General features: G+C 41.1%; 2 non-coding genes across 2 annotated transcripts; one reads left to right on the forward strand and one right to left on the reverse strand.

Moving 5' to 3' along the window:
- The first annotated feature begins 8,020 nt into the window (after window positions 1-8,020).
- Window positions 8,021-8,095, forward strand: Trnat-ugu (transfer RNA threonine (anticodon UGU)). The gene has a single exon. It is a non-coding gene; the product is annotated as a tRNA-Thr (tRNA).
- Window positions 8,096-45,885: 37,790 nt separating this feature from the next.
- Trnas-cga (transfer RNA serine (anticodon CGA)) lies at window positions 45,886-45,960 on the reverse strand. Its single transcript has one exon. It is a non-coding gene; the product is annotated as a tRNA-Ser (tRNA).
- Between the last annotated feature and the right edge of the window lie 26,129 nt (window positions 45,961-72,089).

The raw sequence follows: 72,089 nt of genomic DNA on the forward strand, positions 1-72,089 counted from the left end.
TTTTGAGAACATCAGAGTTGCAGTAACCTTTCTGAGAAACTGTTCTAGATGTCCTTGCGCGTCAATCTTACCACTCACAACAGCAGTGGGAATGTCGGTTATCGCTCAAACAACTGGTTTTCGGCTCTTATCAGTTTCCCAGCCTCACTTTAACCCAATTGTTAAAGCCCATCACAATACCAGTTCTTGTAATAACCGATTTTCAGTATTTTATTTACATTATTTCCTCTTGTGAACGTAGAAATCAAACAAAGATAAAAATTTTTACTTTCTCAGTTTCTTGATAAATGGAATCAAAACGTCAAATACATTTATGATGACCTGCAGCCGTCCAGAACGAAATTAGAATTATATTAATACCGTCAGCTGCTCGCGGGTGTCGATATATATCAACGGGGACAGGTGACAATGTGTGCCTGTCTGGGACTCGAACCCGGGATCTCCTGCTTACATGGCAGGCTCTCTGCCCATCTGAGCCACCGAGGGCACAGACGATAGTGTGACTGCAGGTACTATCTCGCGCACGCTTCCCGCGAGACTCACATTCTCACCTTCCATGTCCACGCACTACATTCGTAGTGTCCCACACCAACACATTCATTACTCGTGGAACACATTCTTACCAAGTCCCGTAACAGTTCGGGGAATACTTGTGCATCTTCACAGAAGAAGGTCATGGCTGGTATTGCCAGAACCATATACTTATATGGATATGGACATGTCTTCCACGAGGAATGAGTGTGTTGGAGTGGGACTCTACGACTGTAGTGTATGGACATTCAAGGTAAGAATGTGAGTCTCGCAGGAGGCGTGCGCGAGATAGTCCCTGCAGTCGAACCATACACTGTGCCCTCGGTGGCCTAGATGCATAGAGCGTCTGTCATTTTAGCAAGAGATCCCGGGTTCGAGTCCCGGTCGTGGCACACATTTTCACTTGTCCACGTTCATATTTATCAACGCCCGTGAGCAACTGACGGTATTAATATAATTCTAATTTCTTTAAATTAAATAGTCCAATAAAACTTTGTCCGCTGTTCGCTGTTTCTCTCAAAATATAGCGAGTACTTCTATACCACAGAAAACTGCCAGTATTATCCTACTGATTTTAGTTTTTAGAACTCTGCTCAAAAATTATATTTAAATCGGTTATCACAGCACTATGCGGGCATTACGTATAATCCAGCGATAAAGAGTGAAAACTGCGGCAGGAGAACTCTCTTTTTCGTTTTAATTTCTCTGTTAACGGCTAAAAGCAGATATCGTAGACACAGGCAGCAGATCAGGCACTTTCTATTTTTATCCCGAACTATGAATGATTTGTAAAATTTTAGCTTTTTTCCTTGTATGATGTCGCAAGTCGACCAAATCGACCATTGTGCTTCACTCGTACTGCATATCGTAAAATACTTCCAGGCTTCCAGATGGTGCCATTCTGTGTTACAACTGACGTTCGACAACAGCGAGAAACTGCGTCCATTCTCGCGCACTGCTTGTATAACAGGCACAGTATTGTCTCGGCAATGTTGGACCAATTCACTTGTTGCTCGTTTCTATCAGCAGTGTTATTAAAGTGGCATACATCACTTTTCCCATTTTTTCTGTAATAACGCAGTATTTAAGAGCTATGGAAATCTTACGAATAAAAATTACTCGTCTTTTTTAAAAAAGGTTTATTTGAAAACTAAAAATTTTACTACGACAACTGTGGCTAATTGGTATATCTGTTTTTACGTGGTTATCAGGAAAATATAAAAAGATACTTATTATAACCGAGAGCAGACAAATACCGAAAGACATCGGTTATTCAGAACTAAAATACCCATGTCGTTTTAACTGATTGGTTTTTCTATCTCTAAACTGCAGTGTCGCCACAGAAAAGTGTGTCGTTCCATCAATGTACATAGCAACGTTGAGATATGTATGTGTTTATGCGCAATATCGGCAAATGGAAACACGAAGAGGTAATAAGCACATGAGCGATAGAATTTATTTCACAGTCAGAAAAGTCGAGTGACAGACAAGACTGAATCACTGTAATAGAAATTATATGGAAAGCTGTGTAAAGGAAAATTTCCAGTTCTTTCGTGGATTCCAAAATTGAAGCAAATTCCGGGACATCAAGGTGACATAGTCTTATACGGATAGTATTCCATGACTAACGTAATTGGCCCACATACTGTACTGGTATACTGATAATATTACACTACTAAGGTAATTTACCTGAAATAATTTACAAACATGTTACTATAACATTCGCTACTACTCATTACGCTAATTGACCTTCAGCCATTAAGCGCAAGCGCAGATCTCAGTTATGATACGTGCGCCATCCAAAAATTTATCAAGGTGGTAACTCAACACAACTACAAACGATCATTGTGTGCAAAATAAATAGAACACCTCATAAGAAGAACATGACGGGTTTGAATCATTCCCACCGCAAAGGATGAAAAAATCAGGCTTGCACATAAGACCACTTGATAACTAACCAGAAATTCAGATTAGTTGTAGCTTCGGTGACAATCGCCTTTTTTACATTTTCCCCGTAAACTAGATAATTATGAAACGTAACAACTACTCTAAAATATCTGCAGCAACGGACTTGCCGCGGAGGTTGCATCGGTTCACGTGAGATCACCGAAGTTAAGTGCGTTGTCGGGCGTTGAAGGTACTTGGATGGGTGATCATCCAGGCCGCCTCATGATGCCAATCGAGGAGCTACTCGACCCAATAGTAGCGGCTCCGGTCAAAGAAAACCATCATAACGACCGGGAGAACAGTGTGCTGATCCCCGCCCCTCCTGTTCACATCCTCCACGGATGATGACACGGCGGTCGGATGGTGCTGTCCCAGTAGGTCACTCGTGGCCTGAAGACGGAGTACTTATAAAGCAACTACTCTCCAGTGGATGGTCGAACTACTGAGACCTTGATGCCTGGCATCAATAACAGATGGCAGCACAAGAGGTTGGCTTACGCCTACTGCCGAATTTTGCGATCTGTCGTAAGCCTGCGTAAGCACGTAGGGCCTTCCGTCTTAAGTACAAGCATATCCATTGCGTTTTCTGCCGCGCGACTTGAGTGGAATGTTTCATTATTTCTGAAATATTATAGAAATGTTTTTCGTTGTATATCCTCACCATCGGTACTGAATTTACTGTAAAATTACTTGCTCACTTTTCGGAACTTCCGTTCATAGTAAATCGATACTATTTGAAGCCGTGGTAGACACGAGTCTAGTGTGCTTCACCTTCAGCACCTTCTGTGTCAGTCTCGGTTCCTATGTCCCTGATTTCACAACGAACAGTTCGTTGTCTACTGAGTATACTGTCTGTTGCACGACACTATCCCTCCCACGCTGCTAAATGTAGGTCGTCGGCAAAATATGACTGCAGTGGAACAAGGGCGTCTGCAGAAATTTCCCCAGGAGGTGGTGGTGGCATTGTTAGTGGTGTGTGTGTGTGTGTGTGTGTGTGTGTGTGTGTGTGTGTGTGTGTGCGTGTGTGTGTGTGTGTGTGGAGGCCATTACTATGAAATTCACACAGTCCAGACCGCCAAGGAAAATAAACCTTGAGATTTGGAAAGGTTGTTGATCTTATACCGCTTATACTGCATATTTCGAAATTCCACCTCTAAGGGGGATACACAGGAAATGAAAGGATTTTTGAAACATGTAGCTATTAAGGTAATTTTGAAGCTAGGCAGACGAAAATTTGTATCTGGTTTCTAGGTCAGAAATAAAGAAATATGTGTTCCAGTATTATTGGGAATTTAACCTCTATGAGGTGAAATAGTAGGTGAACATTTTATCTTGAGATAAAAAATTATGGAAGGACTATGGAAGTATTTTTAAGGCTATATCTACGAAAATTGGTATTTGACTTCAAGGTTACAAATAAGAAAATACGTATTTTCGTGTTTTTGGAAGTTCAACCCCTAAGGGGATGAAATAGAGTGAGCTGTTGCGTTTCTGGCGCCAGTTTCCGTCGATCGATGTTTCGATCTTTGAGTCGCGGTCCAGAGGACACTGCTCGCTAACCGACTGTAGTAGTTCTCTGTGCGGCCCAACATCGGGCTTACCGCGCTTACACTGGACACAGTTGCCAACAAATCGCATGCCATCGCCATATAGGTTGGGCCAAAACATGTGTTCCCGAACTCTGTTCAAGGTCTTGTAGAACCCCAAATGATCCCCTACCGCCGAATCGTGGAAATATCTGAGTACCATGCTAACTCGTTCCTGTGGAATACAGACCTTCCCTTCACCACGGTTGTCTTCCCCTTTACACAAGACACCCCCCGCCCACCCCACCCCCCGAAGACCTCGCCATCCGCCAACTGCTGCCGAATCGGTCCCCACCCGGGGTCCTCGGCCTGTTTGCCGGCTAAGTCGCAGAAGAAACCGGGTGTCTCGGAGAGAAGGAAATTGACCCCCAGATCCGGCTCCACGTGGCCCTTGCCTTCCCCAGACTCTGCCGCGAACATACGGATAAGAGCGTCGCCAATTCATTGTCTCTGCCACTAATATGGCGAACCTGGAGATAAGTCTCGTCATCTTAACTTCGGTATGATTTTTAGCGATCTTATTAATCAAAGTTTGAGGGCTGGCACTGGCCAAGTAACTCACGGAGGCTCATTGGTTTCAGTCCAGTTGTATTGCTCACCTGTTCTCCAGATAGGGTTGTGTAGTTTATGTCTCAGAAAATTGTCTGCTCTTGATGTGTGTTGTGTTAGAGATAACTGGCAGCGGTCGACGCTAGCATACTGGGAGCAGAGCACCACGGCGGCAGAGAGATATTTGAGGCCATGTCCTCTCCTTTTCATCTTGGGTTATGTTGTCACTCTTGCGTGATTCCATCTTTCCGGTGCTGAACTATAGCATCCAAAGTTCAATTGCATTGCCATGTTGAGTATATTTCTATGTCATTCTCTGCCTCGTGGATCTCTTGTATTGATTTGAATCCTTGGTCTGCTCGCGTCTATCGCCAATTCACACGAAATATTGAAGCAACCTTATTTTAAGGGTATTGTCATATAGTCATGTTCTAGTTGTAATCATTCTAAGAATATTGTTGATTAATCAACTGAGTAAGTAAATTTGAAGGTCCGTTTAGTCAAAATTAAAGGACCCCCTTAATTGTTTTAGTCATTTTTATACAGTTTTGTTTAGGAAAGTTGGCAAGCCGAACGTTAAATATCTGTATTCTTACGCTTAATCTGTTTCTCCCCTGATTGCAAGTAGTGAGAGTTCTGCTATGAATTTTATGGACATTTGTGCTATTTAAGTAAAGCTTTACCTAAGTATATATACCTAGTCATATTCAAATTTCAAGTTTTATGGGTCTCGTTCCACTTAACAAAATTTATTTATTATTTGTCCAACTGATCTGGCCTTGTGATTTTATAATGCTTTTGATTGTAATAAAATATGTAGCAACTACAACGGATTACTATTGTGATTTTGGTGTGTCACTACCATACCCCATATCACAGAGGATGAAATGTTTCATGAAATATATGAAAACCTGTTTTTGATACATTCAACGATTAAGAGGGTGGAATATAGGATGTAATGTTTTATGAAAGTATTTCAGTGCGAAAGAGTTTTTAAAGCGAAATCTATGAATATTGTGTTATTGAAAACTACGTGTTTCACTGTTTTTGGAACTACAACCTCCAAGAAGGTGCAATAGGGGCACAGGTTCCACTGACCCATAGCCTTCCAGCCCAACCTGCAAAGTATACGGACTTGAAATTTGATGAAGGTGTAAATCTTACGCTGAAAGCATCATTTAAGAAGAGATTGTTCGAAATTTCACTCCTATGGGGGTGAAACATGGGTTGAAAGTCTTTTTTTTTAAATATGTCCCTATGTCCCTATTGAAGCTATAACTACAAAACTACGAAAATTGACATTTGGTGTCTCAGTCAGATACAAAAAAGAAACAGGTTTTTAGCATTTTCCGAAATTCTTCCATTGGGGGATAAAATAATTAGTGAAGGTTTTTTGAAAATAAATCATTATTAAAGAACTACTGAAGCATTTTTATAGCTACATCTATGAAAATAGGTATTTGACATCTCGGTTGGATGTAAACAAAATGTGTTTCGTTGCTTTTGGAAATTTAACTCACTAATAGAGTGAAATAGGGGATGTAATGTTTTATGAAATATTTCACTATGAAAGCATTTTTAGAATTAAATGGATGAAGATTTGAATTTGGCTCCTCGGCTCTAAATAGAAGAATACGTGTTTAATTGTTTTTGAAACCCAACCCCTAAAGGGTGTGAGATGTTTCAGAAAATGGTTCATTATGAAAGGATTGCTAAATATATCTGACAATTCGTATTCGGCTAATATGTTACAATTTTTAAAAACTACGTGTTTTTCTGGTTTTGGAACTTCGAGCATAAGGGGATGAAAATTTTAATGAAATATTTATTGCGTTATATTAAAATATTTTAAATCTGCATCTATGAAAACCGGTATTTCACTTCTCAATTAGATATAAAGAAATATGCGTTAGGGAATGAAAGACTGTACGGAGATATCACCACAAGAATACAAACGGCTTGATTAACAAAAACCTTGGACTCCAGCTGTCAGCATTGCTTTTTGATCATTCAGTAAAAGACCATGCTTCAACGGCGCTAAGTTTAGAAAGTTTAGAAAGTGTTGCAGTTTATAAAAGACATAAAAAAACGATTAAAGAAAAAAATTCTTTGCAGACCATGAACGGTCTACGCAAGTAAAGAAGCGGATGATAAGCTAGCTCTTTATGCAAATGAGTTGGTCAGTTTAAGTTCCGAGACATGTCATGCAGCAGGAACGGAATCCTATAGTTGCTACGATTGGCTAAAGGAAAAGTTTTGCAGAATCACTCGAAATCACTTCTGCAAGTGGCTAAGAATCTCGTAATGAATAAAAATTCTGTACTGAGAATTCCAAGAATTGCAAGATTCCTCCCCCCCCCCTTCCCCCTCCTCACAATGCTATCCTTCTTTACCTACAGCAAAAAATAAATAAATTAATTAATAAATAAAACTAGAGAAATTTCTACTGTGAAACTATTTGCATACAAGAGAACGGCCCTTGAAATTTAACTCTTCAAAGTTTTAAGCCCTGCTCATTCCGGATATTGATTAGAAAGTGTTAATCCACATGTGAAACCTGAGTATATAATCCCTGTGACATTTGATCAACGGTGTTCCATAAGGACAGGTTCTCATTCAAAATTTTCGAAAATTCAATTTCTTTGTAGTTGCATTTTTTAAAGGTGTACTTGTCTAGACTCTTGGAACAGAAAGTTTTTTTTTTAATCCGTGCTTTACAAAAGTTTCTACAGTCCATTGTTTGAAGCAGTGTCACGGCTGCCATGAGCCGCGCGGGGTACCCGCCATGTGTCCAACGCCTTGTCACGGTTCGCGCGGCTCCCCCTGTTGGAGGTTCGAGTCCTCCCTCGGGCATGGTTGTGTGTGTGTTGTCCTTAGCATAAGTTACTGTAAGTAGTGTGTAAACATAGGGACTGATGGTTCAAATGGCTCTGAGCACTTTGGGACTTAACATCTGAGGTCATCAGTTTCCTAGAACTTAGAACGACTTAAACCTAACTAAATTAAGGACATCACACACACCCATGATCGAGGCAGGATTTGAACCTGCGACCGTAGCGGTCGCGTGGCTCCCGACTGAAGCGCCTACAACCGCTCGGCCACATCGGCCGGTCTATCATGTATTCTAGAAGAGTTGCAAGGTCGTCAGTGGCGCCTGTTCTTTCGAGAGCAGTTACTATCTTCATATCTATGGTTAAACGTTACCCAGCCATTGACCTTCGTCTGTGCGAATGCGCACAGGTTGCCGGAACTCTTACGGGAATCGTCACCTTAGTGTGAGCCAGTAATGAGTGGATGGACAAATACCTATTAAGTACATTACGTATGCGGATTGTGGACGGTTGGGGATGTGAGTCTCACGGGAAGCGTGCGAGGGATAAATTCCTGCAGTCGTGCTGTTCATGTGTGCCCTCGATGGCTCAGATGGATTGAGCGTCTGCCTTGTAAGCAGGAGATTCTGGGTTCGAGTCCCAGTAGGGGCACACTTTTCAGCTGTCCCCATCGAAGTATATCAACAACACCTGTCGGCAGCTGAGGGTTTCAATTAATTATCAGTTGTGAAGGTGATTCGATGAACCCTTTGCCAGGCACTTAAATGTGTTTTGCAGGGTATCCATATAGATGTAGATGATAACTCGTCCCGTGTCGCACGTGCTCAAAATGATTCATACTGCAGAATGCATGCAAACATACTCACCGAAAATACGGACGAATATCAAGTGCAGGCTGCCGAGTGCTGCATATCCAGCTTTGACAGATCGGCTTTTCCTGCCAAGAAGAACAGGAAGTTGCTGTCTAGGAACAATCAGAGGTAGAGGAAGGGTTGATAAATACTCCTTGACTTGCAGACTAAACGTAAATAACGAAAATACATTTTTGGTAAAAATTGGTCAAAACATAATCGGTTGCCCTCCGTATTGGATTAGCTGTTTTGAATATTGAAAATCTGACTTCAGATTCGTTTTCAGCGACATTAAATATATATATGTAACACTCAGTTCTTGCAAATCGAAGTAATAATATAACTAAATGTTTTCCCTAAACTTTGAACACATTTTTTTCGGGTAACTATTTTCTCAGAACGGCATGCAGCATAAATTAAAAGTGGTTCGTTCTCTTAACATCTACCTCTGACCCCTAAAAGTAAACGCTTTTCTTAGGAACTTATAGCTATAATATGACATTTGTTAATATTAACTAATTTTTGTGTAGGCATAAGGAGTGAAACAAACCCTCAAAAATCGAACTCAAAGTTCGAATTAGCACTGTATCGTTAAATTTAAGGTTGTTTCATTGTGGTTAGGTATACGCTCCCATAAATTTTATGTTTTATCGACTGATGTTATCCATTTTCAATTTCAGAGGAATAATGTAGTATCAACTGATGTTACCCATTTTTGAATTCAGGTAACATATGAGGTGCCACACTGCACGCGCTCTGCGTACTCCAGTCTCGCAGGCCCTTGATCAAATCATAATTACGGGCGCCATTTTTTATTGAAAATCTAAAATTAAGCTCATAGTATTATCACTCGTAATTCCCAAACAGATCTTTCGAATGTATTTTCATTGTCTCAAAAAGAATTTCAAATGTACCATTTTTTGCTCATTTGTATGAGAACCTGGCCGTAACGCCGGAATATAGTCACGAGATTTTTTTTCAGAGACGCTGTACGTTCGCGAGAAGACTTTCGTTCTGCGCGTGTCGAAGGACATTCCTCAGATATTACTGTGTGTGTGCTACTCAGTCGTGCCATTTAAGTGTACATCTTTGCATAGTTTTCCTTTCACGATGTAAACAGTGTTCCGCTCAGTTGCTAACTGGCCAGTGAGTGGTTCCGAAGGTATCGGATGTGCGGTGCGTTCGGTCTGCTAGGACAACAGCAGACTAGCGTGGTGCGATGGCAGAAGCAGACACTGAGGGAGCTAGCTGCTGGGACGCCAGCGAACAATTTATGCCAAGTAAGACGAAGAGGACTATTCTAAAATTACGAGCCGTCTCAAAAGTGTTTACCATTGGTAAATCTTGCTGTTGAGTCTGACAAAACTGGCAGTTTTGCCTAGAGATACATTAGAGAGAGCTACAGGAAATCCCCCCACCCCCCTCAATGAATTTTTGGTTGTGATGACAGGCCGATTGGTAGTGTAGCCCGAGATCTAAGTTAGGTTGGAAGGTGGTAATTTGATTGAGAGTTGTTTACGCCAACGATTATGAATGCCGACTAAACGTTGTGCGAGCAGATTGCCCTGTAGCGTAGCCTAGCGTTTCCGTCCGCGCCACATTTAACACACTTTCTCTAACTGTGTACAAAAGTCTCACAACAGCCACGATAACTACGTTTCTGGTGGGGGGAGGGTAGAGTCCACTATGTAACTTTCACTGCAAATTTTAGTAACCGCATAAACTAACCGAAATAGAAGCGTAATTTTAACTATATTTCCTTTTGTGGGAAAATAATGGTTCTCCTCTTTCGGCAGCAACTGTAATATGTAGGCGACTTATTAGTTTTTTTTAACTCTGAATCATGATCTCAATAGACGCAGTGCTTTTTTTACGTTACTTGATTTGTGGTCTATAGTAAACAATGCAACGAATTGGTAAATTCTTTGAAGTTTGACGTGTGTTACATAGACGACGTCTGCAATGTTCGTAAGGCCAAGTTTGATAAATTCGGTGTCTGTTTTTTTCGCCATGTACTGTATAATTAAAGGGAGGAGGATTATGTTCAAGGAGCAGTGCATTAGCAGTCTATGGAGAAATTGAGAATTTGGATCTAAAGAACGGCATGCTCGGGCAGTTCGTGCTATTCTGTTGACCACTGTGTAATTCGGACACAGTGATCATTGCCTCTCCCTCGTAACCAGGGGACTCGGGTGCTAATCCTGGTCTGGCACAAATTTTCAACAGTGCCCATTGACTAAAGTCTGTGCCCATTGTCAGCTAATGTCATTGTTTCGGTGTTAAATTGTATTTTGTTCTGATACGTAGTTTGGCTTTTTCATGGATAACAGCTTTGAAAAGCGTACAGGTTATATTGATATTTGCTCGTCGTTAGTCCAAGGCAACTATAGCGATTTATAAACACAGTTGTAGTTCGTATTAAGCCTACATACGTAATTGTGTCCTGTGTTTCTTTACCAAGAACTACTTCGTAAGTAATTCCCCTGTAGTGGTATTTTGTTTTAGTATTTTGTTTAAATATTTATAGACTGCAGGCTTGGATGAAATATGAAACACATGTCCGAAGTTCCTGTTGATACTGCAGATACTGTTTCATCCGTACTAGGGGCCAAAAAATTTCATCTAATACAGAAGGACACAATTTGTCTCGAGATTTAGCAATTTTTCGTAATAGAGGCCTTGCTTCGATATATTTTTCTCTAATTCTTGTTTGGATTTAATCTTAAAACACACTAACTCTTCCACCACTTATTCGATATGTGGTTTTATCCATTTCGTAGCCTAGAGTTCCTAAACGGTCGATAATATTAATGATTTCCTTTCTCAATTATATTTTCTGTAAATCTCCTGTTTATGGTTATTGCTAACATGTTTCACGTTCTCACTTTTATTATTTTTATTTTTCTAGTTTTGTGCCTTGTAGCCAAATTTTCTTTGAATCTGGTTTCTAATTCTGAAATAGTAACAGTTGAAGGTCAAGAGAAGATTGCGGTCTATTTGAGGAGAGTGGCTTGGAGATTTTTTATAACAGACGTATACAGGTCATGGGGATCCTTACCTATATACATTTACTTCGAGTGTGATGTAGCCCATTCTCTTGTCATGATCTCGGCTGTATCGTAGCACATTGTCTCGGTTAAGTTGGAGATTTCTGTTGAGAGTTGCCGAAGTCAACGAAAGTGATTACAAAGTAAAGACTGTGCTAACAGAACGATCTGTAGCGTAGTCCAACACGTTCTTTCTGTCCTTTTAAAGCCTCTTTTAATTAAAAATAACTAAAGCTGCAAGATACAATCACAAAAACTGTATTACGTAATAGAGTAATCCCAGACTATTGTTGTGTAAGTTGTGTGCGTACACTATTTTTTTTGTCAGTGAATATACATTTTTTTTACTCATTTGCTGGGTTTCAATTTTCCCCGTTTTCTGGCAAAAAACCTTTTCCTGTGAAGGGCCCATTAGCTTGTCGGTTATATTTGTGACTTTCTCGACGGTCAGTAATTTCCTGATAGTCCATCCACCGGCGTCATTGTTAACATCGGATATAGATTTTAGTATTAGGAAGGCTAATATGAAGCTAATGCATAAGTAGGTCTAATAATTAATAAAAATAGGAATGCGGGTAAGCTACTACAAACAGCATAGTGAACGCATTGTTGTGGCCAAGATAGCCACGAATCCCACGCCTACCAAAGTCGTAAAAGTAGTCCGCAGATGATGAAGAAATTGATGAAATGTGTGATGAGATAAAAGAAATCATTCGGATAGTGATGGGAGATGAAAATTTAATATTAATGGGTGACTGGAATTCGACAGTAGGAAATGGAAGAAAAGGAAACGTAGTAGGTGAATATGGAATGGGGGTAAAAAATGAAAGAGGAAGCCGCCTGGTAGGTTTTTGCCCAGAGCATAACTTAATCATAGCTAACACTTGGTTCAAAAATCATGAACGAAGATTGTATACGTGGAAGAGACCTGGAGATACTGCAATATTTCATATATTTCATATAATGGTAAGACAGAGATTTAGGAACCAGATTTTAAATTGTAAGACATTTCCAGGGGCAAATGTGGACTCTGATCACAATATATTGATTATGAACTGTAGATTAAACTGAAGAAACTGGAAAAAGGTGGGAATTTAAGGAGATGGGACCTGAAAGAACTGACAGAATCAGAAGTTGTAGAGTGTTTCAGGAAGATCATTAGGGAACGATCTACGGGAATGGGGGAAAGTAATACAGTGTGATGAGGGATCTGAGTGGTGTACTGTCAAGGGGGAGGGGGTTCCTCAGGGATCAGTGTTGGGGCCGCTCCAGTTCCTTATTTATATAAATGATATGCCCTCAAGTATTACGGGTAACTCTAAAATATTTCTGTTTGCTGATGACACTAGCTTGGTAGTAAAGGATGTTGTGTGCAACATTGACTCCGTTTCAAGTAGTGCAGTACATGACCTCAGTCCATGGCTTGTAGAAAATAAACTAACGTTAAATCACAGTAAGCTTCAGTTTTTACATTTTCTAACACACAATTCAACAAAACCTGACGTTTTAATTTCACAGCATGGGCATATGATTGGTGAAACTGAACGGTTCACATTCCTAGGTGTTCAAATAAATAGTAAGATGTCGTGGAAAGCCTACGTTCAGGATCTTGTTCAAAGACTTAATACTGCCATTTTCACTATTGGAACGGTGCCGAAAGTGAGTGATACTTCGACAAGTAAATTAGTCTACTTTGCTTATTTCCATTCACTTATGTCGTATGGTATTATGTTTTTGGGTAACTCTTCCCATTCTAGAAGGATATTTTTGGCTCAGAAACTGGAGGTTCGGGCAAAAAGTGGTGTGAGTTCACGAACCTCTTGTCGACTTCTGTTCAGGGAGTCTGGGTATTTTGACATTGGCCTCTCAATATGTATATTCCTTATTGTCGTTTCTTGTTACCAATATTAGTTTATTTCCAACAATAAGCAGCTTTCACTCGGTTAATACTCGGCAGAAATCAAACCTCCATTTGGATCGGACTTCCTTAACTCATGTGCAAAAATGTGTGCAGTGTACTGCTGCATCAATTTTCAATAAGCTGCCACTCGAATTCAAAACTCTTAGCAGTAATCCACGCGCTTTCAAATCGAAACTGGAGTGTTTCCTCATGGGTCACTCCTTTTATTCTGTCGAGGAGTTAATTGAAAAATTAAGCTGATTCTCATTGTACTGCTGATAGCGTTTGCTTAAACTTATGGACTGATTTTCTCTCAGGTTCATGAACATGTATTTCTATCTGTTATTACTTTTTTGTTGTAAGTTCATGTGTCGCCCTAACCGCCGGCTGCTTCACGTCTGCTGTGCAGCGAGCTACCTTAATTTAAGTATTAACTCTATTTTTCTTACTTGTCACTTCTTCTTCCGTGTGTTTTTGCTTTTAGGAAGCTTTCATTGTCGAGTGCTAGTAATAGTGTTACATAGATTTCGTGTTTGTTTTGAATACAGTCAGAGAGAGTCCTTGTAGTCAGCCATAGTGCCAGTAGTGCTAGTGTTTGTTTTGAATACAGTCCAGAGACAGGTAGTGCTATTTTCATTGTTTTCCACAAGAAGTGGTTAGCAATCACAGTTTAGTCAGTAATCAATCGCCTTTAGTGAATTAGCAGTCTACTTAAAAGTTGATTAAGTCTCTTCGGTAAATTGATTCCTTAGGATGGATAGGATGTGTGACTGCTGTGTACGGACGCTGGCCACTCTTCGCGAACAGCTGAGCGTGTTGATGGCCGCGGTCAGCCGTCTTCAGGCTGCTGCCTCGGAGTGTAGCGGCAGTGGGGAGTCTGGTGCGTCGCATGGTGCACCCCAGGTATTAGATGCTTCACCCACTGTCCCTGCTGTCGAGAGATCTTCGCGGGTACCGGGCGCGGTTGGGCCACCCTCTCCCCAAGGGGAGTGGCGGGTTCAGTGGCGTTCGCGGCGCACGAGGCGGAGGGTCAATGTGGAGGCTGGCCGTGTGGCATCGCCCGCTCTGCCTGTGAATGGACATGTGGCTGCTCCTTCAGCAAGGTCCGAGCAGGCACACGGGGGGAGGGGTTTATTAGTTATTGGGAGCTCCAACGTTAGGCTAGTGATGGAGCCCCTTAGGGAAATGTTATAGTTCTGGGAGGAGATTTTAATTTTGCTGGATATAGACTGGGAGACTCAAACGTTCATAACGGGTGGCAGGGACAAAGAATCCATTGAAATATTTTTAAGTGCTTTATCTGAAAACTACCTTGAGCAGTTAAACAGAGAACCGACTCGTGGCGATAATATATTAGACCTTCTGGTGACAAACAGACCCGAACTATTTGAATCAGTTAATGCAGAACAGGGAATCAGCGATCATAAAGCGGTTACTGCATAGACGATTTCAGCCGTAAATAGAAATATTAAAAAGGTAATAAGATTTTTCTGTTTAGCAAAAGTGACAAAAAGCAGATTACAGAGTACCTGACTGCTCAACACAAAAGTTTTGTCTCAAGTACAGATAGTGTTGAGGGTCAGTGGACAAAGTTCAAAACCATCGAACAATATGCGTTAGATGAGTATGTGCCAAGGAAGATCGTAAGAAATGGAAAAGAGCCACCGTGGTACAACAACCGAGTTAGAAAACTGCTGCGGAAGCAAAGGGAACTTCACAGCAAACATAAACATAGCCAAAGCCTTGCAGACAAACAAAAATTACGCGAAGCGAAATGTAGTGTAAGGAGGGCTATGCGAGAGGCTTTCAATGAATTCGAAAGTAAAATTCTATGTACTGACTTGGCAGAAAATCCTAAGAAATTTTGGTCCTATGTCAAAGCGGTAGGTGGATCAAAACAAAATGTCCAGACACTCTGTGACCAAAATGGTACTGAAACAGAGGATGACAGACTAAAGGCCGAAATACTAAATGTCTTCTTCCAAAGCTGTTTCACAGAGGAAGACTGCACTGTGCTTCCTTCTCTTGAAGTCGCACAGTTGACAAAATGGTAGATATCGAAATAGACGACAGAGGGATAGAGAAACAATTAAAATCGCTCAAAAGAGGAAAGGCCTCTGGTCCTGATGGGATACCAGTTTGATTTTACACAGAATACGCGAAGGAACTTGCCCCCTTCTTGCAGCGGTGTACCGTAGGTCTCTAGAAGAGCGAAGCGTTCCAAAGGATTGGAAAAGGGCACAGGTCATCCCCGTTTTCAAGAAGGGACGTCGAACGGATGTGCAGAACTATAGACCTATATCTCTAACGTCGATCAGTTGTAGAATTTTGGAACACGTATTATGTTCGAGTATAATGCCTTTTCTGGAGACTAGAAATCTACTCTGTAGGAATCAGCATGGGTTTCGAAAAAGACGGCCGTGTGAAACCCAGCTCGCGCTATTCGTCCACGAGACTCAGAGGGCCTTAGACACGGGTTCACAAGTAGATGCCGTGTTTCTTGACTTCCGCAAGGCGTTTGACACAGTTCCCCACAGTCGTTTAATGAACAAAGTAAGAGCATACGGACTATCAGATCAGTTGTGTGCTTGGATCGAGGAGTTCCTAGATAACAGAACGCAGCATGTCATTCTCAATGGAGAGAAGTCTTCCGAAGTAAGAGTGATTTCAGGTGTGCCGCACGGGAGTGTCATAGGACCGTTGCTATTCACAATATTCATAAATGACCTGGTGGATGACATCGGAAAGTCTCTGAGGCTTTTTGCAGATGATGCTGTGGTGTATCGAGAGGTTGCAACAATGGAAAATTGTACTGATATGCAGGAGGATCTGCAGCGAAAAGACGCATGGTGCACGGAATGGCAATTGAATCTCAATGTAGACAAGTGTAATGTGATGCGAATGTATAGAAAGATAGGTCCCTTATCATTTAGCTACAAAATAGCAGGTCAGCAACTGGAAGCAGTTAATTCCATAAATTATCTGGGAGTACGCATTAGGAGTGATTTAAAATGGAATGTTCATATAAAGTTGATCGTCGGTAAAGCAGATGCCAGACTGAGATTCATTGGAAGAATCCTAAGGAAATGCAATCCGACAACAAAGGAAGTAGGGTGCAGTACGCTTGTTCGCCCACTGCTTGAATACTGCTCAGCAGTGTGGGATCCACACCAGATAGGTTTGATAGAAGAGATAGAGAAGATCCAACGGAGAGCAGCGCGCTTCGTTGCAGGATCATTTAGTAATCGCGAAAGCGTTACGGAGATGATAGATAACCTACAGTGGAAGACTCTGCAGGAGAGACGCTCCGTAGCTTTGCATGGGCTTTTGTTGAAGTTTCGAGAACATACCTTCACCGAAGAGTCAAACAGTGTATTGCTCCCTCCTACTTATATTTCGCGAAGAGACCACGAGGATAAAATCAGAGAGATTAGAGCCCACACAGAAGCATACCGAGAATCCTTCTTTCCACGTACAATACGAGACTGGAATAGAAGGGAGAACGGATAGAGGTACTCAGGGTACCCTCCGCCACACACCGTTAGGCGGCTTGCGGAGTACGGATGTAGATGTAGATACTGACACGTTCCATGACCTTGAAGATTTGCTCCTCAATTTGGGCCTACGGAACTTGACATGCGCAGAGAAAGAGGGTAACAGAAGATATATTGAATTTAATTTATGAAAGGAGAAAATACAAAAATGCAGTAAATTAAGCCGGCAAAAAGAAATACTAATGTCTCAAAATGAGATCGACAGGAAGTGCAAAATGGCTAGGCAGGGATATCTAGAGGACAAACGTAAGGATGTAGAGGCGCATATCACTAGGGGTAAGATAGATACTGCCTACAGGAAAATTAAAGAGACCTTTAGAGAAACGAGATTCACTTGTATGCATATCTAGAGCTCAGATGGAAACCCTGTTATCAGCAAAGAAGGGAATGCAGAAAGGTGGAAGGTGTATATAGAGGATCTATACAAGGGCAGTGTACTTCAGGACAATATAATGGAAATGGAAGAGGATGTAGATGAAGATGAAATGGGAGATGACATACTGCGTGAAGAGTTTGACAGAGCACTGAAAGACCTTAATCGAAACAAGATCCCGGGAGTAGGCAACATTCCATTAGAACTACTGACAGCCTTGGGAGACCCAACTCTGACAGAACGTTACCGTCTGATGAGCAAGATGCATGAGACAGCCGAAATACCGTCAGACTTCAAGAAGAATGAAATAATTCCAATTTCAAAGAAAGCAGGTGTTGACAGATGTGAAAATTAGCGAACTATCAGTTTAATAAGTCACAGCTCCAAAATACTAACGCAAATTCTTTACAGACGAATGGAAAAAATGGTAGAAGCCGACCTCAGGGAAGACCAGTTAGGATTCCGTAGAAATACTGGATCATGTGAGGCAATACTGACCCTACGACTTACCTTATTAAGTAGATTAAGGAAAGGCAAACCTACGTTTCTAACATTTGTAGACTTAGATAAATCTTTTGACAATGTTGACTGGAATACTCTCTTTCAAATTCTGAAGGTGGCAGGGGTAAAATACAGGGAGCGAATTCAATTTACAATTTGTACAGAAAGCAGGTGGCAGTTATAAGAGTCAAGGGATATGAAATTGAAGCAGTGGTTGGGAAGGGAATGAGACAGGGTTGTAGACTATCCCCAATGTTATTCAATCTGTTTATTGAGCAATCAGTAAAGGAAACAAAAGAAAAATTCTGAGTAGAAATTAAAATCCATGGATAAGAAACTAAAACCTTGAGGTTTGCCGATGACTTTGTAATTCAGAGACAGCAAAGAACCTAGAAGAGTAGCTGAACAGAATGAAGTGTCCTGAAGGGATGATATAAGATCAGCATCAATAAAAGCAAAACGAGGATAATGGAATGTAGTCGAATTAAGGTGGGTGATGCTGAGGGAATTAGATTAGGAAATGAGACATTTAAAGTAGTAAAGGAGTTTTGCTATTTAGGGAGCAAAATAACTGATGACGGTCGAAGTAGAGAGGATATAAAATGTAGACTGTCAATGGTAAGAAAAGTGTTTCTAAAGAAGAAAAATTTGCTAACATCGAGTATAGCTTTAGGTATCAGGAAGTCTTTTCTCCGAGTATTTGTATGCAGTGTAGCCACGTATGGAGGTGAATAATGGACAATAAATAGTTTGAACATGAAGAGAATAGAAGCTTTCGAAATGTGGTGCTACAGAAGAATGCTGAAGATTAGATGGGTAGATCACATAACTAATGTGGAGGTATTGAATAGGATACGGGAGAAGAGAACTTTGTGGCACAACTTGACTAGAAGATGGGGTCGGATGGTAGGACACGTTCTGAGGCATTAAGGGATCACGAATTTAATATTGGAGGGCAGCGTGGAGGGTAAAAATCGAGGAGGGAGTCCAGGAGATGAATACACTAAGCAGATTCACAAGGATGTAGGTTGCAGTGGGTACTGGGAGATGAAGCTTCCAGACGATACAGTAGCATGGAGAGCTGCATCAAACCAGTCTGTGGACTGAAGACAACAACAACAACAACAAGGTATTTGTGTGATGTGTAACCTTCAACAGAATTGGGGCAGACAAGAGGGTTAGATTATATGTACTTTCCATTGAAATTGATCCATAATGGGGAGATACTCAATGGGAAAATAATATGCTAATTTACTATCCACAGACCGCAAATGGACTGATCATGAACGAGGAATGAAAATTTAGTCACACTTCTGATTGTACACGTATTATTATTTGACCCCCCCCCCCTCTCTCTCTCTCTCTCTCTCTCTCTCTCTCTCTCTCTCTCTCTCTCTCTCTCTCTCTAACACACACACACACACACACACACACACACACACACTCTCTCTCAATCGCGCGCGCGCGCTAGTTCTAATAAATAATTCAATTCATTAATGGTGTCGGAAGAGATGGTTAGCAAGAAATCCTTTAGGCTCCTCGTAAACTGAAATCTGTCAGTAGTAAAGCTTTTTGTGGCTGCCGGCCAGTTATTGAAAACATCGTTCTCCTTAATGATGGAGACTTTCTTGCACCAAAGTAATTAACTCAATTTTTGTGGAGATTATTCAGTTCTAGTTATGACTTCATGAAATGAGCTGTTGATTTGAAAATATTCATTTGTTTTTAAACACAATATTCACGGGGAGAACGTATCTTCCATCTCCACCATGTTAACTGATCTATTTATATGATCCTTATTCTAAGTTGTGTTATATTAACGGTAAAACACAAAACATTACTTACATGCATTTCCACTGTTTTCCAACAAGCTGACAATTTTTCATGAATAATATATTAATACTGAAATATTTAGAAAAATTTTGAAAGAGAGGTTTTGCAGGCAAATTTCAAAAATAAAAAGACCATAGTGTTCATTATAATACAACTTCTCCATGGTTTTTAATTCCTACTCCGAAGTTTTCTTTTGTTTTCTTTACTGCTTGCTCAGCAAACAGATTGAATAACATCGGAGATAGGCTACAACCCTGTCTCACTCCCTTCCCAACCACTGCTTCCCTTTCATATCCCTCGACTCTTCATGCCCTCGAGTAAGGAAACTGACCGTTAGAATTCCATGGTTCTGGGATAAATGGTTTGAGAGGAAAGGTACATTTAGTTAGAAAAGTTACGGAAAATTTAAAGTTGCATTGCACTTAACGTCGTACATGCACTCATTTAAATTCATAGTTTCTTTCACTTTCCAATAGTATGCATGCTGTACAAAAACATAACATTTGTTTCATGATATTTACTTTTTTATTTCTTGCAAGTCTTCTAGAACTTCTCTCGAAAACTTTGTGGGTAGATCTTGGCATTTGTTTTGTTCAGAAACGTTATTACTGTAGCAAACAACTGACTACGAGACAAGAAAAAATGTATTCAATAGGTGAAAGCTCAAAAACTACGGGTAAAATGTCCCTAGGCTTATCATCTCAAAGAAGAGATGGCACAGAGAAACAAGTGGGCATGTCTTACATAGCAAGCTGCCATTTAAACCGACATTTTAGTACCTTCAAATAAGGATTTGGAATAAAATACTTTCATATTCGCACTAAGTGTAAATCAAACTGGTACAGTCACCAATAAACAAAATTATTTTCATTGTTTTCGGGGTTCCTTTTGCCTTTCGGAATAAATATATTGCGAATCAGCAGTTAACATGCCTGGTTCCCCAAACAGGAGACGACTAGAAACTTCCGAAATGTGGTGGTGTAGAAGAATGCTAAAAAAGTTTTGATCGAATAGCTGATGGGGAGATACGAAATCAGATTAGGGAGCAGAGAAATTAATGGCACAAATTGACAAAAAGAAGCGATCGTGGGTAAATGTCATATTTCGATTCCACCCATCCGCTGTGACCCACGACGTTCTGCATTACTTTGATTAGTTGCATTTCGAAGGATACCAGTGGCCTTATTAAATGTTAACTGGGATTGCCTTCGTTTCTAGAGCAATTTATAACGTTCGTTAACTATGATTTTTTTCGGAATATATCGTGATGAACTCTGGGAGGAACCACAGAACACAGCTTAAATTGTCGTTGAAGAAACGAGTGGTGATTGTATTTTTATCTTTCTTATCCGACACGTTGGGGAATCCAAGGTATAATGGGGTACACAGTTGAAAACTTTGATTAAATGTACAAAATTGATAAATAAGAGAGTTACAAATTTTTATATGAACACATTATGATGTATTAATCACAAAAAATATAAGAACATTGCCATAAAATAAAACAACAATATTTTCTCACTCAAAAACAGAAATTTATATCATTTGCACGCGGCAGAATGGGGTGGTAAATACAAGTGATTTCAAAAACGTATAAAATTATCGGAAATGCAGAAAATATTGGCTTGCTCGGTGTTTTTTTTAGTTTAAAGTGAGTATTAATGTCAAACTACAGTTTTCATGAATCGTATCCTTTTCTTGAGGCTGTTTACAAAATTCACACACGGGGAGACACTCACCATCTTCGCTATCTATTCCTGCACAAGAATCGTGTGTCCATTTTTTGCACGTGGAACAAGCGACCCAACCTCCAACTGATTTTGAATATAACCCACCACAATATACACACTGACAGTCAGAATTTACCTCATAATCACTCTCGTTAGTATAGTATTCTTACTCCTTTCTTCCATTTATCTTCAGGTTCTTTCTCTCGTTTTTGAGTTCTTAATTTTATTCTCTTTCGCAAAAAGTTTTCTGTTTGCTCTTTCTTCTTTGTCAAAGTTCTTTTTTCTATTTCTCCCATTAATGACTTTTAACTCTTTTTTGTACGGCGAATCAGTTAAAACAACGTTGTTCCCCCTTTTCAGTCTCGCTCCTTTCTTGCTTTCGTTAACTTTTGACAAGAAAATCAGAATCTCAGATGAAATATGAAATGAGGAGGTTGTGTTGTCAGTTGTCATCCAAGAGCACCCAAGATTAGAACAATTAGCCCCAATAACTTTGTTATTCTTAGGCGTCAGTTCATTGTAACAATTCGCTGAAACCTCGTCGCCTTGATTATCCAGCCCGTTTGAGTCGTCTTTTTCAGCTGGTGTGCTAGTTGGAGGCAATTCCAATTGTTCAGATATAATAACCCCTTCATCTGACGGCCTATCACGTCCGCTGTCAGTTGTGTGTGCCGATAGGAAGTGTGCGTCTTGAATATGGATGGGTCCGTGGGCCATATTGCAGTAGCTTCGAAACCTTTAATAGCGGTTTTCATTGTTGCGCTTTAGACGAAAGCTGAACCAAAAAGCGTTGAAATTTGAAAGATAGTTACGACTTTCCCTGCGTGGCTTCGCAGCCATTTTCGAAGCTGATCACTATAACGAGGATTTATAAAACAAACATCAAGCGGCTGAAGTCTGTGAGAGCAATGTGGTGGTGAAGAAACGCCACTCTCCCTCGCGTAGTCCATAACGTCATTGTTCGTGGTATGAGCTGAGTGGCCATCTGATATAAGGAGAACTGGGACGTGCTTTGATGTCTTAGAAAATACCACTAATTGTGGAAACCATACAAAGAATGACTCTGTGGCCATCCATGCGGTGCTGTGGACCTCAGCGCAACCTCCTGCTGTCAGTCCTAACTCAAATTCTTTCTGCTTCTTCTTTAGTGGAAAAATAATCGTAGGAGGAATGTCAGCTCCGCTTGCTGACGTACTAATGAGGATGGTTGCAGTTTCGCCCCTTTCTGCAGAGGTTAACGATCGCACTGGACGGTTCCCTTTGCAAGCTGCGATGTTCGATTGGTTTTCAGCATTAACCGAGACGCCTGTTTCATCACAATTAGTTATTTGAGAAGTCATTAGTTTGTGATTGTCAGTTACATTTGTTAGCAACGAAAAAAACCTATCGACAGCTACTTTATTAAAATCAATGATTCTTGTACCAGATAAAGCTTCGGGCTTGCGAACAAACCCGCATTTGCTTCTTCATTGTTTCGTGATGTAATAAAGATTTCGATTTGTTTTGCTCGAAATTTTCGAAAAGGTATCTGTAAAAACGTGCAAAAATTGAAATGGCAAAACTGTGCACCTGCCGAAATACGAGTGCGTATACTCATTTGAAAACATTTTCCTACACCGCTTCTGATACGCTAGAGGTTACCGCACAGTAAACAACAATTGTAGTTGACCGTTTGCCTGCATCGTATAAAGTACGGCCAATAAAATATTTTTGTAGGGGGGACACATCATCTCACCCTAAATGGAGAGTTCATCTAAACGTGTAAAAGTAACCACTTGTGCCAGAGGGAAGTGTGTTGGGAGCCTTATTGTTCCTGTTGTATATTAACATTACAGATAATATAAGTAAGCTCACATATTTCGAAAATGATGCCGATATCGACATTGAGGTAACAAAGGTCGTGTGAAGCGATATGCACATACAGGGGATAGTAAAAATGTGACCACCTATACTTGCATCTACATGGATACTCTGCAAGTCACATTTAAGTGCATGGCAGATTGTTCATCGAACCACCTTCACAAGTCTCTATTATTCCAATCTCGCATAGCACCCGGAAAGAATGATCACCTGTGTCTTTCCATACGAGCTCTGACTTCCCTTATTTTATCGTTGTGGTCGTTTCTACCTACGTAGGTCGGTGTCAACAAAATATTTTCGCATTCGGAGGAAAAAGTTGGTGATTGGAATTTCGTGAGAAGATACTGTCGCAACGAAAAATGCTTTTCTTTTAATGATGTCCAGCCCAAATCCAGTATCATTTGTGTGACACACTCTCTCATATTTCGCGATAATAGAAAACGTGCTGCCTTTCTTTGGACTTTTTCGATCTACTCCGTAAGTCCTATCTTGTAAGGATCCCACATCTTCCAGCAGTATTCTAAAAGAGGACGGAGAAGCGTAGTGTAGGCAGTCTCCTTTGTAGGTCTGTTACGTTTTATAAGTGTCGTGCCAATAAAACGCAGTCTTTGGTTAGCCTTAACCGCAACATTTTCTATGTGTTCTTTCCAATTTAAGTTGTTCGTTATTGTATAATAATAATGGCGTGTGACGAGGGCCTCCCATCGGGTAGCCCGTTCGCCTGGTGCAAGTCTTTCGATTTGACGCCACTTCGGCGACTTGCGCGTCGATGGGGATGAAATGATGATTAGTACAACACAACACCCAGTCCCTGAGCGGAGAAAATCTGTGACCCAGCCGGGAATCTAACCCGGTCTTTTAGGATTGACAGTCTGTCGTGCTGACCACTCAGCTACCGAGGGCGGACGTTAGTTATTGTAACACCTAGTTATTTAGTTGACTTTACGGCTTTTAGATTAGACTGCAACTTCTCTGATAGTGATTCGTCCATTCTGCTTCACCAGCAATATTGCGGGATCAGTAACGACCTTATTTGCGGATATTGCGGGCGTACCTTAACTGGCTTCTGTCTTCATTGATTAGCGGCTACCTTTGAAATGGTTGTACCACTCCTTTAGACCTGCAGTACCCATTACTTTGTCCACAAACACACGATGGTTTCAACTTGAGAATTGCCAAGCTTGGAGCCAAATGTGATGTAAAGACGTCATTTTGCTCAGAATACTAAATCCAACGTGTACCACTTGCAAGTGTTCCAAAGTAGTGGAGAAAATCAGGTATGTGTGCTAAATATGCCTGAAAACATGAGCCCATGCGCGCCCTGATACCATTGTTGATTTCAACAATTAAAAAAGGTCGGATATTTTTTGAACAGCTCATGTATATAAGCCATCGCCAGTGATGTCGAAAGAGCAAGATACCCCTAACTACGGCAGTTGTATAGGTAGTTCGAATGGAGCGGTCTATTGTCTGACGTATCTCCATAACAGCTCCGAACCGAATACCCCAAAGTTCGACAAATGGTTCAAATGACTCTTAGCACTATGGGTCTTAACATCTATCGTCATCAGTCCCCTAGAACTTAGAACTACTTAAACCTAACTAACCTAAGGACATCACACAACACCCAGCCATCACGAGGCAGACAAAATCCCTGACCCCGCCGTGAATCGAACCCCGGAACCCAGACGCGGAAAGCGAGAACGCTACCTTCACGTCAGGAATCAAGCTGAGCTCAGAAGGGCGCAAGTCCGGGGTTGTCTCTGGCTGATACTGATCTTCGGCCTGACGTGGCTGCTTGTCCTGTTCCAGGGGTTGCCCCTCAGTCTGCAAGATCCGAGCAGTCGCAGAGGGTGGTCTTACTGGTAGTTGGGAGCTCCAACGTCAGGCGCGTAATGGGGCCCCTTAAGGATATGGCAGCAAGAGAGGCGAAGAAAACCAATCTGCAATCCGTGTGCATACCGGGGTGGGTCATTCCAGATGTGGAAAGGGTCCTTCCGGATGCCATGAAGGGTACAGGTTGCACCCATTTGCAGGTGGTCGCTCATGTCGGCACCAATGATGTGTGTCGCTATGGATCGGAGGAAACCCTCCCTGGCTATCTGATTTGGTGAAGACTGCCAGTCTCGCTAGCCGGATGAAAGCTTAGCTCACCGCTCACCATCTGCAGCATCGTCGACAGGACTGACTGCGGACCTTTGGTAAAGAGCTGAGTAAAGGGTCTGAATCAGAGGCTGAGATTGTTCTGCGACCGTGTGGGCTGCAGATTCCTCGACTTGAGCCATAGGGTGGTGGGGTTTCGGGTTCCGCTGGATAGGTCAGGAGTCAACTACACGCAACAAGCGGCTACACGGGTAGCAGGGGTTGTGTGGCGTGGGCTGGGCGGTTTTTTAGGTTAGATGGCATTGGGCAAGTACAAAAAGGGCGGCAGCCTCAACGAGTTCGGGGCAAAGCAGGACATGAGGGGACCAAGCAGCAATCGGTATTGTAATGGTAAACTGTCGAAGCTGCGTTGGTAAAGTACCGGAACTTCAAGCGCTGATAGAAAGTACCGAAGCTGAAATCGTTATAGGTACAGAAAGCTGGCTGAAACCAGAGAGAAATTCTGCCGAAATTTTTACAAAGGTACAGACAGGTAGAAAGGATAGATTGCATGCAACCGGTGGTGGAGAGTTAGTCGCTGTTAGTAGAAGTTTATCCTGTAGTGAATTAGAAGTGGATAGTTCCTGTGAATTATTATGGGTGGAGGTTACACGCAACAGCCGAGCTAGGTTAATAATTGGCTCCTTTTACCGACCTCCCGATCAAGCAGCATTTGTGGCAGAACAACTGAGAGAAAATTTGGAATACATTTCACATCAATTTTCTCAGCAAGTTATAGTCTTAGGTAGAGATTTCAATTTACCAGATATAGACTGGGACACTCAGATGTTTAGGATGGGTCGTAGGGACAGAGCATCGAGTGACATTATACTGAGTGCGCTATCCGAAAATTACCTCGAGCAATTAAACAGAGAACCGACTCGTGGAGATAACATCTTGGACCTACTGATAACAAACAGACCCGAACTTTTCGACTCTGTATGTGCAGAACAGGGAATCAGTGATCATAAGGCTGTTGCAACATCCCTGAATATGGAAGTTAATAGGAATATAAAAAGAGGGAGGAAGGTTTACGTGTTTAGCAAAAGTAATAGAAGGCAGATTTCAGTCTACCTAACAGATCAAAACGAAAATTTCTGTTCTGACACTGACAATGTTGCGTATTTATGGAAAAAGTTCAAGGCAATCGTAAAATGCGTTTTAGACAGGTACGTGTAGAGTAAAACTGTGAGGGACGGGATAAACCCACCGTGGTTCAACAACAAAGTTAGGAAACTACTGCGAAAGCAAAGACAGCTTCACTCCAAGTATAAACGCAGCCAAAACCTCTCAGACAAACAGAAGCTAAACGATGTCAAAGTTAGCGTAAGGAGGGCTATGCGTGAAGCGTTCAGTGAATTCGAAAGTAAAATTCTATGTACCGACTTGACAGAATATCCTAGAAAGTTCTGGTCTCACGTTAAATCAGTAAGTGGTTGGAAACAGCATGTCCAGACACTCCGGGGTGATGATGGCATTGAAACAGAGGATGACAGGCGTAAAGCTGAAATACTAAACACCTTTTTCCAAAGATGTTTCATAGAGGAAGACCGCACTGCAGTTCCTTCTCTAAATCCTAGCACAAACGAGAAAATGGCTGACATCGAAATAAGTGTCCAAGGAGTAGAAAAGCAACTGGAATCACTCAACAGAGGAAAGTCCACTGGACCTGACGGGGTACCAATTCGATTCTACACAGTACGAGAAAGAACTTGCCCTCCCTTCTAACAGCCGTGTACCGCCAGTCTCTAGGGGAACGGAAGGCTCCAAATGATTGGAAAAGAGCACAGGTAGTCCGAGTCTTCAAGAAGGGTCGTAGAGCAGATGCGCAAAACTATAGACCTATATCTCTGACGTCGATCTGTTGTAGAATTTTAGAACATGTTTTTTGCTCGAGTATCATGTAGTTTTTGGAAACCCAGAATCTACTCTGTAGGAATCAACACGGATTCCGGAAACATCCATCGTGTGAGACCCAACTCACTTTATTTGTTCATGAGACCCAGAAAATATTAGATACAGGCTCCCAGGTAGATGCTATTTTTCTCGACTTCCGGAAGGCGTTAGATTCAGTTCCGCACTGTCGCCTGATAAGTAAAGTAAGAGCCCACGGAATATCAGACCAGCTCTGTGGCTGGATTGAAGAGTTTTAACAAACAGAACACAGCATGTTGTTATCACTGGAGAGACGTCTACAGACGTTAAAATAATCTCTGGCGTGCCACAGGGGAGTGTTATGGGACCATTACTTTTCACAATATATATAAATGAGGTAGTAGATAGTGTCGGAAGTTCCATGCGGTTTTTCGCGGATGATTCTGTAGCATACACAGAAGTTGCAGCATTAGAAAATTGTAGCGAAATGCCGGAAGATCTGCAGCGGATAGGCCCTTGGTGCAGGGAGTGGCAACTGACCCTTAACATATACAAATGTAATGTATTGCGAATACATAGAAAGAAGGATCCTTTATTGTATGATTATATGATAGCGGATCAAACACTGGTATCAGTTACTTCTGTAAAATATCTCGGAGTATGCGTGCGGAACTTTTTGAAGTGGAATGATCTTATAAAATTAACTGTTGGTAAGGCGCGTACCAGGTTGAGATCCATTGCGAGAGTCCTTAGAAACTGTAGTTCATCAACAAAGGAGGTGGCTTACAAAACACTCGTTGGACCTATACTTGAGTATTGCTCATCGGTGTGGGATCCGTACCAGATCGGGTTTGCGGAGGAGATAGAGAAGATTCAAAGAAGAGCGGCGCGTTTCGTCACAGGGTTATTTGGTAACCGTGATAGCGTTACGGAGATGTTTGACAAACTCAAGTGCCAGACTCTGCAAGAGAGCCGCTCTTCATCGCGGTGTAGCTTGCTCGCCAGATTTCGAGAGGGTGCGTTTCTGGATGAGGTATCGAATATATTGCTTCCCCCTAATTATACCTACCGAGGAGATTACGAATGTAAAATTAGAGAGATTAGAGAGAGCACAGGGGCTTTCAGACAGTCTTTCCTCCCGCGAACCATACGCGACTGGAACAGGAAAGGGAGGTAATGACAGTGGCACGTAAAGTGCCCTCCGCCACACACCGTTGGGTGGCTTGCGGAGTATAAATGTAGATGTAGATGAGTGTGGTGCGTGATGCGGCGCTCCCCATCCCCATATACCGATCAAATCAGTCACGGCTTGAACCGAGCGTGCCCGAACATTGTCCTACAAAATGATGTCCGCCTCCTGCAGAAACCGACGCCGCTTCTTTCTCTCAGTTGCTTTTCTGCTTTGAAACACAGTCTGTTTCGTTTTCGAGTCCAAACCGCTTAACAGATATTGTTCAAATTTGGCATGGAGACAGTTTGAACTCTGAGAAAGAACATAGCCCACTTTAAAAAGCAAGAAAAATTTTTTTTGGCATCAGTGAACGTAAACTACATTAAAACTTACTTATTTTGCTTGTATAACTTAAGAATTCTATAATGTATAAGTACTTCAGTAGTCGCCGTGCGGGATAGTCTCTCAAACGAAATTGCTCCCACGTCCGAGGCCTTTCAATATCACGTCTTCCATTCCGTTTGTAGTTCAGAATATTTTGGGGAAGTCTGGGACGTAGCATTCTCACCAGTCTTCACGATATTTTTGAATTTTTTAGTTTCTGTTGAAAATACTTAATTTTTCTCTAGTATCTTCATTCCTAATCATTTCTTGTTGTGCAGCTCTTCGAATTTCTTAGGAACCTCATCTCTGCCGTGTGATTTTTTTTTTGCTTTTTTTTTAACCATGTTTTCGCTTTCATAGCATAATACAGGAACCGGGACCACGTTATAGAATTTCGGAACAATCTTTTTGTACTTTATTGCCCAATATTCAGATAATAGTGTCACAGACAGCTTAGAATTTGTGTAATTTATTTTAAGTATCAGAGTAAAAATCAGATCTTACAGCGTAGCCTAAGTGAAAGATTAAGAGACCAGTTCTAAAGCAGGATTATCCAAAACTAGTTTTAAAATGACTGAGTATTTTCCTCGGAGTGCACTTATTTTCGTTTTATTACTAGAAATTTTAAAGTTGTATTCATTGCATATTTCGTTCAGGTGGTATATAGATCTTTGGAGGTCATTTCGTGAACGTGAATCATGTCATCTACAAACAGAAGCACAATCAGGTATTTCTCATTCGTTATCCCAATTCTTTTGTCTTGTCGTAGTTCCTGCTTTCATTTATGAAGAACGAAGTCAATGTAAATACTAAAAATGCTGACTTAATCTGCTCATTTAAATGTATACCGAACGAGCTGCCGCAGTGGTTAGTACATGGTATGATGATGATGATGATGATGATGATGATGATGATGATGATGATGATGATGTTTGGTTTTTGGGGCGCTTAACTGCACGGTTATCAGCGCCTGTACAAAGCCCCAACCTTTACACAGTCCAGTTTCGCCACCTTCACGAATTATGATGAAATGATGGCATCACAGACACCTACTTCCCGGGCGGAGAACGCAACCCAGCCGTGAATCGAACCCGGAATCCCATCACCAGCAACGCTAGCTTCTACACGACGAGCTGTCAACTAGTACACTAGACTCGCATTCGGGAGGATGACGTTTAAATCCGCATCCGGCCATCCTGATACGTTTTCCGTAACTTTCCTGAATCGCTCCAAGCAAATGCTGGGATGATTCCTTTGAAAGGGAACGGCGGACTTCTTTTACCCTTCCCTGACGCATTGCCAACTCCTGCTCCGTCTCTAATGACCTCGACATCGATAGCACATTAAATGCAATCCTCCTTCCGTCCTTCATTTAAAGGCATAGGTTTACGCAATAAGTCGGGCGTTAAAAGTTACAAACTGCGTACTCGTCTAAGGCAGCATAATTTCATGGAGCGCAAATTATCGAGACTATATTCACCGAGCATTTGTGAAAGGCAGCACGTGGCGACTTCCAACAAACTTCACACATAATTTCGAAACTTGGCGAAACTTTTTTTCCCTCTGACATCCCTGACAGAATGATGAAAGGAAAAAGACTTTTATCACTTCTACATTTTCGCTGTTCGTGCAGTAAAGTGTCAGCATCAGGCATGATGTTTCACTTCATTACTTCTTTACTACTCACTTTATTCGCAACACATTTGTCAGACAGTATCCATAAACGTCGCCGAATGTACCTGAAAATTATAGAATTGTACAACACCTAGTTCAGTACATAAATATTGAGACGTTTTCGAAAAACTAGCTTCTCTTACAACTGAGCGTCTTCAACTGCAAAGGGTTATGTTTCTTCAGGTCAAGTTTTTAACACATTAACTGATACGGAAAGTGAACGAACTTCTGAAGGTGGTTTACATATGGGACTTACCGTTTTGAGACAGCAATTTGGAGAGGAGAAGGGGCGGTGGTTACGCGGTCTATTTGGATCTTCAGTGTTTCCGCAAATGATGGTGTTGCCTGTAATAAAGTTCTGTTTGAAAGAAGCCACGCCCTCATAAGATTTCAGTGTAGTGCAAAGCATGACAACTTAGTTTAAATGTTCCCGAAATGTAAAATTGTTCGGTTCACAAAACGATATAACCTTATCCTACGAGTATAGTGCAGCGAGTCAAATTCGCAATCGCTCAACCCACATGAATACCTGGGTGTAAAAATTTCTAGAGATTTGAAATGGAACCGTCACATAGTCGCAGTCTTAGGGAAATACGGTGGCTGGCTGCAATTCGTTGGTAGAATTCTAGGAAAATACAATCGGTGTACAAAAGAAATTGCTTACAAATCACGCTTGCGACCCATCCCCCAATATTGCTCGAGATTCTTGGATCCTAATCAGATACAACTGCCCGGCGATACTGAATGTATACAGAGAAGGGCGGCACGAATGGTCACAGGTTTTTTGACCCGTTGGAGAATGTCACACAGTTTCTGATGAAATTGAACAGGCAGGCGCTTGGAAACAAACGTAAAATATCCAGAGAAAGTCTACTTGGAATATTTCCGGAGGAATCCTTAACTGTTGAATATAGGCGAATGGTGGTCAATGGAGGGAATGACTGCGAATGCTCGTTCGATTTGCGTTCTCTTCCGTAGGCTGCGATGCAAACTAATCCTGGTAATATTCCCGGTGTGAGATGTAGTTGGCAGCTCTGTAAATGCTGACCGGTGAGTCGCTTAGAGCCCAGGTGAAATTAATCTCGGAGGGACACATCACGCTCCCAACCGACTAAGCATATCCCCTAAGGATCGCCTAGAGCCTGTGACTAGTGCATTGAATGTAAATACGGAAAACTGCAAAAACTCACTTTTTGAACTATTTGTAATTCCATTAACTAGTTTTGTAACCTTTACAGACTCATCTTCAAATGTGGCACACAGAATTTCCGTCTCTCTGACGTGGAGACAGGGCGACAGTAACATGGTGACATGTGTCGGAAAACCAATTATTCCACTTACTGACTAACGGGCAGTTCATGGTAGACACAGACTATCCCGTGGAAGAGCAAAGTATCGCGAGGAGACCTAATTAGAAAGTTTCTAGAACTGACGTTACATGATGAAAGTAGGAATGGAATATACTTAAACCGCCTACGTATTGTAACTGTAGGAAGCGTGAAGACCAGAAGAGACTAAGCACAGCACGCACAGTGGCTTTTAAGCAGCCACAGTTCGCACGCTCCATACGTCAGTGGAGTGGGAATAAGTCCTAATAACTGGTATACTGGCAAGTTCCATCTGTCACACAATTCACGGTCATTTATAGACTACAAATTATAAGCTGCCTATGTTTTGTTTAAATTTGGATTACAAGAAAATGGGCGTTTTGCAAAATGTCCTACATAAGTCTCCTCTTCATCAACACCACCACCATGAGTGTTCTGCCCTAGGGCAGGTCTTCACATGTAGTTCTCCATGCAGTCCCATCATTTGTTACCCTCTTGTTTTCTCACAACTATTTTCTGTTCTTACGCTGTCCATCACCTGGTATGCTCATCGTCTTCTTCTTCTTCTTCTTCTTCTTCTTGCATTCACCGTTTCCTCCATACCATCAATAAACAATCTCTTCTCATTCAGTGTCCATGCCAATTGTGTTTGCTCATCCTGCAACCTTTAAAATTTCTCTCTGTTCTCCCACTCAACACCACCTCATTTCTCACTGTGCCTGCCTATTTTATCCCCTATCAACGCACCCACATAAAAGCCTCCTGTTATGAAACGTCTCGTTGGCAATTGCTATACGTATTTTCACCTCCATATTACTTCCAATGTCGTCCATAATAGCACGTCGCAGTTATCTAAAAACACTAAATTGTTGTGTATCTTCCTGCCTAACATTATAGTTGTTCTTGCTTTTCTTGCACCTATCACCGGACATTTTGCGATTTTCTTATTATTTCTCATTCCAATTTACTCACGCCTCTTGTTCAATTCTTTTAACATTTCAGTCATACTTCTTTCGCTCTCTGCCAATAACACCACATGATCCGCGTGTCTAATACATTCTGCTCTCCTAACAACAACCCGCTCCCGTCTATGTCGTTTCAAACGTTTTTGAATGACATGCTCCAAATATATTTACACACTAAGGAGAATAAACGTATCCCGGAGGACTTACCCCAGCGCGATGGAAATCGATACACGTGATGTTCATTCATGCCCAATAGTATCCGAACGACCTGAATTGAAATTCGCCTGATTCACATGCAACCCACATAGCGCAACTGTCTAGCAGGTCTCCTTATCGCTCCTTGGTACAGTCGTTTGACTATTGAAAGTGGTTCCAACAAGTCACCACGAGAAAAAACTGTTCTGTATCGCAATAACTAAAGATGCAAAGTAATACCACGATACTACAAATATCACAGAACACCTTCTCACAGATAAGACTGCCCTTAAGGCTTGTAGCTCACATTTATTACAATAAATGACATACCTGACATTTTACCACTCTCATTATTACGTCAGATAGGTAATGCACGTGGTAAATTCGTCGTATTCATGATTTACTCTTCAAAGTAACATACCGTACTTATTATTTAACACAAAATAAGATTAAAAATTAAAGGTATTCACGAGCAGCTAATTGAGAATGTTTATGAACTTCAAATGACACGACGAACCGTCTCGTTCTGCATATGGATGCAAACTCAGGTCATGCAGGCTAAGGAATGATTTCGTGCCTGACGGATACTAACTGCCACTCCTGATTAGGCATACAGAGAGTGATATACCTCGATTTTAGACAAAGCCAGTTTGCAAATTCCATCTTTAAATTACATATCGCAAGTATTTTTGCCGGACGCGAATTTATTGTCCCTGTAACGAACGACGAGAGATGTTGAATCTTGGTTCTTAACAAGTAACTTACGTGAATTGCCGTGAGGTAAGGCTTTGTATTGGGCAGGGATTCGAACTCGGAACTTAATCGGATAGATATCGACGCACAATCAACTGTGACATTTCGGATTTTCTCGGCAGTAGCTAGATGTTTTAACTGAAATGACGAGAGGAAACATTAATTTTTTTCCTTCCCAAGACCCCAACCCGGCATCTATCGCTGTTATATTCTAGAGAAAACGAACGTTAAATATGGGTTTGTTGCACCAGCAGCGACATGTGAGCGTGTTGGAACTAGAAATAATATGACGAAGAGTTCGGTGCTCACTGGGAATACAGCTCCACACATCATATCGCTTTTGACTACACACAAAGATACGTCAGCTTCCGAATTTTTGTCCAGTTCGGACTAACATCTTGAACTTACAGTGATCTCGCAAATAGTTCTGTGTCTCACTGGGTGTCAAAAACGTCACATATCGTTAGTGTTGACAACGAATGAAAATACATTAAACATTAAAATAATTATCCACCAGCAGATAGGTGTTCTCATGCTAGAGCTTGATAATACATAATGAAATCTATAGTGCCGGGCCAGGATTCGAACCCATTCACGCGCAGTATGTGGAGACGTTGAGGAATCTGCAGTTCTGAACAAACAACAAATAGTAGCCGTGCTGTATTCTCACGAAGGGATCAAATTCAGCGTTAAGTACGGTCTAAGTTGCATTCCCAGTTCAGAACCGATTTTATCGACATACAGAAGCTCAGATGAAATATGGACTAAATGTCCTGTGAGCCTACATAGCGTTTGTTTCGTCACTAGAAATAAATAACAAGTATAAGAAAGGTTTCTACGTGTCGCCGCTCCAGTCTTTATTGTGATTCATCCTAACGTCTACTTTGTAGAAAAGGAATATCATTTTTCATGTCAATTTCAGACCACAATGTCATTATATCTTCTTCACTTGGTGTAGCCAGAAGAGAATGGAATCTGTCTCTTCTTATCTAAAATCATTGACAGAAGTTGGAATCGAACCCAGTCCATAGATATTCAAGCATATTATAAGTATGTGGCTCATTTTTTTATCGTAACGCCGTTGCACCACACTGGATGAGAATTGACACACAGGCTTCCTGTAGTAATTTGCAGCAGGTTCAGTAAATTCATTTACTTGGTTGACCGAATCACAATGAACTAGCTGCCTCGACTACCCAGTGCATAAATTCGACCGAAATAAAATCACGTACCTGCCACCTACACAGAACAGCCAACAGTGTAGGATGCACAAATTTGAAAAGGAAGTGTTTCTTTCCACTTGAGCTACTGTATTGCGCCATCTCTTTGTTGAAAACGTCGTGCAGTACAAATGTCGCATTTCATAAGTAAAGTTTTGTATTCCTAGAAACCCAAAATTTGCTTGTCACCGGCGGGAAGAGGAGTTACCCGTTGTGCAGCATTGTAAGTTTTCACCATTGAACTATGAGCCGAAAGTATTTTTTTGCGATTTCCTTATCGATGTTTTATCTGACTGCTTGTAGCTCTTTCACAGAAGGGATAAAAACGTTACAGTCAGTGAGACTGGAAGTGCGAACCATAACAGATGCTATTTCTCAGGTCAGCGCATTACCATAGATCTGGAGTAGAAGTACGTGTCTTAGCTTACTCTTACGAGATCGATAATGTCTAGCACTCGTAAACCGCTATTTAAAGGACGAGATTAGTTGCGATTTCCACGTGCAACGACTTTCCTGGGCTGAAAACCGTAAATTTACAATCTTTTGTTACACGTAAAGCGATAATAAATCAGATTATTCAATGGAAATGACAGGTAAAATCAAGTGAACTTTGAGGATAAATTCCGTGCACACCAGGAAGCAACTGGTCGATCACAGAGTTGCCAAACATACGTTGCCTTGTTGTCAAATCTCAGTTACAGTACCAGCAGAAAGAAGACGAACCGATGTGATCGTACAGCGGTCTGGGAAGTGACCATAGCTGGTGTCTCCAAGTCGCGGTTGCTACGGCCTGGAATACGTAATGCGTCTGATTCGCATTTCTGTAACTAGGTTTAGGGACTGGAGCGTGGTTACTAATAATACTCGGAACTGACTGAAAACTAAGCATCATATATCAGTAACTCTCACAGTTATTTTTATATTTATTTCGTAAGTGTACTAAAAACTAAGAAGCTCATTCAGAGACGTTTTCATGCCTCGCCGATAGTCGAGCAAAACAAACAAATAAAGAAAAAAAGAATGTGTGTGTGTATGAGAGAGAGAGAGAGAGAGAGAGAGAGAGAGAGAGAGAAATCAAAAAGAATGAGAGAGAGTAAGAAATTGTTGTAAAGAAATTGAATCATGGTATGTAAAGAAATCTTTCATTAAAATTACACGTTACACGTCATTACGAAATATCGTATTCATGATCTATGAAACAAGAATTGATCTAATGTAATCTAATCATATCATATTGATGGCTATCCATGAAGAGTCATGAATTACCGAAATTTTTGCCAATACCAGTAATGAAATCTAAACTTGAAAGTAAAAGACGACAATTTTTTTAATAAACCGGGACTCCTAACAAGACAATTTCGTCCCTGTTAACTAACCACGAAAGATGTCTGATATACCTCCATGCTCAAGTAACAAAGTGCGCATGCATTTAAAGATTAAGTGCATGATGTGAAGTTATATGACGGAGATACGAACCCAACACGTAATCGTATTGTTAATTAAGTAAAATCAAATTTACGTATCGGTCTTTCTTACCAGCTGCTAGGTGTTTGAATCTAAACTAAGGATACAAACTTTTGTACCTAAGCGACAATCTAACTACACGCCTACCGTGCATCCACAAATATAGCTTAAATATCAGTTGCTTACTCACCAACGGTAAGGTGTATGCGTGTTTGACAAGAAATAATGACACCTATTGCGATTGTTGGCAACACATGAATAGACATTAAAAGCGCACGTTGGTTTTCACTAGCGGGACGGTGTGCACGTTATAGGGCTTGAACTGAAACTATGAATATTTTTGTATTGGATCAGGATTCGGACCCACATACTTACCTTTGGAGGAGACCTAGAGAAGGTTGCAGTCTTGCGAAAAGGGACGAAATGGTTGAACTATAATGTCCCGAGAGATTCAGATCCTCGAAAGAGGAGAAACGAATTCGAATCACAGTCCAGCACCAAATTTTTCAACGTCTCTAGTTGAATCAATTACAAGTAAAATAAGAGCCCCATCCTTTAAATGGCTATCGGTTCATAAAATAAAATAAAATTTTCTAATGTAAGTAAGTTTACTGGCGACTGTATTTCTGTTTACGATGACTTCCGCTATGTCATTTCCCAACGTAACCTGGCTCTGCCCAGTTGGTAATGATGGAACGTGATTTGTATTGCGAATTCTGGATTATAACGTCTTTCTTTTGAGGTTACCAGACGCAAAGTAAATCTGTTTGTGCTTCTTAAAAGTAAATGAGTGAACCCACGCATTGCTCCTGTGATAGTTCCACCAGGCCACTGTGCCCACATTTCCCAGCCCCAGGAGTGAGCTGCAACGGATGATGTGCTGAGCTTACAAAAGTAGTCACGGTGGAAAAAACGCGAGTCTATTAAATGGTTAAGTAGAAACAAGCTTCTGACGCGGAGATTATGCTATTCTCATGTCAGCAGGATGTAAAGACCCTTGTAGGCATCATAGGCTCGATGTGAAGCCATTTTGAAATGTTCACAAATTCAGATATTTTCTTAGTTCGTGAAGATCCACTGGGAAGTGTGAAGTTACCGGATAATTGGATTAATACCGTCATTATTACTATCATTTTCTTCATGCCGCTGCTGGAACACTGTACTTGAATATCAGTTCGTGCCTTTTGGTCACTATACAAGTAGTTTCCCAAGAAGAGGTTCTTTCTCTGTCTACAGAATTCTTTTCATGTTAATATCAAACACCAGCAGTTACTCATAGATTACATTAAAACTAAAGTAATCGATGAAGACGTTACTTGATAACAAAAACGCGCTGCCATTCTTCTATTACTTGCGCCTAGAAATGGCTGTCGAGTACTGCCAAACCAAAAGCTAAGAGATCATACTGCCTGCCGATATACGTCGCTGTCAACTTTTCCATATGATTTGGTCGACGTGACCTGTTTCAAGTTGTGTATGACAGAGAATGTTTTAGAAAATCAATTGTTTTCCTTTGCAATAAAGAAAAAGATTTTCATTCTAAGCTGTCCAAGTTCAAAATTTTTCGAATATTAGTTCCAGTTTAATATTCGCTTCTATAATGTAGGAAATTATCTCGCACTTGCAAAACTCGGATCCGGCCCACTGACCATACACTCAGCCGCCGGCCATAAATTCTGGCTCAGAGTGACACCACATTAAGTAACCTAATATGCGAAGACTATTTGCCAGTGCTCTCTCTCACCGGAAAATACGCAGTTCACTCATTAATTGTGCTCCATTAGTACACTGTAACAGTAATTTCTGTGTGTCTGCAGTGCATTCGGATTGTAGAATGTGGCGGTGCTCTCTCTCCCACTTCTGTATACAATATGACTGACCTAAACGGGCCCTTTATCGTTACAGGCCCTGAGCAGTGCTACATCATACTGACAACAGTAATGTTCTTATACTGACAATCTGACTGGTCGTTTTACCTGATTTTGTAATCATTTAAATAAGACAACATGACCTTCCAGTGGGAGACATTTCGTTCTCCCTTTTGCTTCTGTGACATTTTTCCGTAAGCTATTTGCCTTCCAATCAGCGAAATTCGGCAGAGTACGGCCGGTAAACGATTTACAAACCACGATTTAGTCCAGTTAAGACGATTTCTTCAAACATTGTCGTTGCTGAAGGAATTTACTTTCGTCTATATCGTCTCAAGCAGCAACGTTCACAGACATCCCAAATACGTAAAAGCTCATTATCCTGGTACTATGTTTGTAAAACAAACTTCCCACAGTTTGTGTCAGTTTGATCTTTTCGTCTGATAGCACTGCCTAAGTATCACAAGTAGTGTCCCTGTAGCTGTGGGAATCATTGGTTAATAACGAGTTTAACACCAATGGGTATAGTATTGCTAAATATTCAAATTAATTATCAACCTAAGTCTGAGTTCATCCGCAGACTGTAGCGAATTTATAATACTGAAGCTAGACTTTGCATCCTTGTCCTCCTTGAGTGGGCATTGGAAGGCGTTTGCACACACGAACACAACACTATGAATACTTCGAACGCCATAGTTAACGTTGCTCTCATAAACTACTTTTGTTTTTTTTAATTCTTCTAGGTGTTCAGGATGCAATATGTGTTGTAGATACAGCCTTAGAGCAAAACATTGACCGCCGAGCCGTCCACATAAGGTGGACAACACAGTCGTGCTCCTCTCAGGATCCTGTGTCCGGCAGTAAGCTCGATCTGCAACATTGTAGACTGCGGCACTTCCCAGAGGAAGTCTTGAGTTCAGTCGTAGTACAGTATTCTTGACTAAGGCCGTAGTCTTGAGGTAAAACGCGAGACGCTAATATGACGTCTGGCGAACGGAAGCATACATCGACAAAATTTTTATCGCCCCTTTCCTCTCGGTGCTGAAGCTATGCGTGCAATTCAAGCGAATCTACAATATATTTCGCTTTGTGTCACACTGGTAATAATAGTTTGGTTCAACAATGTTTTAGCGAAAGATTTCTTTACCGAGCATCTGCCTCTGAACACCGCATGCGTCTGAGTTCTCTGGGACCCGTTTGCTGCCTACCGGCGGGGGCTGAGGCACTGCGCTGCCTTCTGCCGACAACATCTGCTCCACTCCACACTCTCAACCATGTACAATGCTTTAATGTTGTTGAGTAGTGACCCATAAAATCTGTCTACGATTTGTGTTTCACTCTTGATAGCAAAGGAGGCACAAAACCGTTTTCATTTGATGATTATTTTATTACATTAGAATGCAGTACATCAATGTGACACAGAATTAATTTCATTGTTTCTGATCCAGTGCGCTATAATTAAAGCGTCACATTCTGTTCTTTTCCTTGCACAGGAGATTCTTCAAATAATTTATTATTGTCACGGATTCATATGTGTTACTCAAGGCACAGGGAGTAAATGCAATGTAATGTGTTTGGTTTCTTTCTTTGATTTTCTATGGTAAATGGTTGCAAAAGATTGCGTCAATACCTATCAGAACCTGCTCTATAGCTACTAAGGCAAATTGCTTGTTTTGAGGTCCATAAATTTAATTAATGGAGAAGTGAACGCTGTTCACAAATGATATTTAGAATATTCAATTGGATTTAAGGCGACAAAATTGCCCATATTTGAAGCTACCCAGAGAAAAATAAGTTGCTAGTGACACTGTCAGCACATGTCTGCAGGGAAGTTTAGCATAGAGTAATCAAGAGGCTCATTTCCTTCATACTTATCACCCTGGCATGTGAGTCTTAAGTGAAGAACAATATTGAAATTCGTATCGTTGATGGTCGATTCGAATTTCTTCAGAGACGCTGGTATTGCGAAGCAGCTTGGCAGTCAGAACGCCATGATCTATGACGATTAACACAACTTACTGAGTCGAGCTACCAAGAGGATTTGATGTGTAAAGGTTTTCTTCCGATTTCGATACAGAATTTTTTCCGGAAATTCGAAGATCCTTAAAAAAAAGCTCAGTATCTTAGTTTACGTAAGGATTATACAGCATGAGCCATTCAAATGGAAAGGTAATACCAAGTAAATTTAGTGAGCCAATTCAGTACCATAGGCGGAAGTGATTGCACTTTCACAGTGTTGCCTAATGTTTGTGACGATGTTGCCAAATCTTAGGTGTGCTAGGAACAGCTATGTAGCGGTATGCGTGGAGAATCCCCTGCTCGTGTCTTACGGGGATATGGAGAGGAACCGCGGGGTTTGGTTAGGATGCAGCGTTTTCTCCTAGCAGTTGTGTCAAACATTAAGGTGTATAATCTTCCATCACGATTACAGTTTCCTACAAAATATATACGAATAAAAAACTTACCTTGTTTCTCTCCGACAAAAGATTATTTCAGTACGATAAAAAGTTTTTGGATATCTCTTATGCCCACCTGTCACCAAAGTAAGATAAACACTTTGCACCTCGAAATCGATTGCATGTATGTGCAGTCTTGTGATGCTTAAATAACGCTCAAAGGACATTTAGTCCATATTTTATCTGAGCTTCTGTATGTCGATAAAATCGGTTCTGAACTGGGAATGCAACTTAGACCGTACTTAACGCTGAATTTGATCACTTCGTGAGAATACAGCACGGCTACAATTTGTTGTTTGTTCAGAACTGCAGATTCCTCAACATCTCCACATACTGCGCGTGAATGGGTTCGAATCCTGGCCCGGCACTATAGGTTTCATTATGTATTATCAAGCTCTAGCATGAGAACACCTATCTGCTGGTGGATAATTATTTTAATGTTTAATGTATTTTCATTCGTTGTCAACACTAACGATATGTGACGTTTTGACACCCAGTGAGACACAGAACTATTTGCGAGATCACTGTAAGTTCAAGATGTTAGTCCGAGCTGGACAAAAATTCGGAAGCTAACGTATCTTTGTGTGTAGTCAAAAGCGATATGATGTGTGGAGCTGTATTCCCAGTGAGCACTGAACTCTTCGTCATATTATTTCTAGTTCAAACACGCTCACATGTCGCTGCTGGTGCAACAAACCCATATTTAACGTTCGTTTTCTCTAGAATATAACAGCGATAGATGCCGGGTTGGAGTCTTGGGAAGGAAAAAAAATAATGTTTCCTCTCGTCATTTCAGTTAAAACATCTAGCTACTGCCGAGAAAATCCGAAATGTCACAGTTGATTGTGCGTCGATATCTATCCGATTAAGTTCTGACTTCGAATCCCTGCCCAATACAAAGCCTTACCTCACGGCAATTCAAGTAAGTTACTTGTTAAGAACCAAGATTCAACATCTCTCGTCGTTCGTTAACAGGGACAATAGGTGCTGGGTAGGAATTCGCGTCCGGCAAAAATACTTGCGCTATGCAATTTAAAGTTGGTATTTGCAAACTGGCTCTGTCTAAAATCGAGGTATATCACTCTCTGTATGCCAAATCACGAGTGGCTGTTAGTTTCCTTCAGGCACGAAATCTTTGCTTAGTCTGCATGACCTGAGTTTGTTCTAGGCGCGCAGTCCGGAACCGTGCGACTGCTACGGTCGCAGGTTCGAATCCTGCCTCGGGCATGGATGTGTGTGATGTCCTTAGGTTAGTTAGGTTTAAGTAGTTCTAAGTTCTAGGGGACTAATGACCACAGTAGTTGAGTCCCATAGTGCTCAGAGCCATTTGAACCATGACCTGAGTTTGCATCAGTATGCAGAACGAGACGGTTCATCGTGTCATTTGAAGTTCATAAATATTCTCAATTAGCTGCTCGTGAATACCTTTATTTTTAGTCTTATTTTGTGTTAAATAATAAGTACGGTATGTTACTTTGAAGAGTAAATCATGAATTCGACGGATTTACTATGTGCATGACGTAATAATGAGAGTGGTAAAATGTCAGTTATGTCATTTATTGTAATAAATGTGAGCTACAAGCCTTAAGATCAGTCATACCTGTGATAAGGTGTTCCGTGATATTTGTAGTATCGTGGTATTACTTTACATCTTGAGTTATTGCGATACAGAGCAGTGTTTTCTCGTGGTGACTTGTTGGAACCACTTTCAATAGTCAAACGACTGTACCAAGGAGCGATAAGGGGACCTGCTAGACAGTTGCGCTATGTGGGTTGCATGTGAATCAGGCGAAATTCAATTCGGCCGTTAGGATAGTTTTGAGCATGACTGTACGTGTAGGGGCAAATGAATGATTAGAGTTGAAGAAAAACTGGATGATTAATTCAAGACAAAGAGCTTCACAAGTTGATAAGTCGATAACGTGTTGGGCCACCTCTGGCAGTTACTAGGCTTGACATTGACTGATAAAGTTAGTGGATACCCTCCTGATGGATATGGTACCAAATTCAGTTTAGTTGGTTCATTACATCGCCAAAATCGCGACCTGCTTTAAAGAACCTGCCCATTGTGCTCCAAATGTTCAAAATTGGTGAGATATATGGCTATCTTGCTGAGCAATGTATTGCCTTGCATGTACAAACACGTAGATACGATCTCCGTGTGGATGCGTAAATTGTCGGCAGGCACTTCACTTAGTGTCCCGAGCAGAGTTCAAGCCGCCATAGAGACAAAGGTTGGACACACTGCATATTAATGTCCACTAATAGGTGTCTGTACACTCACTGATAGGATAGTGTATTTCGAAATGTTAGCAGAGGCCAGAAGTTGGAGCATTTGGTCTTCCTGTTAAAGCTTACGTGGGGCGAGTCGTAGAATCTCTAAAAAGAGACACCTCTGGCAACACTAGTTGAAAGTGGACTTCAAACTAGCCGTGCTGCGCTCTCTACCTCCGGCTGTTCTCGTGGCCGTCAGAGCTGCCGTAGCCGAGACGCCCCCTGGGTAAACGCTACGGACTTCTGCAGTCGCGCCTCACGATCTGTCACGAATTATGGAATGTATTCGCAGATACCAACTGTAATACGACAACGGCTATACAGTTTGCTGGAAACGTACAGGATGTTCTGAAATTCCCATCACTACCTGCTAGAACTTGTAGAGGGGACTGAGTACATAATACTCATATTTTAAATTGTAACCCGTCTCCCGAAACGTACTGTATACTAGAACCATTTGAAAACATGTTGGTAACGCTGTCACATTGACAAGTAATTTGTTACACTGTGGAGCCAAAGAAATATCGTTTATGGCCCCCGTGAGCACGCAGAAGTGCCTCAACACGCCGTGGCATGGACTCTACTGATGGCTGAAGTCGCGCAGCAGGGAACTGACACCATGAAACCTGCAGAGCTGCCCATAAATCCGTAACAGTAAGAGGGATCAGAGATCTCCTCTGATCAACACGTTGCAAGGCATTCCAGAAATGCTAGTTAATGCTATAAAATTTACTAGAAACGTACAGTATGTTTGGGGAGTTTGGTGGCCAGCGAAAGTGTTTAAGCTCGGAAGAGTGTTCCTACAGCCACTCTGTAGCAACTGTGGTTGTGTGGGCCGCTCCAATGTCCTGCTGGAATTACCCACTTCCGTCGGAATCCACAATGGACACGAATGGATGCAGGTGATTAGACAGGATGTATCTAGACTTATCAGGGATCCCACATCACTCCGAATGCGCACGCTCTACAACGTCACAGAGCTTCCACCAGCTTGAACAGTTTCCAGCTGACATGCAGGGTCCATGGAATCATGATGTCGTATTCATACCCATACACTTCCATACTGTATATACATTTTGAAATGAGACACGTCCAACCAGGCAATATGTTTCGAGTCATCAACAGTCCAATGTTCGTACAGATAGGCCCAAATGAGGCGTAAAGCTTTGTGCTGTGCAGCCAGCAAGGGTACACGAGTGGGCCTTCGGCTCTGAAAGCCCATGTAGATATATTAAATGTTTCGCATGCTGATACTTGTTGATGGTCAAGCATTGAAATTTTCAGTAATTTGTGGAAGGGTTGCACTTTCGCCACGTTGAACGGTTCTCTTCAGATTCCATTCTTGCAGGATTTTTTTATGGCCGCAGAGATGTCGGAGATTTGTTGTTTTACTGGATTGCTGATATTCACGGTGCCCTCGTGAAATGGTCGTACAGGAAAATCCCCACTTCATCGCTACCTCGTAGATGCTGTGTCCCATCGGCCTTGAACCGAGTATAAAACCACGTTCAAAGTCATTTAAATCTTGATAACCTGCCATTGTAGCAGCAGTAACCGATCTAACAACTGCGCCAGACACACGTCTTACACAGGCGTTGCCCCCCTGCAGGTTCGGGGGTAGGAATAGGCCCGCGGTATTCCTGCCTGTCGTAAGAGGCGACTAAAAGGAGTCTTCACAGTTTCGGCCTTATGTGATGGTCCCCACTTGGGTTTGACCTGCCATTTTCAAAATTTCCGTTGTTAGTGCGTGCCATTTGGGGAAGGACGCCTTACGTGGTGTTTTTCTATTGGTCCATCGTGCACCTCCATATTGCATGCTATCTATTGTCGTGTGGAGGGATTTACACCCCATGTCTTCTGGGTTGCCTCCTCGTCGTACAGGGACTGTCTCGCGCACGCCTCCCGCGAGACCCACATTCTCACCTTTGTATGACCACACACTAAATTCGTAGCGTCCTTTCGGACATGTCCGAAAGAACAGACACCATATCCATATAAACATATTTTCCAATTCGCGTGCGCTGCGTCTCCACGGGGCACCACAGAGGGCACCACAGACGCACCTGCTGACGGTGAAGGCACCCTTTCTCGAAGACGTTGCGCAATGGTAACGAAAAGCGTGTGGGGAGGAGTCAGACGTTGTGGACAACTATCTTGATAAAGGCGACCAGCAGCTCTTCCAGTACTGTGAGCTTCCCCACACAGAGTACTCGTGTCGGTGTATTCGGCAAAAGTGTACTCAGCAATGTTCCTCTAACACTCACAGAAACATGAACGAGACTCGAACCAGGTCAGAGAGGAGACAGCCGTCAAATGACAGTATACGATCCGACGTAAGTAACCCCCCCTCCCCTCCGGTGATTATAACCCTGTTGCATACCACATTAGCGAAAGTGTATTCATACGGCTGTAGCACGGTTATACCTTTCCATACATGGGCTCCTCTTCAGAATATCATTACTCAGTTCCCTAGAAGTTTTTAACGTGATTTTGGAACATCCTGTATCTCTTCAGTTACTATACAGCTGTTTCCAGAATTAGTTCCCTCTGGAGCGGAGTGTGTGCCGATATGAAACTTCGTGGCAGATTAAAACTCTGTGCGGGACCGAGATTCGAACTCGGCACCTTTGCCTTTCATGGGCAAGTGCTCTACCATCTGAGCTACCCAAACACGACTCACGCCCCATCTAAACAGCTTTACTTCTGCAGTACCTCGTCTCCTACCTACAGCTGTTGTACCACATTCGAAATATACGGATGTATTTCAGAATTTCGGCGTAATGCAACTTCGCAGAAACATGGCTGAATTTTCCTGTATGTTGTTATCATTAAAACCAAGCACCGTCTCTGTCTCCATATCAAAAAGTATTAGGTACTATTTTCATCATTTCTAGCACTATTAAAGTTGGTAGGTGTAGGAAAAAATACTACTATCATTCTGAAAATATCGTTGAGAAGCGATAGAATTACAACAAACAAATTGAAGAAAATCATTTTGAAACTTCCTGGCAGATTAAAACTGTGTGCCCGACCGAGACTCGAACTCGGGACCTTTGCCTTTCGCGGGCAAATGCTCTACCAACTGAGCTACCGAAGCACGACTCACGTCCGGTGCTCACAGCTTTACTTCTGCCAGTATCCGTCTCCTACCTTCCAAACTTTCTGGAAAATCATTTTGGGTACTAGGCCATGTCATTATAAAACAGTGAAACATCTAAAATAACGACATTTCGACCATCGTTTGAACGATCCTCTTCAGAGCGAATAAAAGCCACGAAATTTCAAATCAGCAGCAGCGAAATGAAAGGTCGATTTGGAAACAATTTCTATTTCTTCTTTCTTATCTTCGATTAATTTCCCAAATATCTCGTTGGTTTCGTATGTTCCTTTCTTTATACAAGGTGTTTCACATTCCTAGAGCTTGCAATTTTACCTAGTAACTCATGCATGCAAACGTCATCTAACGAGGCTACAGAGCATCAAAATACAGGCACCAGCTCCGGCAAATGTATGTAAGTAGAGTGTGATGCCGTGATTATTTATCAATTTGATCATGTATCATGTTCCGGAAGTTACAAGGGAATATCGTTATCATACCTCTGACGGCGGAATACAAGTACTGGTACTGTTGTTGCTAACTTTCAAAGGTGGTAGTATGGATGAAAGTAAGAAAAAAATGTCCGGTAAACATGGGCTACAAAATGCATACCTGAGGCGCTATGAGCACTTGTTCAACAGTGGAGATATGTTTTATGCTAGCGAAGATGAACAAGTCCTCACAGCTCTTAAGGTATGCATTTTACAGCCCATGTGTACTGGACATTCGGTCCATACTACCACCTCTGAAAGTTTCCTGCCCTACATCTTAGCTGCAACACTACCGGTACATACTGTCACACGTAACAGGAATGTCTTCTCTTCCAATTTTCCGTTATAGGGACATAACCTCAAATTTATACATTTATCCATCTCCATCATCATAGAAAATTGCTAATATCTTCATTGGATCTCTCTGTGTACACATATTTTACAGACTCCAGCGCCTGTAACTTTGATACTCTGTAGCGTCGCTGGATGACGTTTCCAGACTTCGATTCCCAGGTAGGTCCCCTCTACAAACGTGATAAGTGTGTCGCACGACGTGTGAAACTTTCTGTATGCAAACTCACTCTCTCTCTCCCTCCTCCACTATCAACTACCAGCTTCCTCATAAGTCTTACATCTGCTGGCTTATTTTTGGCAGAGCTCTAGATAACATGCCGCTCACTGTATTTTATCGCTGGTTGCATCTTAAATTCAAACTGTATATTTTGGTCAAAACTGTGAAAAGTGATTTTCTACATCTATAGATGTTATAAATATGGGTTGGATTTCTTCAACCGATCTCTAGCGGCTAGTGTGTTCGATTTTCCTCTAGCTCGTCTCCTCTAATGTGTTCCATTCCTCTGTAAATATTTTGGATCAGTATTTTCAGCCAGGACGTATGAAAGAGATGGTTCGGTAGTATTCACAATTATCACTATTTGCCATATTTAGTGTTGGTGTTATTTTTTTCGTTTATTCAGAAGATTTAGCAGCATATCAGCGAGCATAGAGGTTGAGCAGTCAAGCAGCAAACGCCGACAGAGTGAGTCCTCGCCGATGCTGATAGAGCCCTCTGGTAGCGAAGCTCTGCACTACAGGCAACTGAGTGTGTGAGGTAGTATTAGCGACACGTAAAAGCGAAGTGATGAACCGCAAAATGGCCGCGAAAATTGAGTGACTTAAATGTCTAGTTGCTGTTTATTTCTTCCTTTACACTATTATTACAAAACAGACTACGGCATCACTGCTCGGTTTGTCTGTTACCGTATTTTTGTGTATTTCACACATTACAAAATAATTCTGTTCTCGTAACATGTAATGCAAACTACATCTCGAGCGACATTAATGTACGCAGCATGTTACATTCATCATTCCCTATTCGTAATTTAGTATTACTAATAGTTTTGTCCACAGTTTTAAGCATTAAAAATGGATATGTGGCTCGGAATGGGGCTACTGTTACATTAAATGTTACCAAAATAATCGCATGGTATTGTGAGTTAAAGAATATTGAACAGCAACGAGAACTGTAAGTAAGTTTCTTGCAATGCAACGTTAGTGATATAATAGTACAACAGTAATAGGCGTTTGTCAGCCCTTTTTCCTATTTTACAGTTTCACTCATTACTGATGGCAAATGCCTTGCAGAGAAGGTAACATTCTGCATCTTCGGCTAAGGCCTTTACAATCTCTTTCATTCAACCAGACTTAACTCGTAGAGGTAGTAATATAATTTCTTTTCTGATCCAAAAGATACTTCATGTAAAAGTAGAGGCAGAGAGGTTGTCATATAACTATTAATCGAAATATTATATCAAATATATGGGCGTGTTAGTGAAATCGCCAAGAAATTCCTCTTGTTAACGTTAAGTGTTATCTGTTTGATTCAGCATTCAGCTCACATAAAACCACGAGAAATAAGGTTTTTCATACAAAAGAAGAGTTTATCTCTTTAGTGACCTGTGTCACATCAAACATCTCATTTTGTTACTATAATAATTTGAGAAAAAAGGCCTTTGTTCGTTTTTGAAAATGCAATTAGTGAAAAGTATTTTTAAAAGATATTGTCAACTGTTACGAAACGATTTCTTATACAGGATTTATTTATCACATAGTCTATCATGATACTAAAAATAACACAGCGTTGGCTTGTGATTTGCTATTGATGTCATATTTTGTATTTTCTTATGACTTTGTTATAATTACTGCTTTTTCAACACTGAGAATGTGTGAAATACAGTATGATAACCTTTTTTTTCGAATATTGACTGTTAACTACAGGAAAATGGCACATGTTTGGGTATTTACCTCAGCAGTATTCAGTACACGAAGGAAAACAAAATCTTTTTTTTTGTAAGGGTTTTATTTCATAGTTGTAATCCTACAAATATAGCAAGCAGTTTCTTTTGATAGTGAGATATATTAAATACCTAAAAAAATATGTAGATGAAGTCTGGTGAAGAAAGTGTGTGAATTAAAATTTTAAATGTTTGTAGCAGCATAATGAGGTATATTTTGTAGTGTGGGAGTGAGCTCCACGTGGGATCCGAAGCACGGACCCCACGGGGGTGCCCGGCATGCGCCACATGCCAGGGCAGAGGTGGAGGCTAGTGTTCAGAAGTCTGAAAATTCCAGCGCCGGCCGGGGATTGAACCCCGGCCCGGCTGGGGCGAATAGCCCCAGCCGAGGCGCTGGAACGTTCCAGACCCCCTTACCACTAGACCACCGGGACCCCGGCCGTTTCCTGCTCTGGAGTCCAGTTAGTGGTCGTAGTGCACTTCCTGCTGTCCTCCGTGTTTACACCGAGGCAGCAGTGGCGTTGTGTAACAGGAAGTGTTTACCTGCGTCCGCTGGATGTCCACTTACCTACATCCGCTGGATGTCCACTTAGTGTGGGACTTATTTACCCAGCTGACGTTCGTGTCGCTATAAAGTCCTTAGTTGCGTTACAATTATTTCCAGGGACCGAAATCTGCCTATGCAGTTCCACACAGTCGCGTCTCACTATTTGAACCTCTGTAATTCGATCGTGTTGTCAAGACCCATGTAAGAACTTCTGTTTACCGAAGAAACCTCCTGTGTTCGGTACATTCCATAAACGGAAGCGACTGTCATAACAGACAGCCCCGTAAACATTTCGTAATGAAGTGCCAGCCGGTACGTGATACTCGATATCTGGAATTGTTTTATCGGTTATTAAGATAATCGTTTCATCCCTTAACACTTTGAAAAATTCCCATATTTTCTCAATAAAGCATAAGCACAGTACATAAATCCGCCGTGAAAATGACATCGAAGAAGTACAAGTGTTCGAGTGCCACAGAAAAGAAGTTCGTCCTTGAAGGTGTGGAACGAAGAGCAGTACAAAAGTAAGATGTCACGTTTCGGGATTCCCTCATACTCGCTGTAGACACTCCAGAAGCAGGAAAATAAGTTTGATGATGTCTCATGAGGGGCGAGGAATAAATTCACTCTCATATAACTACTGTACGAGATGCCTCACCGCCTCTTGAAGGGTGTCATGGGCTTCTGCGGCCGTGAGTCAACGTGGTGTTTCTGGCCACATACATTTTAGCTGCGGTTTCTCCGACCTGCAAAGGAAGCCGCGACAATGGGGAGGCTCTGCCTGTTGTTTTGTAATAAAAACGCCCCTCCACATCTTATCTAGGCTTAAGGCTGGCTATGCACATAGTGCATAGCCGTGTTTCAAAAAATATTTTTTTTTTTACATATTCCGTTCTACAACATTACTTCCTGTCTTATTTTACGAACATTTTGTACGAATGACGTAAATTTTAAACTCCTTAAATCCACCAAATCATCATGTATTCTTAAAATATCTTTTAACTCCTTTTCAACACAGATTTATTTTTAACCTCTTTCACTGAAGAGGCTAACCGACGGATTACATTTTTTTAAATTTCAGGTATTGATTTTATTACATTCTCCTTTAGCATATTGATCAGAAATTGTAGGTTCAGATACCTTTGCCTGATTGAGTATCGTTTGCTATGCCAAACTTCGACAGTATTCATGGTCCTGTGCATCGAATTGATGACGGTAGGTAGCTGACCGAAATCACTTCGAAATAAATTCTCTGAACGCAGATGTGTTAGCTACCGAGGTGTTACCTAACGCAACTGAAGACAAGTTAAGAATGAATTTATTTCGATATAATTTTGGTCGACTGTCTGTCTTCACCAATTCCACATTTCAGATGGTGTACTAGGATTTTCCATCTATTGACTGACTATATAGTCTACGAATTCATGACCTTTTCGCCACCGGGCATTTGCTACGCTGTTACCATCCATGCATCATCAAGGCAGTCCGGTGGAAGATGTGCTCTACAGCATACATGCGGCAAGACAATCGAACTACTTCTTCATCTCTGTATTTCTCCACTAATCCATTGCAGTTAATATCCATCTGACAACTTGGTTTTTGTTGTATATTGGCCACTGGTCAATCTCTCTTCATTGTAAATATAAATACGAATTGTCACCATATATCACCAGCATAACGTTTAATACAGATGTACATTACAAAGATCTTCACTTAAAAATACAGCATACTTTGCTCTGAAACAATTTTTTTTATGTTCGTGCGTATAACACGACGGCGTGCTGAAAAGATAATAGCTCGGTCTGTTTTATTTGATGAAATCAGTAACATTCTACATCTTTACTTTGGATATCTGCAGCCCTCTGCTCCTAGAGGCCTCCGATTTTGCGTAAGGAGCGTTTTGTAACAAGTGTTTATCCTTATTTTGGATAGTTACCTCTCTTATCTGAGTGACTATGTTGGTGGGTGAGAAAGAGCTCACAAAACTAAAATAACGAATTCGAAGACTTCGTCCGCATGTGGAGCACACTCTCCTTGAGCACGGCAGTGCCAAACTACACACGATCGCTGCGGCATCTGCAGCAAGCCGACGTCCTTGGTTCACTGCCGTCGATCATCCTACACACAGTCTCGATTTTCGTCTATGTGCAAAACTAAGAAAACCTTCGAGCACTTCAATTGTTTCAAGCGGTGCAAGCAGAGGTAAGGTTGTGGCTCTGTTAACATAGTCAAACAATACACTGTGACGGTGTCAACAAAATAGTATCTAGTTGGGGAAATTTTGCTGGTTCCGAGGGTGAGTGTCTTGAGAAATAAATTTATAGACGTGAAGAATACAATGTAGAATGTTAATGAAGTTTGTTTTATTTAAAAAGCTTTGCGAGTTTTCAAGAAAAACATCTGTCGACATTACTTGTCAGTGCGTCCTCGTACGGTGGATGTCTAAGAAAATACGTACATTGATCAAAATAAGTGGTGACATGAGTGCTGTTAAGAGCACTAGGTTAAAAAAAATTTTAACTGTATGCCAAGTGCAGATTTATTTTAATGGCAGCTAGCGCGATTATATGGGTGGAGTATTAGATTTAATGGTGAGCATTTATGTAATTTTTAAGCATTCTCATTCTTCCTCTCTTAAGTACCTCGTCCTCCAGTAACACTGCCGATCGATAGCATGATCTGTTGTCCGTCCATGGTTTTTCAGGACATTGATTCAGTGCCGAACCCAAACTGCTGGTTTGAGTTATTTAGCCAGGTTGATCCTGTGCGTCGTGGATCACATATTCCATTAATGGTTCATATGGCTCTGAGCACTATGGGACTTAACATCGGAGCTCATCAGTCCCCTAGAACCTAGAACTACTTAAACCTAACTAACCTAAGGACATCACACACACCCATTTCCAGGGCAGGATTCGAACCTGCGACCGTAGCGGTCGCAAGGTTCCAGAGTGAAGCGCCTAGAAACGCTCGTCCAGACTGCCGTCCATTAATGTTTCCTTGAATTATTAATTTCAACAGGTTTTATTTGTTGTTGCGGAATTGCGCTACCAAAACAATCGAGTTTTGCTCTCTGGATGCTGTTGAGAATTTCTACATTTTCGTTCCGCCGTACTTTTGACTAAATCTGTCGATAGTATCCTTATATTTTTCCATATGAACGCATTTCAAATGCCTAATACAGTCCATGACTCAGCTCCATAGAGTAGGACACCGAACATGTAACATCGAAGTAGTCGAGTGCGAATCCTAATGACTGCTCTGAAGGTTGTCAGCAGTCGCCGCGGACTAAATGACTGCAGGGGACTCGGTGCATTGGCTACAAGTCTTCTAGTAATTCTGGAGAATTTCCTTTGGACTAAGTGCGAGGTCGTTCCTCGTTGCTTAGATCGTGCAGTTTTCAGACCGTTTGTGTTACTATGGCTACACTACTAACTGTGTGTCCACCACCGTATCAGTAGATATAATGAAACGGCGGCACTCTTTCGTTATGTCTTACAAGGAGATTTCTCCAGGGGTAGGATCGACTTTCTGAAACCATCTATACGGTTATGTAGGTTAAGCACCCAAGTATCACACAGTGCAGCCATTCATCCTGGTGGGTAGACGTTTTCGAGGAACTGACGAGAAAAGAAATTCGGAATTTTGTGTGAGACTCAATAACGTGAAGAAAGCCGAATGACCAAAGTTGGTTGTGAGGGTATTGGAAAGGATACTAGCTTCACATGCATGAGGTTGTGGGTTCGAATCTCACCAGAGAAAGAAATCTATGCTAGGTGTTTATCGAAGTGATATTGCTAATCATTTTCATTCAACTAATGTAAATATATTTTTTTTATTTCCGCTCCTCGGTCACGTGATTCAATAGTGATATGAACTTCTTCATTTGGTCTCATTTTTCTTCTTATCATCCCTTTTCCACTGGAAATATTTGTTCGTGAACTTTTAATTATCTTCATGTACTAATTCCGATTTAATTTCTCCTGTTTTTATGGGCCTGTGTTTTCGTTATTGTGTTCATTATATCGATTTCTCACATTGCTTGAATTTTGTTTTACTTAGAAAACCTTCTCTCATTTATATCCTCATCTACCATACATTTCCATAGTACACAAGGAATGTAGGTTATGTTTTAAATATTTGTATTTCGATTACCATGCAAAAAAAGGTACGTCTTGTAATGAAAATACGTTTTTCACGTTAATGCACAGTCAATATAAATAGATAATTTCGTCTATTGTTTTTTTAATTAATTTATCGGAGTTTTGAAGTAATTGAATAGTCAAACAGATAGGTACAATAAAATACACATTCACAAAAATTCCGATTGGAAGAAGAATGATATAAGAAAAATGAAACAAATGGAAAAGTTCATACGGTGATTAAAACGACGTGACAAAGGAATAGAACGAAAGAAATTACTTTTAAAACAATAAATTGAGTAAAAATAGGCACAAAGTCATTTCGATAAAGATTTAAAAAAATTTTACTGCACCTGACGAGGCATGGTTAAGCTTCTGTCCTAACCATTATGACACGCAACCAGACTATGGAATAAGACTTGCTTAACGCTATATAGCATGACGCAAAATTCCGAACTCTTCTGCGTCAGTTACTTGCAAACGGAGGCCCACCTGGATGCAGGGTCTGATACTGGGGGGTCTTGAGTTACACTACCGCTTATTTGGTTTCAAAAAGTCGACCCCACCGCTGGGGAGCTCTCCATGTTGATTTTAAGAGTAACAAACGGCACATTTCGAAAGAACAGTAACGTCGCAGTCCAATAGAAGCAACTAGCGGTGGCTCCTGCAAACTTGAAAGACGGCTCTAGCAAAGGCAAAAGAAAAATTTACTGTAGCAAGTAACCTGGCAACGCTACACACACGTTTAACCAACAGAACAACAACGAAATAATAATAATACCAAGCAACAAACCTAGCAACCAATACAACTGGATACAGATCACAAGTATACACAACATTTACTACCAGATACCCAGAATTAAAATTTTTAACAGAACAACGACTAGCTGATCAGATCCGTGTAATAATCAGAATTAGAAAACATCAAACAACGAGTACAACAAATACTGGAACAAAATAATGCCCAATCAGAAGAAGAAGAAAATAATACAGTAATGGACTCACACATCCCAGAGCAAACAAACAAAGAACAACACGCATCAATTAAACAATCAAAGGAAAACGAAATCTTAAGACTGCCACCAGAACAAGTACAAATAGAACACGAAGTGACACACATGTTAGATATAGAAGAAAAATTTCAGCTGACATATATAGAATACAAAGACACAAATACAGGCATTAGACCATTCTTGCATACACCGCCAAATAACCCACAAGACGAAACAACAATAAAAACTATCAACACAATCATACACAACAAAATAAATGAAAACACAACTATGGGAGAGTTACAACTACTGGTTTAAATAGGAGCACTCTCTATACTAAATTTACACACTAGACAGTCATCAGAACCAACCAACACACAGAAGAAACCCACAAAACCTGCATGGCAACACAGGCTACAGATCGGAATAGAAAAACTGAGAGAAGACATCAGACGGCTAACACAATTTCTAAGAAAAGAAATATCATACAAAAAACGAAAAAGGTTAGGTAAAATCTCACAACAAGAAGCGATAGAGCAATTAGATGAAAAGAAGCAGAAATTAGAAGCATTGGCCAAACGACTTAGAACATACAAAAAAAGTGAAAATAGAAGGAAACAAAACCAAACATTCAACACAAACCAAAAGAAATTTTACCAGACAATAGATAACACACGCATTAAAAAAGACAATCCACCAAACATAACAGACATGGAACACTTCTGGAGCAACATATGGTCAAACCTGGTACAACATAAAAGACATGCACGGTGGATACTAGCGGAAACAGAGACATAAAAGATGATACCACAAATGCCTGAAGTGATAATTTTGCAACATGAAGCGAGCAAAGCAATTAATTCTACACACAATTGGAAAACCACTGGAAAAGATAAAATAGCAAATTTCTGGCTAAAGAAGTTCACGTCAACACATTCACATCTAACTAAATTATTTAACAGTTACATTGCAGACCCATACACATTCCCTGATACACATACACAAGGAATAACTTGTCTGAAACCTAAAGATCAAGCACACACAGCAAACCCAGCAAATTATTGCCCCATGACATGCCTACCAACAATATACTAAATATTAACTTCAGTCATTACACAGAAAATAACGATACATACAACACAGAACAAAATTATAAATGAAGAACAAAAAGGCTGTTGCAAAGGAGCACGAAGATGTAAAGAGCACCTGATAATAGATGCAGAGGTTACATATCAAGCTAAAACTAAACAAAGGTCGCTACACTACACATACATTGATTACCGAAAAGCTTTTGATAGTGTACACCACTCATGGTTACTATAAATATTGGAAATATACAAAGTAGATCCTAAATTGATACAGTTCCTAAACATTGTAATGAAAAACCACACTTATTATCCAAACAAATTCAAATAATATCACATCACAGCCATACAGATTAAGCGTGGAATATACTGAGGAGACTCATTAAGTCCTTTCTGGTTCTGCCTTGCTCTGAACCCACTATCCAAAATGATAAATAATACAAATTATGGATACAATATTACTGGAACATACCCACACATGGATGATCTAAAACTACTGGCAGCAACAAATCAACAACTCAACCAATTACTAAAGATAACAGAAGTATTCAGCAATTATATAAATATGGCTTTTGGAACAGACAAATGTAAGAAAAATAGCATAGGCAAGGGAAAACACTAAACAAGAAGATTACATATTGGATAACCACGGCGACTGCATAGAAGCGCTGGAATAATCAGATGCCTATAAATATCTAGGATGCAGACAAAAAATAGAAATACATAATACAAATATTAAATTTAGGAGAGTCGATTTTATGATGTACAACTTCATGTGGTTGTCCCGTACCTCATATTGTCACATTATGACAGTTCACCTCTCCGTATAAATGGAATGTTGCCTCCTCATTAAACACAAACTGTGGGAGAAAACAGCCATGCTCCACCTTGCCAAGAGTGAAATTACGGAACTTCACACGATGTTAGCACCCTCACGAACAGCTCGCAGTAGCTGAATTTAATATTGTTTGATGCAGAAACGTCGACGCATAGACGCCAGACGGACGTCGGGGGCGTGCTGAGCTGTCGAGCTGCACGGCGAACGGAATTCTGCGGACCCCTCGTGAAACTATGGCGGATGCGTTCGACGTCTGTATCATTCACTCGGGGACAGCCCGGCGGTTTGCCTTTATGCAAACATTCTGTTTCTCTTAACGCTAGGATGCATGGTGCCGAAAACACACGTGAATGCATATGCAGGGCCTCCAAGGCCCTGACCTAATTTAAAATTTTCCTCTTTCCACATATTCATTCTTTGGAGTTAAATTTCGTTCTGTCAAATTTTTTGTCATATTGCAAGATTCCTAAGATACAGTGACTGGATCTGGTGGGCCTGATTAACATTTTTTATATAAAACTCTAAGAGTGAATTTTTATTAGTTACTTTCCTTTACAAACAACATATACAAATTATTTTATTAATTCACTTATAACTTGCAGTTTACATCTTAAAACACTTATTACAACCAATTTCTTCAATTAAAACATGCTCATTATTCACAGTATTATGTATATAGGCAATATTTTTACAAAAAGTTATTATTCATTGTTCACATAAAATTGCATCTTTCTTAGTTTTCGTGACAAACAAGAAGCACAAAGAACGCCACTATGTTCCTTACAAATGTTGGGTTTGCACTTAATGCATGTCATAGCACTTTTCCTGTGTTTCTTATATGGACAATAATTGCATCTTCTTCTTTTTCCTGAAACATGTAGTTGGTTCGGCAATATGACATCTTCGCATATCATCAACGATTTTCTTTGGAAGATTAGGGATCTGAATATGAAGTTCCATTAGAGGTATTACCATTTCCTCCGCTAAACCTCTTAGGAACAAACGCCTTTTATTACTTCTTCCACTATGGTATGTCAGATGTTGGGCGGAAAATAAAATTTCAGTGGTCATTGCTGCGATGTCCTTCATATTCATCCATAATGCAAATGGACATCTTCTCGTTTGTCTCTTGCAAGTGTAATAACGAATATTCTGGTCCATTTATCTACTCCACCCTTCGTAGAGTTATAGAAGTTTATTGCATGAGTTTCATCAATGTTTCTGTCGTATTGCATTGTGCTAGTGAGAACTATAGGCTTCTTCTTTTTGGGAAGATAACTCACCATTGTAATGACACCTATAAATGCAAACAAAGAGGAATGAATTGCTCTTGAGACTGATGGTTTCATCTCATTAGGAATTTCTGGTTTATTTTGTTTGATTGTTCCCACCACTGTAATTTGCTTCTGAAGCACACTAGTAAAGAAGTTGTCAACGGTAATATTTTTTGATGTTCATTGAATGCTTTTAGCAAGATCTTTCACTACATTCAATCCAAGATTTTTCTGAATAAATTCATGGGGCTTCCTTCTCGTGTAAACAGTTCCCTCTAAAGCATATGATCACATAACAAAAATATTTTTATGCCACACTTGGCTGGTTCAGAGGGCATATACTGGGTGAAGCTGCATCTTCCACGGATTAGGACTAGCTGTTCGTCAACTGTGAGCGAATGATTGGGATTCATTCTATTTCTACACTTGTCAAGAAATAGTTCCCATACATAGCGAACTTCTGCGTCATCTGCAGATCGAGCTTCACGGGTACGCCTGTCATCAAATCTAATCATTCTCCTTATATCCTCGAATCTATTTACTGGCAAGGTAGCCTTCTATGTAGGATTTTCCTTTTCATCCTAGAATAATTCTCTAATAAGGACATCCCAAGTCTTCTCATCACCAGAAAGCAGTAAAAGACCAAGAAAACCCACCATTCCAGGAAGCAAAACGTTTTTCCACGTAAAGCAGCCACTCTTCTGCCTTCAATATTTGTGCAGATGATCATTTCCTTGGAGATGAAATAGTCCCAGGCATCCTTAGGTTTACAGGTATTCAAACCAAGGGCTGGACTAGGTGCCTTCTTTACGATGTTATGGACAGGCGTACGAAAAGTTGCAGGAGGATCTAATTTCCAAATCGCTCCATTCCGACTAATGTATGTGTGGTCTTCTATACCTTTTTGTGGTTGTGCTCCATTTTCAGACTCTGATGAAGTAATATTATCGGAAGGACTGCCATCTGCCTCAATATTCACATCTGCAGGTTCATTGGCTAATTCTTCACTACTTGCATCTTCAAATATATTTCCTTCCTCGCAAGAATCATCTTCTTCAGACCACTGAGCCACAACACTTCTAGAGATTGCAGTTTTACTTAGAAACTCATGCCTGCAAACGTCACCCACCGACGCTGTGGAGCATCAAAGTCACAGGCGCCAGCTCCGGTAAATGTATGTATATGCAAGATGATCCGTGATTGTGTTACAAACTTCCTAGTATGATGGAAACAGACAAATGTATCGATTTGAGGTAAGGGCCCCTGTACCGGAAACAAACGTGTCGAAAGTTGTAAGTGAAAATCGTTATCCTGCCTCTGACAGTGGAATACGTGTACTGGTACTGTTGTTGCTAGGATTGTAGGGTAGGCAACGTTCAGAGGCGGCAGTATAGACCGAAACAAGAAAAAAAGTGCAGTAAACATGGACTCTAAACTGCATAATTCTGGAGCTGTAAGCACTTGTTCAATAGTGGAGATGGCTTTCACGCAAGCGATGATGAACAAGTGCTCATGGTTCATGATGTATGCATCTTACAGCCTATGTGTACTGCACATTGTTTTCTTCTTTCGTTCCATACCACCGCCTCTGCAAGTTTCCTGTCCTACATCCTAGCAACAACGATAACGTTACATGCTGTCAGAGGTAACAGAAAGGTTTTCTGTTATAATTTTCCGGTGCAAGGACATAATCACAAATGTACGCATTTATCCATCTGCATCATCTTAGAAAGTTTGTAACATCTTCGTGGGATCCATCTATTTTTGTAGATGCCGGTTCCTATAACTTTGACGTTCTGTAGCATCGCAAGATGACGTTTTCACAAGTAGATTCCTATGTAAAACTTGATCAGTTAAATCGCCTGTACAGTCCCGAGTAGTGTGAAACACCCTGCATATAGAATGAATAACATCAGGCAATGGACTAGAACGCTGTCTCACTCACTTCTCACGTATTGCCTTACTTTTATGTCCTTCGACTTGTACAGCCTCTGTCTCATTTCTGGTGGAGTTCTAAGTAATGTTTCTCTCGCTATATTTTATTCCTGGTTGCATCTTAAATTCAAACTGCATATTCTGGTCAACATTGTCAAAAGTTTCTGTATCTAAAGATGTTATAGATATGGGTTCTGTTCCCTCCAAATGGATTTTCCTCTAGATCGGCTTGGGTAAGGTGCTCCCTTCCGCTCTAAATAGTTTGTAGCAGTATTTTCAGCAAGCAGTTATAATAGTGGTGGTTTCGCTGATCACGATTTGCCTTATGTAGCATTGGTGCTATTACGCTTCTCGTTTAGTGTGAGGATTTAGCGGGTATCTCAGCTGGCGTACTCGTTCAGGAGTGGAGCAGCAAATCCCGGCAGAGTGAGTCGTCGCCAGCTCCGCTAGAGCCCTCTGGTAGCGAAGCCCTGCGCTACAGACAACTGACTGTGTGAGGGACCAGTAGCGACACCTAGCAGCGATGTGGTGAAAAGGAAATAGTATTGCTAAAAGTTTATCCACGCCTTTTAGCATTTAGAATGGAGATATGGCACGGAATTTAATAGCAAAAGAAAACAGCTATAGTAGCAGTCTCTCTCTCGCAATGCAACAATAGTACAACAACAATAGACCAACTGAATCTGTAGAGGTAGTAATAAAATTTCTTTTCTGACCTGCAAGATACTTTTATATAAAGCTGAGCCTGAGAGGTTGTCATGAAACTACCAACAGAAATATTATATGAGACATGTAGACCTGTCAGTAAAATTCGTTTTTTTAAATGTTAACTGTTTAATGTAGCATTCAGCTGACATAAGACCAGGAGAATTATCCTGTATCATACAAACGAAGAGTTAATCTCATTAGTGACCTGTATCCTATCTTAATCTCATTTAGACACTTGAATAATTTGAAAAAAAGGCCTGTGTTCGTTTTGAAACTACAATTGCTGACAATATACACTTATAAATGGCACTGAGTGTGAACGGTTACGAAACGATTTCTGATACAGAATTTATTTATTATCGTATAATCAATCAGGATAATAAAAAGAAAAGGCAGACTGAGACACCTGAAAATATCTTGTGTGATGGTATTGATATAATATTTTGCATTTCTTTGACATTGAGATAATTTATTCAGTATTATAGCCAAACTTACTTTCATAATTACCTACAAGAAAATGAAAGATGTTTTGGTATTTATCTTAGCAGCATTTAGCACAAAAAGGAAAATAAAACTTATTAGTTTTTTTAGTGAGGATTTCATTTCATTGTTGCAATCCTACAAATGTTCATGATACTATGCAGTTTCTTGCGACAGTGAGATGTCTTATGTAGAAAGTACCTGGAAAATATATGTAGATGTGGTCTGGTGAAGAAAGTGTGCGTATTGAAATTTAAAATAAGTGATTGCAGCAGCATAATGAGGTATATTTTGTAGTGAGGGAGTGAGCTCCACGTGGGATCCGAAGCACGGACCCCACGGGGGTGCCCGGCATGCGCCACATGCCAGGGCAGAGGTGGAGGCTAGTGTTCGGAAATCAAAATTCCAGCGCCGGCCGGGGATTGAACCCCGGCCCGGCTGGGGCGAATAGCCCCAGCCGAGGCGCTGGAACGTTCCAGACCCCCTTACCACTAGACCACCGGGGACCCCGGCCGTTTCCTGCTCTGAACTCGGTCTGGTAGTCCTGTCACACTTCCTGTTGTCGGCTGTGTTTACATCGGACGCTGAGTGGCATAGTGTAGCCGGCAACATTAGAACGCTGTGAGGGGGAAGTGTTTACCTCCGACTAGTAGCTGTCCCCCCTACCCAGGTGAAGTAGCTTTACAGTTACCAAAGACATTTGAAATCAGCCTTTGCGACTGTATGCAGTCGACGGTTGTTAATCGTTTGTTTCAACCTGTTCCCAAATGCCTCGAGAAAACCGAAGTAACTTCTTCACTAATCGAGGCGACTGTCATATGAAAACGACCCGCAGACATTCTATAATTACAAGTCAACGCCTAGCTTACACCAGATAATTCTGTCTGTTTCATCAGTTGTTTTAACAGTGCACGAAATACCACAGCATATTATTAATCCGTTGCAAATAAATTTCTGTGTGTGCAGTTCAGGTCTGGGCTGTAGAGTTTTCGTGAAAACGTCGGGATAAAATCGTAACATGTGTTTCATATTAATATGAAATTTAGTTAACAATATCTTTATTACAGTGGTCACACTCACAATTTTGGACTTTTCAGTGGCTGGGGTACGATATAGCCTTTGAGTACGTTATCGCGTTGCGCAATTTCTTCCTTTTTTTCCGACTCTGAGGGAGCTGTCACCTTCTCTCAGCGCTGCCCTATTTAGGCTTCTGGGAGGGCTTTTCTCACGTTTTCTGTAATTTAGAGCATATTTACAAGTCCTGAGACGAACTCTTCCTATGTGTCGTAGGTTTAAACTCAATATAGATTTTCGTTTATATTCCAGCGAATATTTTTATTTTCTGTTACTCCTAGCGGCGCTCCCTAAGCTGTTCATCGCAATGACACACAAATGAGAATCCTAGCTAACAGCTTCACCAGTTTATAATTTTACATAAAGATGATTCCTAACAATGACCCGCATATGCCAATACAGGCAATAAGTGACAACCACGTGGACTTAACCTTTGTTTGCGCACTGTCAGTCTCGTAATTAATAGTGATTCAAATCTGACGCCATTTTGTCACACAAGGAACTTCGACCACGGAGAGAAAGTAGACGTTTTTCACTTTAGGATATTTTCCAGGAAGTTTCCGACATTCGTAAAACAGAAACGAGTTTCGACGCTGTGGAATGCAACGAGAAGTAGCAGGTAACGAATTGTTTCGGGATTCCACCATCCAAGCTGCAAACGATCATCGAGCGGAAAGATAATGTTGCTCATAAGTATTAAAAAGCGGGAGCAAGCAGACCGGGCGAGGCGAAAGTTTATAGTATTGCCTTACTCAATGCAGGGTACAAAAGGTATTTGTCGGAACGCTAAGACATTTACGGTTAGTCTGGGAACAGAAGTCTCAGATACAAATAAGGAGTGACACGCTAGCTCCAAAGACATAAGGTTCTTTATGAGAAACTTAATTGACAAAAAGCAACCATTCGTGACAGTTGGTTCAGCATTGAAAAATGAATGAAGCTGAATTTATGTATTTTCGAACATTTGTGTGTACCTTCCGTTTCAAATACTAAAGCAAAAAAACATGTAAGAAAACTGGAAATACGTTAGTAAAAAAAAATCAAAATTTTATTTCGATTTTTCCTGATTTCATCTAGAGTAAAGTCGAGTTAATTATTCGAACTTCGAATTGTGCAGACTCGATTGTAACGGTCATTTGCGCTTCGAATTTTCTACTCAGGAGTAATGTCTAAAAAGTAAAAACAAATCTTTTCGTACTACTATCCACGTTGCAGTGGATGCTGGTTTGGTTGTCCTTTTTAGTATATCAGTATGATCATAGAGTCATAATCAACGTACACAACGCTGTTACGGTATAAAAGTACTTTGGTAAAAATAAAAGTCGCGTAAGAATGCGCTTTTGCCATGCATCCCAACTCCCTAAATCCGCCATCAGGCAAAAGAAAGTGAATACTCTTTCCTTTGCTTTCACCCTTCATCAATGACAATTGATAATGACTTGGCAGCAGAGACCTGTTTAGCTTGAGTGAGTGCTTAAACGGAAGGCATTGACGAATAAAAATACAAAACATATATACGTAACGTCACGTAACCATGAAGAAAAGCAGACTTGGTTTATTTTACCATATAAGTTAATTCTTTTAAAACATCGTAAGTAGAATTAACAATTTCGGTCGCTTTCAACATCTAGGAATGTTCTTTATAATAGATAACTTTCTGATATTTACTTATAGCATTCTTGTGTCTCTTCCCCTTGCATTTGGAGTTGTCTTCTCTGACTGCAGATTTTTGAGCAGCAGTGATGTCATTATCCTACATTTATGTTGGTCTTCAGCGCTGAGGTTGATCCCTCACCTGTGGTCGAGTGAGAGATCATTCCAAAGTATGGCAGGCAGCGAAAGACTTTGCGAGGGGCCGATCGTAGGGCCTCCAGAGGAACCTTCTTGGAACGCAAATTCGTGGTGTTCACAGAAGGTGAGTTTGCTGGTGGTTCGGAACTCCAATAATAGGCGCGTAATTGGGCCCCCTTAGTAACATGGCTGCCAAGGTGTGGAAGGACGGCAGTGTGCACAAGGTGGGGGAGTCAGTCCTGATTTCTAAAGAGTGCTTCCGGATGCCATGAAGAGTACAGGGTGCACCCAACTGCAGGTGGTGGCCCCAGTCGGTGCCAATGGCTTGTGTCGCTTTGGATTGGAGGAGATTCTCTCTCCTTTTGTTTAGCGGATATGGTTAAGCGAGTTTAAGGCGGAGCTCATAATCTGCACCATCATCGACAGAACCGACTGTGGTCCTTCGGTGCAGAGCCGAGTGGAAGGTATGAATCATAGGCTCAGGCGGTTATGTGACTGTGTAGGCCTCAGATTCCTTGACTTGAGCCATAGTGTGGTGGGTTTCCGGATTCCGCTTAATAGGTCAGGAGTCCACTACACGGGTAGTGGGGGCGGATTTTTAGCTTAGAGGGTCTCAGGAAAACATAGAAATGGCGTCTGTCTAAAAGGGGGCAGGTAACACACAGTAAGGTGGTTGTAGAAACGATCGGTGTTGTAAATTATCGTAGCTGTGTTGGGAAAGAACCAGAGCTCCAGGCCCTAATAGAAAGCACTGAAGCTCAAACAGTTATAGGTACGGAAACCTGGCTAAAGCCGGAAATATGTTAAGCCGAAATTTTTTCAAACGACCTAACAACGTTCAGAAGGGATAGATAAAACATAGTTGGTGCTGGAGTATTTATTGCTGTCAGAAGTAGTTTACCTTGTAGTGAAACTGAAGTAGATAGTTCCTGCGAAATAGTTTGGGTAGATGCTGTACTTGTCAATCGGACTAAACTGGATCGTTTTACCGACCCCCGAGTGAGAGGATATAGTTGCTGAACAGTTCAAAGAAAACGTGAGTCTCATTTCAAATCGGTACCCCACTCCCACAATTATAGTCGGTGTTGATTTCGATCTATCCTCGATATGCTGGAAAATTTATACCTTTAAAGGCGGCGGTACGCATAAAACGTCAGCCGAAATTGTACTGAATGCTTTCTAAAAAAATTATTTTGAACAATTAGTTCGTGAGCCCACTCGAAGCATAAATGGTTACGAAAGCGTACTTGACCTCATAGCAGCAAATATTCCTGGATGAATAGGTAGTATCATGACGAATACAGGGGTTAGCGACCACAAGTCAGTTGCCCGTACACTGAATAGTGTAACACCTACAACCATCAAAAAGAAACTTAAAGTACATCTGTTTAAAAAAAGCTGACAATGCTCTTAACGATTTTTAAGGAAACAGCCTCCACTCCTTCCGATCTGATCATGTAAGCGTAGAAAAGATGTGGAATGATTTCAGAGAAATAGTATCGATTGCAATTGAGAGATATATATACCACATAGATTAATAAGTGATGGTACTGATCCCCCATGGACAAAACGGGTGAAATCGCTGTTGCAGAAGTAACGAAAAAGCATGCCAAAACTAAAAGAATCCAAAATCCGCAAGACTAGCAATGTTTTGCCGAAGTTCTAAATATAGCGGTTACTACAGCGAGATGCTCTTGATAATTTCCGCAACAAAACTCTGTTTCGAAATCTGGCGAAAAACCCAAAGAGATTCTGGTCATGCATGAAGTACACCAGTGTCAAGACGCAATCAGTACCTTCACTGCGCGAAAGTAACGGTGGAGTCACTGATGACAGTGCTACTAAAGTAGAGTTAAGAAACGTGGTTTTCCGAAACTCCTTCAGCAAAGAATACGAAGCAAGTATTCCCGAAGCCCAGTCAACAGAAAGTGCCAAAATGAGAAGCATATATCCTCGGTGTAGCAAAGCAGCTTAAATCACTTATTAAAGGCAAGGTTTCCGTTCCAGATTGTATACCAGTCAATTTCCTCTGAGTGTGCTGATACAATAGCTCCATGTTTAGTAATTATATACAACCGCTCACAGAAAGATCCGTACCTAAAGACTGGAAAATTGCTCAGGTCACACCAATTTCTTAAAGTACTGCCTTTTGTGATGTTTAACAAAACTGTTGGCAAGCGTACTTGTTATACAAATGGGCACGGCAAAGGCTTAAGGTCGTAAAAAAAATTTCAGCGTTAAACTGGAAATAGTTGTAGGAGAGTATCAGAAGAATTAACCTAATGACATCTTTAATTTCTTGTACATTAGGTTTTTGTGTTGGAGAAGATTCTCATCAGTAATTTTAATAGTCTCATAAATGTGAATGTTAGCAAGTAAATTAACTACGTTAAAGGATACGGAATTACCATCATCAGAAATGGAAAAGTTTTTAATTTTAGCTGTTAGTTAAAGGGAATTTTTGACAGTGTAGTTTTCTGCAAAGACATAATATTCTTTAAATGGTGTATATAATTTTTTGCCGATTTCGTAGAAGCGCCGTCTGTATAGTTAACACTGTGGACAGGAAGCGAAGGCGGCGTGCAGTCGGAGTCGATGCTGGGCACCAATTGTCGGCTACGACGGGACTGCCCGGGAGGCACCCTTACACTCCAGAGGCCGCACGAGTCACGGTGGATGCAGCGAAAGGTCCGCAGCAGCACTGATACTGTCGCGGTTGTGTGCACCACCTGTTCTAGTGCCTCGTGTGCACCAAGGACCTCTGCAGACCGAGTTGCAACTTTCTTAGCTCGCTGGACTGTGCAGTTGCTAATTTACAGGGGCTGTGCCCGATGCAGCCCGCCTGGCAGTAGTGTGTTGCAGCGTGGCGTCAGCGCCTGACAGCTTCCGCAACTGGACGAATGAACTGGCGGTAAAAAAAAGTCGCAACTACTTTCGTTTTCTGACAAAGGCTATAGCCAAAAATTTAGTTATAGAGTTTGATGGTCTTTTCTATGTGCCTGAGCGATCATCCTTACGGTGAGTTGCTGACTATTCTCAGAGTATTTGCTCGAGTTACCCGTTGCGTGTGTTATCGCCGCGGGCTCATTTCATCGACGTGGTGACTGTGACATGTGAATGGCTGGCCACATGAATGGACTTTCGTGGCGGGCCAAAATTGCAGGCCATTTCTGTGGGTCTCTCTAACGGATCGGGCCTGCCGATCCAAAGCCCATAGTTTGCCACTAATGTGCGGGTACTACCATGGACCTAGGACTGTGGTGCCCCTCCTCGGCCCCAGGCGATGTATTTCGGGCATCGTGACTGTCTCTCAGCAAGTACATTGTACAGTGCGGCGTTTGATACAAAATTTATTTATTATAGTATATTTTGGCACTTCGATAGTAGTTTATATATTTGAAAGAATGGACGATAAGAAAAAAAAAAATTTGTGGCAATCGCAGGCAGTTTGTACACTATGAAGTCATGTATTTATTGAAAGAAAAAGAATCACACAATACCTGTAGATAATAGACATAACTCAGTGAGTAATAACCGACAATTACGAACATAGAAGCATAATTTTATTAGCAGTCACCTACAGTGTTGGTTGACACACCTCTTCCCCACCTTGTACATTTATTTCGAGAGGCCTACTTTTTTTCTGAGATTATTTTAAATACCATCACTGCTTTCAGGAATGTGTCTCGCAACTCCAAGAAAATGCATATTTTCGTCACCAAATAGGTTTCGCTTTATGAAAATAAAATCAGTGATCTTAATTAAACATATCTACCATTGGGCTTCCTTTCTCCATCTACAAGCAGTTCATTACACAACATTTTGATGTTAGTACTTAAGATTTTTGTTCACACGTTCAGAAACACAGAGGTCATTACTTTATTTTTTACAATTTAGGTCTTTCACTTGGGGGAAAGTTGTGGCAACCCTGTAATAGGTTTCAATTTTCAGTCTCATTGCAGCATTGTTATTTAAGACAAGGCATAAGAATGTAATGGGTTTGAATCATTGCATGTCAGTCATCCATGAACTGCCAAATCTTACACGTCATTAAGACACATTTTCAAAAGAGAAAAAAGGTACATTGCATAATATACAAAAAAAAAAAACGAAAAAATGGACTCGCTCGGTGAGGATGTTATACAAACTTAATTATGTATGTAGACAGTTCATACGTTCCGGGAGTAGAGAATCTCGACTATTTTCACCCGTTATCGACATTGATCCTGGCAAGATACCGATCCCACGGATTAAAAGATTTTCGAGAATGTTTTCATTTTAATAGTATAAATGTGACAAAGTCATGCAGGAAGCAGGCGACCAGTATTATTATTTTAATAATGAACAGCCTCTGTTGCACCGCTTACCTAGACTTTACCCAGGTTTCAGTAGGGATAACTCAACCTTCTTCAGAATAACAGTGTTTACTGTGTGTTCATAGTGGAGATCCAGTACAGCACTCGTGGCTGCCGTATCGCGGTCGCGAAGTGGGGCCGAGGCAGTGCCAGATAAGTTTTACAGTCTGGCGATAGTTTATGAATTAGTAGTATTAACTTGGCGATGTCCACTATGGACAGACAGTAGATATGTTATTGTGAAGAAGGTTGGGTTATCCCGACTGAAACACAGGTAAATTCTAGATAAACGGTGCAACTGAGACTGTTCATTATTAAAATTAATGTTTATACAGTTGGTGACAGAACCGCGAAATGTTGAAGATATTTAAGTATTACTGTTATTAGAGTAATTAGAAGTTTTGCATTGAGGCTAACTGCGTCTATTCTGCGAAATTTTGCTTCACATGCAACTTTGAACGACATATGCACATGCAGTAATCGCATATGGATATCTGATGACGGCTACATTCCGAAACACAATACTGCCATTCCTTGCGCGATATTTGACGTTCAGTATTGGGACCCAGTCAACATGAACGCAGAACTACTGATGTTGTAATTTGAAGTTCGATGTTGGATAACAATTTCCGTGTGATATAATAACAAATTGCCAGTTTTCGGATTTTTCCTTTACGTGTACTGTAAAACCTTGCTCCTTGCTAATTTTCATTAGTGTAGGTCAACAGAAAGTGCCCTCTAGGTCTGTATATTTTACACCGTGAAGGGAACACGACCTCTGTATGTGAAAAAAATTTCAACTTGATACATCTCCCCGTTCCCGAAGCAAAGGATCTGCAACAGACAGACGAAAACAAGGGTAAAAGATTAAGTGGTATATTTAGCCAAAAACATGGCACACTGCACTTAAAAATACAAAAAAGAAAGGCACCGAGATTCGAACTAGCGACTTCTACTGTTCCTGCACGCTCATTATCGCTAGACTACCAAGCCCGACATTTGCTTTTTTATGCTTATGGGGGGGGGGGGGGGAGGATTTATTTTAATTGGTTGTGATGCCCAGATAACATACACGTAAACGCGATCCTGTTGCCAGTTACAGAGCAGTAAAACGCCCAACTCACATCAGTATATTGCTTTATTTGTATCAGATATTCGAGCACAATTTCCATCTGTACTTGTGTAAACTTTTAAGAAGCGAATCGCCATAACTACGCTTACGTCTTTGGTCACGAGATATTTTTTGTACGCCTACTGTCAAACTCTGTATTACCTTTTGCGTCGGTAATCACGTGCTGATTACCAAGTAGCAGCCGACAGTTAATAAATGTTTTACTTTTTATCAGCGCACCTTGTATTCACGCATACGACTGTGTACAGTTCTCAGAGATTATCAGCATTAACTTCCAAGCCATCCACAAGGAATCAAGAGTGGCATTAGAGCCACCCTGAAGTCTAGGCTGGTCTTCACGGTGGCACGAAATCTTGGTCAAGCAGAAAATTTATAATTCTGAACTCAGGCGTAACGAGTTACCTCAGACTGAATGAGCTCCCCCCTGCTAAGCAGCATGGATTCCGAAAACATCGACTACGTGCAACCCGACTCGAACGACAGTCTGAAAACCAGAGATCAAGGCAGACAGGGGAAAACGGTGTTTACTGATTTCCGAAACGCATTTCACTCACCAGGACAACTGTGCTTTTTAAGTGAATTGGGTTTTGCATGATCTATATTCTCGAAATTCATGCTGGCTCGCGTTGAGGTCGTTCTGTTTGACCTCAGAATATGTTCTAAGGTACTACAGCAAATCGATAGCGAAAAATAAAACTGTGCAGTTAAACAGGCGAAAAAATGCCGTACCCTATTACCGTAATGCCAAAGAGTCGCAGTTGTAACAGCTGAAATCATACGAATACATTGTTGCAACACTTAATAGGTACAAGAAATGTCACGACCACAATAGTCTGAGTTGTAGGTAAAGCAGCAAAACAGTGCAGCTGACAATCCCCGCGAATTTCCGCTAGCCCCTTGTAACTCAGGGCAGGCTGCTGCTTCTTGTGGTCGAACAGCCAACCCCTTACTGCATTCCACGGTTACGCCGATGGCGAAGGCTGTGGTACTGAGATGAGAAGAATTTAGTGCACGAAGGCTGAGGGCTTACACATCCACACTATGTTCGTTTAGGACTTAAGCTCACGTTCTCTAAACACTTCCATAGTGGAAAATGATGAAAGGTTTCTGTTCCAGTAGTGTGCTGCAGCGTTGGCTCTTGCTATACCGTGCCCAGTTGGCTGTGTTTTGCCTTGCAATGCATAACACACTCATCCACTCGCCACTTTTATTTATCATCATCCCAATGAACCATGAACCATGGACCTTGCCGTTGGTGGGGAGGCTTGCTTGCCTCAGTGATACAGATAGACATACCATAGGGCAACCAAAACGGAGGAGTATCTGTTGAGAGGCCAGACAAAGGTGTGATTCCTAAAGAGGGGCAGCAGCCTTTTTAGTAGTTGCAGGGCAACATTATGGATGATTGACTGATCTGGCCTTGTAACACGAACCGAAACGGCCCTGCTGTGCTGGTACTGCGAATGGCTGAAAGCGAGGGGAAACTATGGCAGAAATTTTTCCCGAGGGCATGCACATTTACTGTATGGTTAAATGATGATGGCGTCCTCTTCGGTAAAACATTTCGGGGGTAAAATAATCCCCCATTCGGATCTCTGGGCGAGCTCTACTCAGTAGGATGTCGTTATCAGGAGAAAGAAAACTGACGTTCTACGGAACGGAGCGTGGAATTTCAGATCCCTTAATCGGGCAGGTAGGTTAGAAAATTTAAAAAGGGAAATGGATAAGTTAAAGTAAGATATAGCGGGAATTGGTGAAGTTCGGTGGCAGGAGGAACAAGACTTTTGGTCAGGTGACTACAGGGTTATAAACACAAAATCAATGAGGGGTAACCAGGAGTAGGTTAAATAATGAATAAAAAAAATAGGAGTGTGGGTAAGCTACTACAAACAGCATAGTAAACGCATTATTGTGGCCAAGATAGACACGAAGCCCACGCCTACCACAGTAGTAGAACTTTATATGCCAACTAGCTCTGCAGATGACGAAGAAATGTATGATGAAGTAAAAGAAATTATTCAGATAGTGAAAGGAGACGAAAATTTAATAGTCATTGGTGACTGCAATTCGGTAGCAGGAAAAGGGAAATAAGGAAACGTGGTAGGTGAATATGGATTGGGGGGGAAGATATGAAAGAGGAAGCCATCTGGTAGAATTTTGCACAGATCATAACTTAGCTATGATTAACACTGGGTTCAAGAATCATGAAAGAAGGTTGTATATGTGGAAGAGACCTGGAGATACTGCAATATTTCACATTATATAATGGTAAGACAGAGATTTAGGAAACAGGTTTTAAATTGTAAGACATTTCCAGGGGCAAATGTGGACTCTGGCCACAATCTATTGGTTATGACCTGTAGATTAAAACTGAAGAAACTGCAAAAAGGTGGGACCTGGATAAACTGAAAGAACCAGTGGTTGTACAGAGCTTCAACGAGACCATAAGGGAACAAATGACAGGAATGGGGGAAAGTAATACAGTAGAAGAAGAATGGGTAGCTTTGAGGAACGACGTGGTGAAGGCAGCAGAGGATAAAGTAGGAAAAAAGATGAGGGCTGCTAGAAATCCTTGGGTAACAGAAGAGATATTGAACCTAACTGATGAAAGGAGAAAATATAAAAAGGCAGTAAATGAAGCAGGCAAAAGGGTATACAAATGTCTCAAAAATGAGAACGACAGGATGTGCAAAATGGCTAAGCAGGGATGGGTAAAGAACAAATGTAAGGATGTAGAGGCTTGTCTCACCAGGGGTAATATAGATACTGCCTACAGGAAAATTAAAGAGAACCACTTGTATGAATATCAAGAGCTCAGATGGAAACTCAGTTCTAAGCAAAGAAGGGAAAGCTGAAAGTTGGAAGGAGTATATAGAGGGTCTATACAAGGGTGATGTACTTGAGGACAATATTGTGGAAATGGAAGAGGATGTAGATGAAGATGAAATGGGAGATATGATACTGCATGAAGAGTTTGACAGAGCAGTGAAAG

The sequence above is a fragment of the Schistocerca gregaria genome, unplaced genomic scaffold (assembly GCF_023897955.1).
Source record: "Schistocerca gregaria isolate iqSchGreg1 unplaced genomic scaffold, iqSchGreg1.2 ptg000067l, whole genome shotgun sequence".
NCBI classification, from domain to species: Eukaryota; Metazoa; Arthropoda; class Insecta; order Orthoptera; family Acrididae; genus Schistocerca; species Schistocerca gregaria.